Genomic DNA, 72,089 nt, shown 5'->3' with positions numbered 1-72,089 from the left:
ACGCACTACTTTTAGGAGTACTCGGGCTCCACTGCTGCTGGCGGGATCGATGTACATGACGCTCGCTTTGCGGCTGGATGGTGCAGGTGAAGGGCGCCGTCTGTTACTGTCGTGAAGTATGTCCAGATGGGCTCCATCGCACTTGGTGCACCTTTTCTTTAAGCGGCATTCGGCTGCCATGTGTGAGCGCGCACAGCGAAAACAGCGCTTGTTGGACTTTATCCATTGACCTGCTTCCTCCGCGTTCAGCTTGGGGAAGGAGTCACATTGCGCTAGCCAGTGTTCTTTCTCACAGTAGGGGCACACTATCTTCCACTTCTCCGTTCTGGAGGGGGTACTGTGGCTCCTGCTGCTCGGTACTGACTCCGATTGGTGCATCACAGTCACCGATCTTCTTCCATCATTTAGTCATCTGGTTCCTTCTCTGGAGCCAGGGGTGCTCCGTCCGAATGTATCTAGCCGTAGGCTGCTGACTTCTCTCGCCAGGAAGTCTGCTAGATCGAGGAGGTTCGGTTCGGGGCCATTCGGGTCTCTGTGGTCCCTCTGCCGCCTAAAGCGCTCCTGACGAGCGGGCGGCAGCTTCTCCAGAATCCTTTCCACATTTGAGTTGGCGTAAAGTTCATACTTCCCTTTCTCTCTTTGCGCTCCCAACATCCCTACCAGGGACTGCACTCTGATGGACAGGTCGTCCAGTGCTCGATTGTCTATTGCTGGGGGTAAGCGGTCGATGTGTCGGATCTCCTGGATCACGTAATCCCATATGCGCCCATACCTCTGGTCCAATGCTACCAGCGCTGCTGTGTATGGGGTGGTGGAAGTCGCGTAGGCGAGCGCTATATTGTGTGCGCGGGGCACCTTTAAGTGCTGCAGTAGGATGGCGTATTTGTGGCGTTCATCCAATACATCCACCAACATGGTCTCCAGACACATGCAGAGTTCTGTATACTGGGCCCGGTTCTCTTGGGTGAAGTCGGGTACCATAGGCGTGCCAATGTATGACGCTGACTGTGGATACATCGGCGAGCGTTGGGGGAGAGGCCTCCTAGGCGAGTCTCCTCCCGCTCCTTGGTATGGGCTGGTACCGGCAGTGTACCATGGCCCGCTTGTCCAGGTGCTGTTCCTCGGTGCGGGTCGTGCGTCGTGCTCACCCGTGTATAGAGTCGGGGGTCTGTAGCGCAGCTCCGCGGGAGTATAGCCTGGGCTGTACCGGACCTCCTGGTCCGGTAGAGTACTGTGCTGTCTTCGGGCGTGGTTCTCCTCCTCTTCCTCTTCGTCTTCAGTTAGGTCATCCAGTGCTTGTAGTCTCTGGTTTAGCCTCTCCACAGGATATGCTGCTCCTTCCCGGTTGCTAGGTCTCGCTTGGACCGGTGGGGGGAGGTGGTCTGTGGGGGGTATAGACCTCGTCTGTTGGTCAAGTTCAGGGTTGTTTACTCGGCTAGGGGATGCCGCCCTGGAGGTGTGTCTAGACGAGTTCCTGGAGCCTCTGGCGGAGGGAGAGGGTGTTGTCCGTCTGATCAGCTGTTCTATTAGTTGCGCTTGCTGTCTGTCGCGCTCTGCGTCCCGTAGAGCACCAGCAGCTGCTCGCTGGCTGTCTGCTCGGTCTCGGGCCACATTCTCTTCCATCTGAATGCGTCTTATTTCCAGGCGTATGTGCTCTTCTTCGCTCCGTTGCTGTAGCTGCAATCGATCGCGTTCACCCTGGAGTCTATCGCGTTCAGTAGAGGCTTTCAGGCTGACGAGGAATGCCTGCTGTAGGGTCCTCTCTGCCTCGCTGGGAGAAGGCGGTTGTATAGGGGAGCCTTCCCTCGGGGTACTCCTTGCGGAGCCTTGGAGCTCTATCTCCACGGTGCTCTCCCCGTCTTCTTCCGTGCCGAGTTCTCTCTCGGTAGCGTTGTATTCCTCCCGGGACTCATCGGGGACTACTTCTTCAGTACTGGCGGGGTGTGAAGTCATGTCTGGTTCCCACTGGTCCCCACCGTGAACTTGGTCAGTTACATTAGAGCCCGTAGGGGCCTCTATGGTCGGGGTAGTCTGGGCGTTGGGGTTAGACATACTTTTACTTTCTAGTTTTACCGCGTTTACTGTTAGTAGAAGACTAGGTTGTTGACTGACAGCGTAAGCCTCTAAGTACTGAGGGAGCCGTCGTTCGCGCTGCGGGCGTTGGTTAGGAGGATCGTTTCGTGGAGTGTTCATCATAGGCCATTTCAATATTAATAACACTATATTAATATTACACTGATTACCATCCGGCTCGAAGGACCAATTGTAACTGAGGGGTACAATTCCCTGACTGTATTACTAGATATGATACTTACTACCACTACCTTTGTACTTAATATTCGGCCACCCAGTACACGGCATAAATATATTATCATGAACACTCTCACGTAGATGAAACGGATCCAACACAAATGTACGAATTAGAAACAGGTCTTTATTTCCTACACAGCGATGGTGTGTAGAATAAGCACTTAATCACTTAATTACATTTATGAATTGAAATAGTATGCACTTTTATGGCAAGGAGTATTCGTCGGTATATCAATAGAGAATGTCCAATCTCTGAAGGCGCAGGTGGTAAATATACGACCTGGAATAGTTAAGGAATAACAGCAATGATACTTTAATGATTATAGGCTGGATACACTAGAGGGGGTTAATCCGGTCGCTTGTAAGCCGACAGGAGTAGGAGGGGGGGGGGGGGGTAGAATCCAGCTGCCTCGTCCGGCCAAGGGTATCCCAGGCGTCTTGCAGAGCGTCTCCTCACCTTGCGTCCTCTCCAGGGGGGGGGGTTCCAACACACGGCAGTGTCGGGGGTCTTTATCCATGGAATAATCAAAGTATCCAAAGCATAATCCGTGCCTGGGAAGGCGGGCTGTCGTCGGTAGAATAATCCGGTATACAGGTCCACTCGCTCGTCGGCTCTGGGGCTCCTCGGGTGCAGCTTCACATAGGGTCAACCACCCTGGGTAAGCAGCCAGTTCTCTGCCCGAAACGATGGGGTACTGACTACGGTAGTATTCTCACCGCACGAAGCACTATATATTAACAGACTATTATTAGTTTAATAGACTACGTCCAACTCGACGATATAGTGCCAAATATGACTATTCAAATATTAATATACACGATGTCTCAATACCGATGGTAGGCCGAACTTGGCCTTACTCCCACACGTGGCGTCGCGGGGAGGCTTTACGTCTGTGACTCTATTGGAGGGTAAGAAACTGGACTGAAAAGAAAGTCCTACTTTAGTAGCGCAGTATATATACGCACTATGAACAAATAGTCCCATTAGTGGTGCGGTAGCCAAATTCCTACGCGGAACTAGGACTTGTTCGTACATGTCGAGCGGTACGTTTGAACTGGGTCTGAGGGGTATGGCAGCCTGGCACCAAGGTCTCGACCAATAGTAGAATGGAGACTATTATGGGATGTTCAGTAGGCTAGAATGGATATTCAATGCATATTGTACAAGGAATATACAAGGGATATCAGGGAATATTAGAGAATATACAAATACAATTAAATATATATATATAAATAAATATATATATTCGGTTTAATCTGGCCCTTCACAACACTACCCATCAACAGTTAAAATAGCCCTTTACACAAACATTAAATAACAGACCTTTTATTACAATACTATAATAACAGTAGCCACTGCCAGAATAGTGACACATGTATCGCGTGTGGTGAGCACACGCATGCATGCACAACAAAGACAGAAGATTGCGTTGTCTCAATCATTTTAACTATTAAATGAGCTCAAAGTATGAGCTCACTGACTGAAATTTCCAACAAAAAGCATCAATTGTCAAATAATATTGATCACATTAACTAGACTAGATGTTTTTGAGGAAATTAGAAAGGGAACAACAACTTAACCCTTGTGTCTGATCAGATTCTTATTTTTTCAATAACGTTGCAGTGATTATGTTTGTAGCCAATGTGGCAAAGGTGTGTAATTGCAAAGGTGTGGCAAAGGTGTGAATTATCTCTCTCTTTCATAAATTGTTTATTCAACTTCAGCCCCAATCATAACCACCACATATTGTTTTTTGTAATGTCAGATTTAACAACTCCTTCCAGAAAAGTGGGAGTGTGCATCTGCCATTCCATTCGCCGCCTCCGCTGTTAATCAGTTGTATCGTCGGGTCCCGCCTCCACCAATCACAAGCGGCAGCACGGCTCCATTGTGTGTGTGTGTGTCCGCGTGAGGAAGAGAGAGTCAGATAGTTCTCCAACTCTGTCGCAGACAGTGAACTCCTGGTTGTTCCCCACCCATCTAGGTTATCTAAAAACGATCGCGCCGCACCGCCGCCACAACTAGAAACAATGGCCTGGCAAAAAAAAAAAAATAAAAAAAATAATAAAAAAAAAATTTTTAATTCTTTTTTATATATAATTTAATTTTTGTATATGTGCAGGCCAGGCCACCGGGAAAACTCCCGGTGCTCCCGATGGCCAGTCCGGGCCTGCCCACAGTGCTTCACCCAATTCTCCTGACTAGAGAACATAAAGTCCTCTATCGAACTCCTAACCTAAATTGTATTTGATTTACCATGTGTTCCATGTGATACTTTTGTATATCAACCAAGATGATTGCATCACGCTCATAATTACCCTCTCCGGTCCCACCACGTCATCCATCTTACTACAATGGACGTTGCGCTGTTGGGCCGTCTGTAGCCGGGGCTACTAACAGGGACATGTGACGCATTTGACTCGCCAGGGGGAAACGATTAGTGACTATAATTACACACTGCTTATGCTTTTGTCATATGTATTAATGGTTACGGTTGCCATGGTAATGCTGATGCCTTTCAGTAGCCTGCTGGTACGGTAGGCAGTACCCGGTCATGCTTTTCCATAGCTTGTTAGCGGTGGTGGAAAGTAACTAAGTATTTCTTACTCAAGTACTGTACTTAAGTACAATTTCGAGCTGCTTGTACTGTATGTGAGTATTTTTATTTTAGGGAACTTTATACTTTTATTGAACCCATCAGTTACTAGTTACTTTGAAGAAAAAGATTTAGCATAGAAAACATGGTAAAAATGTATGATATACTTTCACAGTGGACATAATCAGAACAGCGTAACTGGACGGGAGCATGTTTATGTTCCCCGGGTCCTATGTTCCCCGGGTCCTATGTTCCCCACTTTGATTGATTGATTGATTGAACATTTTAGACCACCAGCCCTGATTCCAAACTCTAACCTTAACCAGTTCGAAAGAGGGCCTAAGCTTAACCGTTCGAAACAACGCGGACATTAATAATTAATAAAATAATAAAAATTAATAAAAATGTCAATCTATTAATCAATCAAAGCGGGGAACATAGAACCCGGGGAACATAGGAATGATCCCAACTGGACCACATACCTTTAACACTATGATCGCCGCGGATGAGTTTTCACGTCATTCCGAGCCATGCTCATTCTGCCGAAGACGCCGTAACTCGTCTTTGATGTCAATATTTTAAAAATCTGTCATCGAAATCATATTTCCTTTCCGGAGCCCTGAGACACACTGCTGATCTCCTCTCAACTCTCTAGCGGTTCAAGAGCGCCATCTGGTGGCCGATCGGCAGATCGCCAACCGGATATTAACCTTTGAACCGGTAGTACTCATCCATATGTGGTCCGGCCACTCGCTATAGCTCCCGCGACTCCATCTTGAAACACTGGATAATAGATCGCTCGCCCTAACTCAATAAACAACGTTATTTGGACGTATATACTATTATACAACCTGGAAATGGATCGGGCATTTCTACATCCCATAATAGAAAAAAATCTGTTCCACGCTCATCTGCCAGCGGCGCGAGGAAGCCACGGTAAGATTCAGCGTTATTTTCTAACGTATTCTATACTAACTGATCTGATGAACACCCACTCTGGATGAATCATCTAACGCTGCCCACGGAATTATAAACGATCCCCCGCCCATCCGGTCAACATCAGATGATGCGTAGAAACTTCTAGAAGTACGTCCAGTTGAAACTTTTTATCTCGCACAGATTCCTACCAAACTGTATTTGATCATCAATATAATGCATTTAGGGCTATAAATCACGTTCTGAAGAAAGCTGCAGAAAACGATAAAAACATACTTATACTTTAGATCATATTTTAGTATGAATATGTGAATGAAAAAGTTTAACGTTGCTACACCCTAAACAATACATATAGGACATTGAATGGACCATAATAATGGCAATTTAGCAATAGAATTTAAAAAGTTATAGCCCTGCAAAGAAGGGGAACTTCTCCATAGACAAATAGAGCTGGCGAGGGATGGTAAATTATGAATTTAACCCATGGCGATTAAAGTGTTAACATAGCTCAAATGCACAACACGGGAGACAGGAGAATGTTCAACCCTGTAGGGCATTTAATAATACGTTGCAAAAAGTTAATAAACGCCAGTGCGGTGTGTGTGTGTGTGCATCTTGAGCCTGGCGGGTGGATGACCATGACAGGTGGGCAGCACGGGAGTGAAGCTGTGAGGACAACAGAGGAGGAAAACTAAATAAGTCAGAACAAAGGCAGGCACACGGGAACAAACACGCTTACAAAAACAGGAAAACATGAGACGTCAAAAAACCAAGGAACGGGTGGATACACGAACGGGAATAGGGTTAACATAGAAACGATGAAAAAACATATTCACGGGAAGGATTATCAAAGATACTTGCCAGGCCATCTTAAAACGAAGATCTGACACTGATGCATGGAGATCCTGGTATCTTGTAGGGTGGTGTGGTGATTAGCAGGCAGGTGCAGAGTCGCTTTCCCGCGTGCGGAAGTGCAGCGAGTGAATGGGACAGACACGGGGTTAGAGACAGACACGGAGGTGTGTGACGGAGGCAGAGAGGATTGTGTAGGTGGAACAGTTAGACGCTGGGGGGGGGAACCTTCCGATTACCAGATGACCGCTGTACCTCCTGAGCCACTGTCGCCCGCTTATACTGTAAGCAATGGTATTAGGGCGGGGCTTGTTGTATGCGTGTCGATCTGGAGGGCCGGTCTCCGTCAAAAGGTCCAGGGCCATTTTTTTGGTCCCAGTCCGTCCCTGGTCTTCTATAATCTAGATCAGGGGTTCTCAAACTTTTTCATACCACGACCCCATTTTATTTAGGATTTTTTCTTGGGGACCCCACACTTAAAGTATCGCGGAATTTCAACGTGGAATTAAGGAATATCAAAATAAAAGCACACGTTGTTGAACTTGATCATGCATATTTATTAGAAAATGTAATTACAGGGCGGTCAGGTGGCGTAGCGGAGATTGCGTTCGTCACCAACGCCGGAGACGCTGGATTTTGGCTGGCCGTTCACATTAATACAATTGGCAGTATTAGAGGGTGGGAGAAGCTGGCGGGGTGGGTCCGGGTCGTTGTAAACAGTGACTCCTACAGTTCGGTCGGGGCGCCTGCTCAGCGCGGATAGGATCTAAAGGGGGTAGTGTGATCCTTCCACACGTTACACGCTCTCAGTGAGAGTCCGTGCTGCCAGGTGAAAAGAAGCGGTTGATTGGCTGGACGTGTGTCGGAGGAAGCAGGTGATAGCCTCCACTTTCCCAGACCGACTGTGGGGGGTAAGTGCGCAGCGACCAGGAAGGGGATTGGGAATTGGCATAACGACTAACATTGGGATGGGAGAAAATCGGAGGAAAAAGGAGGGGGGAAAAGATCAATAAAAAATAAAATAAAATGTATTACAGCACTGTGTTATGAATACACATTTATAAAACGAGGCATATTTAGCCAAAATATGTTGCCAGAAGATTAAAAAAATATATATATATATTTCTTTTAATATAAACATTTTTTTACTTGCCAATGCACGACCCCACTGAGTGTCACCTACCCGCGACCCCATTTTGGGTCGCGACCCATAGTTTGAGAACCACTGTTCTAGATGCATATAGATGTCCTCTAGTAATTGTGTTGGTCTGAGAGGCGAGTAAGTGGGACTATACTCAAGCACTCAAGGGAGCGGTCGAACCATTTAACAACCCATTTCAGAGGCTTTAAAAAGGTAAGTGTAGAATTATGACCCTGTCGATCGTTGGAGTCCCTTTTCTCAGCCCTTTCCCACAGTTATTGATACTTTCATTAACGTATGCTTCAATAGCTTGTTGGCTTGCCACTAGCTTATTTGTATGCTTTCCGCACCACAGGTTATCTCTCTTCTGCGCCTCTCTCTCTCAGAGACGTACTCATTTTAGTGAAGCCGGTCGGCCGATCAAAGATAGAGTGACTCCCTTCAGCAATTCAAGTTTCACGTTGGCTTTGATTTGTCACGTATAAAGTACACGTAGTTCTGTATGAGCCCCTGAGAATGTGCTTCATACAGTAAAAAAAAAAACACTATAGAAAAATATACAATATACAAATTAAAGTACAACCTGAGTACATGATGTGATGAATAAACTCTTGAATCTTGAATCTTGAATTGAGTACAAATGCAGGCAATTAGGTAAAAAAATGCAAAACAATTATAAATTAGGTATGGATGTAGTGCAAATCTCTTTAATAAATAGATACAATAGTAGTGTTAAAGTATTTAAAGTGTCTAAAGGTGAGTATTTGTTTAAACTTTAGTGAGTGTGTGCATGCGGATGTGTGTCTGTGTGTATGTTGTGAGCCTGGTGTGTGTGTGTGTGTGTGTGTGTGTGTGTGTTGTGAGCTCGGTGTGTGTGTGTTGTGAGCCCGGTGTGTGTGTGTTATGAGACCGGTGTGTGTGTGTGTTGTGAGACCGGTGTGTGTGTGTGTTGTGAGACCGGTGTGTGTGTGTTATGAGACCGGTGTGTGTGTGTGTGTTGTGAGCCCGGTGTGTGTGTGTTGTGAGCCCGGTGTGTGTGTGTTGTGAGCCTGGTTGTGTGTGTGTTGTGAGCCTGGTTGTGTGTGTGTTGTGAGCCTGGTTGTGTGTGTGTTGTGAGCCTGGTTGTGTGTGTGTTGTGAGACCGGTGTGTGTGTGTGTGTTGTGAGCCCGGTGTGTGTGTTGTGAGCCTGGTTGTGTGTGTGTTGTGAGACCGGTGTGTGTGTGTGTGTTGTGAGCCCGGTGTGTGTGTTGTGAGCCTGGTTGTGTGTGTGTTGTGAGACCGGTGTGTGTGTGTGTGTTGTGAGCCCGGTGTGTGTGTTGTGAGCCTGGTTGTGTGTGTGTTGTGAGACCGGTGTGTGTGTGTGTGTTGTGAGCCCGGTGTGTGTGTGTGTGTTGTGAGCCCGGTGTGTGTGTTGTGAGCCTGGTTGTGTGTGTGTTGTGAGACCGGTGTGTGTGTGTGTGTTGTGAGCCCGGTGTGTGTGTTGTGAGCCTGGTTGTGTGTGTGTTGTGAGACCGGTGTGTGTGTGTGTGTTGTGAGCCCGGTGTGTGTGTGTGTGTTGTGAGCCCGGTGTGTGTGTGTGTGTGTGTTGTGAGCTTGGTGTGTGTGTGTGTGTGTGTGTGTGTGTGTGTGTGTGTGTGTGTGTGTGTGTGTGTGTGTGTGTGTGTGTGTGTGTGTGTGTGTGTGTGTGTGTGTGTGTGTGTGTGTGTGTGTGTGTGTGTGTGTGTGTGTGTTGTGAGCCTGGTGTGTGTGTGTGTGTGTGTGTTGTGAGCTCGGTGTGTGTGTGTTGTGAGCCCGGTGTGTGTGTGTGTGTTGTGAGACCGGTGTGTGTGTGTGTTATGAGACCGGTGTGTGTGTGTGTGTGTTGTGAGCCCGGTGTGTGTGTGTTGTGAGCCTGGTTGTGTGTGTGTTGTGAGCCTGGTTGTGTGTGTGTTGTGAGCCTGGTTGTGTGTGTGTTGTGAGCCTGGTTGTGTGTGTGTTGTGAGCCCGGTGTGTGTGTGTGTGTTGTGAAACCGGTGTGTGTGTGTGTTGTGAGACCTGTGTGTGTGTGTGTGTTGTGAGCTTGGTGTGTGTGTGTGTGTGTGTGTGTGTGTGTGTGTGTGTGTGTGTGTGTGTGTGTGTGTGTGTGTGTGTGTGTGTGTGTGTGTGTGTGTGTGTGTGTGTGTGTGTGTGTGTGTGTGTGTGTGTGTGTGTGTGTGTGGGTGTGTGACGGCCAAGGTTGGACGCTATACATGTCGGTGGCGGAGGCAATTTCCACTTCTGTGAAGCACTTTGTGTAAGTAAGTAAGTAAGTGTAAGGAAAAGTAATATATAAATGCAATGATCCACTCATTCATTCATGTATTTATTTATTTATTTAGTCAAGTCTCAGTCTATTGGACATGTACAGCCGGCGAACAATTGGGAAGTCAATGTTCACAGCTATAGCACAATCTTTTCTATATCTCTCAGAATACTGGGCGGTATAGAACGCTGTGTAATACAATTCTAATGGTGTGGTTGGTTTTTTCTTGTTTCTATAAATCCTTTTACAAAACAATGATGCCGCTGTGTTAGTTCTGTAGTGGAGCCGTGTACAGTCACGCATGGTTTAGTTCCGGAAGCAGAGTTCTGATGTTGATGAAGAATTGGACTAATAGAGCGCTGCTTATAGAGCATAGTCGTCTTTAGAAACTACAATAATATGTACAGTAGTATTCTACTGAACATTGTTACTCAGCTGAGAGTTTTACCCTTCCTGCTGACTGACGTCTAAACATGTAAATGCAGTAGTTTACCACCCATTAGCAGCTGGGATCTGGAGCCTATCTATGTTCCCACATCCCTATGTTCCCTATCTTCCTACAGCCCTATGTTCCCACATCCCTATGTTCCCTATCTTCCTACAGCCCTATGTTCCTACAGCCCTATGTTCCTACATCCCTATGTTCCCTATCTTCCTACAGCCCTATGTTCCTACAGCCCTATGTTCCCTATGTTCCTACAGCCCTATGTTCCTACAGCCCTATGTTCCCACAGCCCTATGTTCCCACATCCCTATGTTCCCTATGTTCCTACAGCCCTATGTTCCTACAGCCCTATGTTCCCACAGCCCTACGTTCCCACATCCCTATGTTCCTACAGCCCTATGTTCCCACATCCCTATGTTCCCACATCCCTATGTTCCCACAGCCCTATGTTCCCACTGCCCTATGTTCCTACAGCCCTATGTTCCCTCAGCCCTATGTTCCTACTGCCCTATGTTCCCACAGCCCTATGTTCCCTCAGCCCTATGTTCCTACTGCCCTATGTTCCTACAGCCCTATGTTCCCACAGCCCTACGTTCCCTCAGCCCTATGTTCCTACAGCCCTATGTTCCTACTGCCCTATGTTCCCACATCCCTATGTTCCCACATCCCTCAGCCCTATGTTCCTACAGCCCTATGTTCCTACAGCCCTACGTTCCTACAGCCCTATGTTCCCACATCCCTATGTTCCCTATGTTCCTACAGGCCTATGTTCCTACAGCCATAATGTTCCTACAGCCCTACGTTCCTACAGCCCTACGTTCCTACAGCCCTATGTTCCTACAGCCCTACGTTCCTACAGCCCTAGGTTCTCACAGCCTTATGTTCGTACAGCCCTATGTTCCCTCAGCCCTATGTTCCTACAGCCATAATGTTCCTACAGGCCTATGTTCCTACAGCCATAATGTTCCTACAGCCCTACGTTCCTACAGCCCTAGGTTCTCACAGCCTTATGTTCGTACAGCCCTATGTTCCCTCAGCCCTATGTTCCTACAGCCATAATGTTCCTACAGCCCTATGTTCTCACAGCCCTATGTTCCTACAGTTTAAAATGGCTGCTATTCATGGAAGCTTGATCCCTGGAAACCAGGGAGGAAAGGTTTATGTGTTCAGACATTCCGGAACGTACGCAAGCTAGCTCTCCGTTGGGTCTGAAAGTGGCACATTGAGAAATAAACAAATACTTTGCCGGTGAATATGGTTGTCAGTAAAAAATCAATTCCCATGGTGATGTGGTGTTGTCTCGTCGGTGCCGTGCCATTAGTCCGACAGCCCGTTATGCTGAGAGCGTGTGTATTTTCGGGGAGAACAGAAGATCAAACTAATGGTCCTTTTTAACTAATCAACGGCACTTCGAACCAATGGGTTTTGTTTTCCGGATTAACGGACTGTTAATCAATGGGCCAATGGGAAATACTTCGGACTATTGAGCTGTCAGAATAATGGCCAGTCCCTGTCTCTCATGGAGCAATGAATTCCTGGTGCTGTGATTATATTAAAGTATAGGAAAAAGTCTAAACTTCTCCATTCATCTGTCTGTTACCAAGGCAATGGGTTGTCAGTGTGCGCTCAAGCTTTTATATTAAGGTTTCGAAGTTATGCGTTGCTGCTGCTGTTACTGTACTGTACGTTAATGTAATCACAGCACCAGGAATTCATTGTGGCTTAAGATCAAAGGTCACAGGTCAAGGAAGTCCACCTGGACTAGGTTCTAAGTTTCCCACTCAGTAATACAACAGGACAACAGATGAAGATGTAATTTGGAAATGAATGTTACAAGTTGAAAAGAAAAATGGGATTATTGGGCAGTAAAAGTCCTAATCGACGCTTCCATCATTTGCTGGTGCAGAAATGGCGTCGGGTCACGTCAGGTCGTCAGAAGGAGTGAGATGCTGCCCTGACCTACCAGCACTGAGGGGCCTTAATTGTTAGTTTATCTTCATTTACCAAGTCCTTTTTGTTTGTTTTGTACTTATAGCCAGCTATTGGGGCTGTTGTCAAAATACATAGGCCTACTTAACCTGTTTGTTTTATGAAGTATGTCTGATCTCTATAATCTCTTTCTTCGGACTGCACTTCGGAGGGTGTCTGACTGACTTGGTCCATAGGAGCCGTTACAGAGTCTGAAGTAAAAACATGACACACAAGTGGCAAGTAGGTGGTTTAAGAGGAGGTGAGGGACACTGGGATGACAAGATACACAGCATGTAGGGATGTTTGATATTGGCTTTTTTTTTTTTTTTTACTGATATCCGATATATACCGATATTGTCCAACTCTTAATTTCCGATACCGATATCAACCATTACCGATATATGCAGGGTTTCCCCCCCAAAAAAACGTAATAATTTCAGGTATTTAACATTACATATCTCTTGTTGTGGAATTACTGTAACACATCATTATGCATAATTTTGACAATTAATAAAATAAGAATTGTTCTTACTTGCTTGCCTGGGTAAATAAAGGCTAAATAATAAAAAAAAAAAAAAAAAAAAAAAAAATGAAAACCGATACCGATCATTTTCGATATTACATTTTAATGCCAATATCGGCCGATAATATCGGACATCCCTACAGCATGTGTTGACAAGCCAGTCTGGTCGGAGGAGGAAGTGTTCACAGCTCACCAGGCTGTTCAAGGCTCCGCTCCCAAACACACAACAAATCAGGGGCAGCAAGAATTACCCAACTTTTTTCCAGCTGTTCATTGTGGTCTCTTCATACTTGTTCATACTTCACTGTTCATACTTTTTGCACATTACTGCTGAATCACACAGCCCTGTTGAATATTCCATCCCACTATATTGTTATCGTTATTCTAATTAAGTGTATATATACTGGACCACATTGAGCACAATTGTACAGCCCTGGCCTATTTTACTTTATAATTGTATTCTATTCTATTGTACTTTTATTTTAATTTAGTTTAGATGTCATTTTATTTTATTCTACCATAATTGTATTGTCGCACCAAACGACCAAATCAAATTCCTTGTATGTGTAACCTACTTGGCAATAAAGATCTTTCTGATTCTGGTCAACAAAATCAACAAGGGAGTGTTTCTCACAAAGTGTGTGGGGCAGACATCTCAAAGAAATACAGACACAGAAGTTATTCATTATTACGAAAAAGTTTAAACACATTTCTGTGCCCTCAGTATGATTCTTCTACTTTTACTAGCTATTTAATAATGCAGGACTTTTTAGAAGTCTTTATTCGGCATGTAACGACACACTTGCGATGGGCGGCACACACACACAGGAACACACACAGACATGCATTGTTTTTTTTGAGTCGCAGATGCGCTTGAGACTCTGCGCTTGACCCATCCCGTCGTCCTTCCCCCCAAGAGCAGCCGGGAGCAGATAGGGCCGTCGGCGAGGGGCCGCTCCCCGGGGACCAATCCAAGTGCTCCTGCCCGTCTTCATCAGGGACGCAACAGCGTCAGCGATCTGTTGTGCATGTTTTTCCATTGGGTTTCTCTTATCGGGGGGGGGGGGGGAAACACTTGCGAGCACGGGGAGAACATGCAAACTCCATACAGAAAGGCCCGGGAGATACCCCACCTGGGTACCTGGCAATGCGGAAAACCTGATCCCCAAGCGGGAATCAAACCCTGGAGCTTCTTGCTGTGAGGGGACAGTGTTAACCACTAGACCACCGTGCCGCCACAGAATAAAGCCTCAAGTGTTGTTTCATTACTTTTTAATGGGTTTTATTCTTAACTCAATCAGCGCCAGATGGCGCTGTGTACCGTGTGGTAAGAAGGCCACCGCTTTAAAGTATAGGGATACATGGCAGTGTTTGCAGGGCTCAAACTATATTATATATCATACTGTAGCTATGGATATAATACTATTTCCCATTTGACATTGAGTATCTATCGTTCAATTTGTGAAAAAGAAAAAAGAAATCATCCATATGTAGCAGCCTGAAAATATTGTTTATTATTCAGAACTACTGACTTGCCTTTTTATCTCCTCTTTCTGAACCAAGACATTCTAATTAGTTTCCTTGATATTCGCACGAACAATGACACAAGCGTCTTCTTCTTCTATTACTAGATTCTGTTCTGCAGTCCTTTTCCCTGTGGAGCTAGTGGGCGACCAGCAGGGGGCGGTGGCAGGCAGAGAGTGTCGGGGAGAGATGGAAGGAGTTATATGGGAGCGGAAGGAGAGAGATGTTCTCTTCGGCTTTGGACTGGACCGTGAACGGTCGCAGCCACAACGGGCGTGTGCTTTGGAATAGCCCCGTTGAAGAAGTGAAGCTGGAGAGCCCCGTGGGATAGCGACGGGTGATAGGACGTACTTGCTAGTTGAAGTGATACCCTAGAAGTACCAGCGATAGTGTGTGAGCAAACAGTGCAGAGCCAAGCACTAACAGTATCGGGTTATATTAGTTACTGTGTGCGGTATAAGTAGCGTGCGGCTAATAACATATCTGAGTCCATAGTAGTCGGGTTATAGCAGTTACTGTGCCGGTATAGAGTGCGAGCCCAGATACGTGCGTGGACCTACAAACAGGCTGCTCCGGCCGTCAGCAGCTGTCTTCACCGGCGTTCTGCATCAGCTCTGCACCGGCTGTGAGCAGCCAGCACGGGAGTCGTCCCGTCCAGCAGAGGTCGTCATCGCCCAGCACACACTCTCAGCCAGCACTGCCTCTCTGTCCAGCTCCGCCTGCTAGTGTCCTCGCCGAGAGTGCTCGACGCCATCTTGCCTTCCGGACAACAGTGGCGCGGCGAGGCGGCCATTTTGGATGAGTATAAATGAGCGTATATGCTCCGGAGCCTTACACCGTATACAGTGTGGTGCTGCCCGCGGGCGAAGTTAACGTTGCTAACTATAGTTCATAAGGGGAACCCCAAACAATATATGCTGGCATTAGAATAGGGCTTTTGCAAGGTATTAGTGGGCCCACACTTTTGTTTTCTTTCCTTTCCTTTAAGTGTGATAACATGTGTGTTTAATAATATTTTCCCATCCAATTAACCCTTTCCCGGTGGGGAAGTTACAGACCTGGTGCATTATAATTAAAGCCTTTTGGAGGTATTATTCTGGCCGTATAATTAAAGCCTTTTGAGGTATTATACAGGGTGAAGACCCAGACGTGGGTGATGAGTCAAACACAGTGAAGTATATTATCCCTGATATTAACCCAGAGGTGGGTGTATAATATACGTGTTTATGAGGTATTGAGTTACACACAAGAGCTATAGTAGGACTTCAGTCCATTCGACCACTCCTATTAAATAATTGTAACTGAACAGTACAATTAATATAAAGACTTCAATGGGGTTCTGTGTGCGTGTCCATTCCTGTGCCCAGTAGTAACTCTTCTGGTGTGGGTAACGTTAATATAATTAACCCTTTCCTATTCCACCTTTCCCTCTTCATTGTAAGGTTTCTAGGGTCATTGAGGGAGGGTACTGCTTGCGGGGGGAACTCAGAGTATTTAATTACAATTCAGTCACGAGGTGTGGGAGGGTTTAAGGAGCAACTGGGGGGAGTGGGAGCGTGTTGGGGAGTACTGCTGACCGCCCTGCTGCAGGGAAGGAAGACCAGAGTACCAGACCAGGTTGGTAAATCCCGGGCCCCATCCACTCACACTACCAGCCTCCAGTCGACGCCCCAGTCCCAAAGACGAGGGTGCAGTCAGACAGAGTTCTACTGTGTCCAGCTACCTCGTGACTGCCAGCAACCGTTCCCACGAAGCAGGGATAATCCACCCTGCTACACATACATTCCCGTTTTATACCGTGGTGAATATGAGTATAGTTTTAGAGTAATCCTGTCTAATCCCAGAAAACGACGCTATGCAGCAATACATGCATTTCACTCAAAACCGTGGCGTTTTTTGCCTGTATCAACAATCAATCTGAAATCAACGCTATATTATCGGTATTATGTTTCATCATGAATGCATGAAAGGGTGGGGGGGGTAGTTTTTCTTGCTTTGATCGTCACCAAGAGAATACGTTACACACACACACATTACACACATATGCTCGGATCGCAGTGAATGGATTCTTGGATCAACGCAAGATTGATACCATATAGCCCTTACCTTGACTAGGATGTACTCCAAAAAGAATATTCCAATTATCTGATCGCCATTCCAAGTATTGATGTTGATCGTGTTGCCAACATAATCCACCAAAGAACATGAACTGGGAGTGCTTGATTCTCCTCAATCCATGCGTTATAAACGCTTGTCCTGCCCGACAAGGAAAACCCGGCCCAAGCCAGAGAGTTTCAAAGGATGTGCAATACCGGCCGCAAGGCGGCAGGCGGCGGTATTAGACGTTTGCGATCTCAGACTCATTCCCAATGATAACACAGGCTCCCTCGATGGATTATGAATGGGAATATCGAATAAAAGAAATAACGATAGAAAACCCGACTTTTCTCAGGTTTGGCGCTCAAGCGTCGGCGAGTTAACCCGACTTTATTCGTGAGTGGCGTCCAATGAGTTAATATGTGTAAAATGTCAACATTGTGGAGGTACTTTGATGTTCGTTTGCCCCGTATGATTACATTGTGATTAAATTGTGATTAAATTGTGATTACATTATGATTACAGCATGATTACATAGTGATTGCAGCTGCCGGCTGAAGCGATCTTCCTCAATACTGGACCAACTAACAAAATCGTTATTAATTTAGACCCACATGATGGAGAAATAGGGTCCAGGTGGTAAAAATAGCGAAGTTGTCCTTTAAGAAGGGGAAATGGCTCAGGAAGTCGTTGCACTATCACTGGATGGAGAGTTTATATTTCTTGGCCGCCCCCTGTGTGTGTAAATCACCAGCCTCCGTAAATAAGTATTTAGATGTGACAGTTTAATGTCTGTCTGAGATTGACAAAATGTCCCCTTTTAAAATTAACTGGATGAAACCTGAGCCCCCCACGATTGCTCAATGGATACAGAAAGTTAAACATATGTACATACGATGGAACACAGGACAGCCCAGCTACAGCTGAAGATGCCTCTCTTTGAGAGGAGATGGAGGTCAATTACTAGCTATCTTGGGTAGGCTTGGGACACACTGCTTTGAGACAGGATGGAGGGAAATATACATGTGTGTATTATGGGTATGTATATATAGAGAGGGAAATGTGTAGGTATATTTGTGTAGGCGGGAATGCTTTGGAGGAGGGACCCAATCTCAAGGTTCTTTATTTGTAAGTGTTTACTTTATTTTATTTTGTCTGTACTGTCATATTGTCTTGCTGTTTGCCTGCAGCTGGGGCCAATACGGGCTCCTGACTGAGGTCCTCGCGCCTCGCAATGAAGAGGCTGCCAGTCTATTGGAATGTCAGCAAATTTTCTCAAAGCATTGCCCGTCACATTCTTGCATTTCCAAGTTTTGATTCATCTCTCTTCGGGGCTCCTCTTAAAAACTGAAACGGGGCAACTCAATCAATTCCTGTTTGTATGAACAGAAAACAAATCATTCTCCTCCTCCTCTGCTCCCCGACTCTGGAATCAACTCCCATTACACATCAAAGAAGCCCCATCCGTAGAAACATTTAAGTCCTGCCTCAAAACCCACCTGTTTAATTTTGCATACCCTCACTCCTGACCCCCCAACCCCTGCATCACTTACATTTTCACATCTGTACACACCTATATTTTCGGCCCCATATAAGGCGATATATAAAATAAATGTATTATTATTATTATTATTATTAAGTATTGCATCAAAAAGCTCACAGCAAATCCACCGGAAAACCACAGAAGCTCCCGCCGCCGGTCACGACGACTCCCGTTGCGGTGAAATTGTGCCGCTGTATATTCTCGGACATGGCATTTGAAAGAATGAGCCACGCTGATTATTATTGCTTGTGGAAATTGTATTCTTTCAGCTTTCTTATCAATGTGCAGAATGACCTTCAGAGACGAGCAGGAGGAGGAGGAGGAGGAGGAGGAGGAGGAGGAGGAGGAGGAGGAGGAGGAGGAGGAGGGAGTCGTCGGAATAAATTACAGACTGCAGTCCCTGTCGAGCAAAGTCCCACTGGTGGCGGGACAGGTGTTACCTTTTCCTGTGTTGTTCTGAACCGTAGAAGAGTACAGGGGAGCGTTCTCCTAACAGAACCGTAGTAGAGTACATGGGAGCGTTCTCCTAACAGAACCGTAGAAGAGTACAGGGGAGCGTTCTCCTAACAGAACCGTAGTAGAGTACATGGGAGCGTTCTCCTAACAGAACCGTACTAGAGGACAGGAGAGCGTTCTCCTAACAGAACCGTAGTAGAGTACATGGGAGCGTTCTCCTAACAGAACCGTAGTAGAGTACATGGGAGCGTTCTCCTAACAGAACCGCAGTAGAGTACATGGGAGCGTTCTCCTAACAGAACCGTAGTAGAGTACATGGGAGCGTTCTCCTAACAGAACCGCAGTAGAGTACATGGGAGCGTTCTCCTAACAGAACCGCAGTAGAGTACATGGGAGCGTTCTCCTAACAGAACCGTAGTAGTTTCAAGTTTCTTTATTAGTTGTCATACAAAAACACAGAATACTTTTATATGAAATGCTTTTTTCTGTTTTGCTCCTGAGCGTGTGCTAGATAAAAATAGATAAAGTATAAAATAGAAAGTCAAAAGCATGTAAACAAAAGTGTTCATCAATATACATATATACAATATACAATACAGAGTAGAAAAAATTTGTAACTGAGTTACAATACAATACAGGATACAGTACAATGCCGAAATGGGATGAGGTACAACTTAGGGTAAGGTGCAATGAGGTATGGATTGTAGTGCAAATCTCTTTACCAATAAATATAAAGTGTGTTAAAGTGTCTAAAGTGGGTAAAGTGGGTGCTACAGTGAGTTAAAGTGAGTGTGTGTGCGTGTGGATGTGTGTGCTGTGAGTGTATTTGATGGTTTGTTACATAGTGTTATTGTCGTTGAGCATCCTGATGGCCTGGGGATAGAAGCTCCTTCTGAGTCTCTCTGTACTGTACTGTACTGTACTGTACAGGGGAGCGTTCTCCTAACACTCTGGTCATAGCGAACGTTTGATAACTAGCCAGACATCGGGGTACTTCCCTCTGTAAAGTGGTGACCAGGAAACCGTTCTGGACTGGGCATTTATTTTGAGGTTTGACAACCGCTCTCTTTTCTTGAAATTATTGACTATACAAACTATGTTCTACCTCATCTCTACCATTCCTGCGTACACTCTGACTACAACACTACTAGCCGGCTTGCATATAGATCACCTATACATCCCACAACGCATCACTCTTAAGCAGGCAACACCCTAATCTTACAACACAGGGGTGGGGGGTGACTCTAGTCCTATTTACTCTCACACGCACTTGCCAATCACCACCAACGGCGCCCCCTGGGGCCACAGTTACCGTCGTCAACACAAGTTGAAAGTAAACAGAATGAGAGAATGATCATGGCTGTGGATGAAAAATAAATGAAGACGTTCGTCAATTAATTTCCCCGTGCGTCGCGCTGACTCGGCGTGGTGTGGACGGTTCCGACGGAGGCAGAATAAGCACGGTGGCGACTCCGGTGATTACTCTCCCTTACCGCAGCAGAACCCTGCTGTGACCCCGGGCCGCTCCCCCGACCGCTTGATGGAGTGAGGAGAGGCGCCGAGGCCTCCGTGGGACAAATCTTCCTACTATTAACCTTTCCTCCTGCTCTCCAGCCATCACACCACTGTAGGGCTGGGCGATATGACCTAAATATGATATCACGATATTTTCTGACCTTTCGGCGATACACGATACGCATCACAATGTTTTTCTTTTTTTCCCCAAACAATTCATTATGAGGCTTACCAAGACAGTATTTGAGTTTGCAAGCTAACATTAAAGACAAAATAAAATACCCATGCATTTAGCATTTTTATATTATATATTAGATTTAGATTATTGGATTATTAGATTATATATTGCATATATTTAGCAATGAGATATTATATGATTTAGATATGAAATATGATGAATTGAAGATGGGGGACCCTGATGTAAACAAGACGAAAGTCTTTCTCTGGTCTGCATCCTCCAGTCCACTGTTGTTGTATTGAGCTGTGCTGTATGCGTCTATATTAATGCCAGCCCAAGAGTGCTTCCGCATTCGCCTGATTGGCCCCGGTAACGCAATCCAATGCGCATTTTCTTTTTTGCCACTCACACACGGATATGGAATACATATTATCCAAATGAGGACCAGATCCACCCATAACGCCATAACGTTATTTCGCTGTACATTGTAACGTTAACACAACGCAGCTGTCAACTGTACTTTACATATTATCCAAACGAGGACCAGATTCACTCATAACGCCATAACGTTATTGTTATTTCGTGCGACTGTACATTGTAACGTTAACACAGCGCACCCTAACTGCTTGTGTATTCTAGCAGTGTTTTAGAGGTTATTTTGTACAGTACCTTTATCTGCACTGAAACATACATTTCTACAGTACATGCAGTTGTTGAGGTAGATAACCGTGATTATGTTTATTTATTTATCTATCTCTCTGTGAGCAAAACCTATTAATATTACATATGTGTTGGCGGAATCGCGTCAATGTTTGTTATGAATAAAACGCCCGAAATAACATAATGTTACAAAGTACAGTTGACAGCTGGGCTGTGTTAACGTTACAATGTACAGTCGCGCGAAATAACGTTATGAATGCCCGAAATAACATAGCATTACAAAGTACAGTTGACAGCTGGGCTGTGTTAACGTTACAATGTACAGTCGCGCGAAATAACATTATGAATGCCCGAAATAACATAACGTTACAAAGTACAGTTGACAGCTGGGCTGTGTTAACGTTACAATGGAAGCATGCGTTTGTGGGGCGTCAAAAAGAAAATGCGCATTGGTTACCGGCGAATGCGGAAGCACTCTTGGGCCGGCATTAATATAGACGCGTACTGTATTGTACCCATTCTGCAATCTGTTAATAACGTTTTCATTCATTCAGACGGCAAACAGAATCATTTTGATTGACAGTTGAGTCTGCCAATTACGTCACACCGCTTGCACCCGCCCTGCTGTTCTTAGCACCAATCGGCAAGCGCGTATTCATTTTTTACTTCCGCTATATCCGCCATTGATTTTGACGAGCTCAAACAACAACAACGGTAGCGGTAGCTCCCCGCGGCCGACGTTTAGCTTTTAGCTCCGCAGGATGACTAAACGAGACATAATGATTTTACTGCAACGAATGTTATAATAAAAGCCTTTCCATACATCTGTCTGATTGAAAACTTTATTAACAGACCGCAGAATGGGCACAACTGAGTCAGCACGGGCTGAGATATGAACAACTAATGCTTGCTATCTATCTAGGTCGACCTTGGACGTTGCTATGTAAATATGCTGATGTTATTGAACGTGTAACTATATATTGTTAATGCCACAAAACAAATGCCTTTGTTATCATAAGTAGTAACTTTGATGCAGTAGTGTGTGTGTGGGGCGTGTGTGGGGTTCAAAAGTTTGAACGTGTGGACCAGATTGACGCGACACAATCCTCTTGGGCAAAACATCACGATATCCACGATACGTTTAAAAAGTGTATCGTTAATGAACTGTACCCGATATTTATATAATATCGTCATATTGCCCAGCCCTACACCACTGTCTGTCACACGTGGGGTTTTAGTACTCACTGTTAAGTTAACTCATTCAGCGCCAGCTATTAGACGGGGCCAGTCGTAGCGATGCCACGCTTTGACACGAAAAACGCGTATCAGCCCGATCAAGCAAACATTTTGGTCAGATTTACGTCCTTACCTGTGATCGGGAGTATTCCAAAAATAATATTCCAATTGTTTGATCGCCACCTGGTACATCCGATCAGGGGCGTAGCTGTAGATTGTGGGCCCCATGAAAGAATGTATCTGTAGGCCCCCAGTGAATGCGAGCGCGCCTAAGCGTGCGAGCAAATTTTTTTTTTGCCATTTATTTATTGATGAAAACGCATAATATGGTTTTTACCTATACATTCGGATCAGCAGTTCAGCACCTGCACCTGTAAAGGATGTCGCATTGCGTTCATCTTCAATGAATGGACCAATGCAATAGTCTACCAAAGCCCCCCCTCTCTCTCTATATATCTCACACACACACACACACACACACACACACACACACACACACACACACACACACACACACATGCACACTTCAGAAACAAACATAGTATCAATGAGGGCATCAATAAATACACCTGAGTGATGTCTACTAAAAAAATATATATATATATATATATCTGGGCCCCCCCCCAGTGCTGGGCCCTTGGAATCATCCTAAACTACCCCCCCCCCCCCCCCCCCCAGCTACGCCCCTGCATCCGATGTCCATTTGGTCGACGGCATAACCCAACACAACATATGGATCTGGGATATTTGTCGCGCTTCAATGGAACCGGGAGAACCGCTCGACTGGCCCGACCCAGAAAACGGCGCCCGGTGACATTTGACCGTTGCACAGGCCAAGATATAAGGTTTTCAAAGGGTGCTCGATACCGCTGTCTAGCTGGATGCGGCCGGTATTGCACTTTGGTGATCTCAGACTCATTCCCTATCGTAACACCAAGGTCCCTGGATGAATAATGAATACAAATATCGAATAAAAGAATAAACGACCAAAACCCGAGACATCTTGGGTCTGGCAGCCGACGCATGTCGAGTTAATTCGACTTATCTCTGGGTTTGGCCATTAAAGAGTTAAGCGCTGCACGACTGCAGGATCCCTGGAGCCGGCCCGTACCGTTGGGGCGGCGGTGGTTCAGGAGGTAGAGCGGTCGTCTGGTAATCGGCTCCTCCTCCGGCTCCGCCTCCTCCTCCCGGGCAGCGTGTCGAAGTGTCCTCGAGTCAGACACTTAAGGCGAGACAATACCCTCCGAAATCGCCTTTTTGCTTTTTATATATTGAGATTTTGTTATATTTTATAACATGTCTTATTTCAAACTAGTGGCAATAAAATATCGAAACACACACAGTTAGTTGTTTATTTTACTTGATTTTGTCTGATTGTGTCCATAGATGACAATTACAATACAAAAAACTTTGAGGTTGTTTTTTCAAAGATTTGTTTGTATGCATTTTACTTAGACGCAAAGTCTTGGAACTCCATTTCCCTAGTACCTACACACACACCAAACGTTCCACATTTTGTCCTATCCATATCCTGCTTCTAATTCCAGAAGGGTTTGTTGATATATCATTCATAGCCATTTATACCAAAACTATGCGAAAATCGATGACAGTAGACAGTATTTCCTGATGTATGGGCTGATAAGAGGACATAGCCACAATCCCCTCTGGAAAAAGTTTCGTTGTGAATGTATCAACAAAATGAAACCAAGTTTTTGAATCTGGCATTATCCATGTTGGTGATGCGAGTCTTGGCCATACATGCAAATGTGCGCATATTTAATGAGGAAGTGCCTCATTTGCATATATAAACATAAAAATGAAGATTTCATAGTTTTTATGTACATAACAAACTGGGAACGTTTCATAGTGATACCTATTCAAATATTTGTTTTGCCTATTAGGGGGTACTGCCTCACCTTAAGCCCTAACTGCACTTGGTGTAGTGGTTAACACTGTCACCTCACAGCAAGAAGGTCCAGGGTTCGATTCCTGCTTGGGGACCAGGTTTCCATGATGCCAGTTACCCAGGTGGGGTATCTCCCGGGCCTTTCTGTGTGGAGTTTGCATGTTCTCCCCGTGCTCGCAAGGGTCCCCCCCCCCCCGATAAGAGAAACCCAATGGAAAAACATGCAAAACAACAGATCGCTGTCGCGTCCGTGACGAAGACGGGCAGGAGCACTTGGATTGCACAGCCCTCGTCTGCACTCGGCTTCCCTTGGGGGGAAGGATGACGGGATTTTATATTATGTAACAAAAAAAAGGGAAATTCTGAGGAGGAGGAGCTCTTGAGCTCAGACTCCTAAGGAGAGGAGTATCGCATCGGCGATCCTACGAACAATGCATGCGTGTGTGTGCCGCTAATCACTGAGTGCCGTTGCATGCCAATTAAAGACCTCTGCAACAGGTCCTGCATTATTATTATGCTCCTGATAAGCAGCTTGGAACCTTTCATGGTTCGGTCAGTGTGTGTGAATGTGAGTCATATATAATTCTAAAGCACTTTGGATAAATGCAGTCCATTTTACCTGTCGTGGAAAGTTTACCCTTTTGACTCCAAACTTTCGAATTGGCCAATTTGGTAAAAAAAAAATTATTGTGAAATTATGAAAGAGCTTTCACTCCTCACAAGCCTTGCTGGTGTGGTCGACATCTATCTCCCTATGTTCACAAGTTCAGCCATGGACTTGCAAGACAAAGGTTTGTATGGTACAAATAGTTGAATCTACCACATTTAGACTCAGAATCACTAATGTGATCAATCGTAAAAATTGTAGGCAACATAGTACCCACAGTACGTACATTTCAATGGATACAAATATGTATAGTGCTTCTATCCATGAGGCAAAACCATAGGAAATGTGGCGCCTCGATCGTGTTTGACCCAATTAGGGTTAAGTTGAAAGGAAATAATATTCGTCTTACAAATACAATGACAGGGAAACATTTCTTCTGCTAGATAAAGATAAATAGATCAAATAAAATACTAAATAGTGGATATGTCTGACCACTAAGTGTCTCTGAGTCGTAACCACCAAAACCTGCACAGACTACAACGTATGATGCATGTGTATAATAGGCTACTGTTTACTTTTACTCTTACTCATAGTATATAGCAGATTCAAATTATTTATTGCCTATATTATTTATTGTAAGGTACAATATAACCGATAGGGCACCTTTATTTACACTATTTAAATTAAATAGTTATAGTAAATAGAGTTAAATTATATCGTTTACACTGTTTATTTTTCTCATATCTTTATATTCAGATCGAATTGTATTGCCTATAGGCCTACCTCCGTCTTTCTACTATTACCCTGCCCATACCTGTACCTCCCCTCCCCCATGCTGCTATGATGCCCAAACCTCCCCCAAGAGGATCAATAAAGGACTATCTTATTTTATCTTAAAAAAATGAAACCAAAACGATTTACAATCCGTAAGATGTTCAAAATAAAACAATGATGCATTCAACGAGTATCTCCGAGTAGTATTTCCTGGGCGGCTCGCCGGTAGTAGCTTCTTTTGAGCCCCTCTTAGAGGAACATTTTAACAACGATATACATGTCAACCCTCTGACCTCCCCACCAGCCGCCGTGTGCTTTATTGTTGAGGAGGGGAGCCAAGGCCTCGATGGACCACATCCAACTCATCACCATTTCCTCCATGATTCCCCTATAAATCAAATCACACGTGGCTCTCAGTCACCTGGGGCGTAATCATCTGAGACCTGCCTTTTTATGTGACATATTTTATATTGTGTGCTTTTATCTTTTCATCTTTTTTTAATCCTTTTATTTGATGTAAATATTTGTTGTGGGACTTGTACGGCACTTTGGTCGACTTTTTATTTTATTTAAAAAAAAATGTATTATGTTTTTGGTCGAGAGAGAGAGAGAGAGAGAGAGAGAGAGAGAGAGAGAGAGAGAGGAAGAATGGGAGACAGAGCGGGGGAAAGACATTCGGCAAAGGACGGCGGGTCCGGGAATGGAACCCGGGTCGGCCGCTTCGCGACGCAGCGCGTTACATGGGTCGCCACTTGGGTGCCCAACTTTGTTGTTTTTAAATGTGCTTTTTGAATAAAGTGGATTGGATTTGATTGGATACACACATGTAGACCTCTCTCTCTCTCTCTCTCTCTGGTCTACAGAACACACATGTAGAGCTCTCTCTCTCTCTCTCTCTCTCTCTGGTCTACAGAACACACATGTAGAGCTCTCTCTCTCTCTCCCTGGTCTACAGAACACACATGTAGACCTCTCTCTCTCTCTCTGGTCTACAGAGCCAGGGACGTGCACAGGAGTTTACAGGGGCAGGTGCTCAAAGGTTGAAAAGGGCACTGGGCCTGTGCTATTTTTGGGGGCCCTTTTTGGGCGGGGAGGGGCCTTTTTATGCTTTTTGGGGGGTTTTGGTGATCAAATATTGAATATTGAACTATAATAATCAGTGCAAGAGCTCACTTATCCTTGAAAGACACTTTTATCACTGGCTTAAAAGGCCCATACATCTCCATAAATGTTCAGGGCGGAGGGAATAAGTGCATACCCTACAGACCCCAAGTCTGTTAGGACAGCAGACTCGGTTGGCACTGCTCAAAACTTACCTTTTTAAAATAGCTTTTAAATTAATTATTATCTTTATTTCATTGTCTTATTTTTCTTTATTTCTATACATTTTACTTAAATATTTTATTATAATTTGTATCGTTGTTTTATGTAGTTTTTTATCATTTTATTTGTTCTTTTTTAACACTTTGAGTGCCGGGACCCGTCTTTAGACGTCTTTGCTGGCCATGCTAAAGTTGCCGGAGGACGCGTTACGTCGTCCTTATATCAATATTTCAAAAATCTGCGATCGGATTCATATGTCCCCTCCGCTGGCCTGAGATCCACCAGCAGGACCCACTGAGCTCTCTGGCGGTTCAGGAGCGCCATCTGGTGGCCGATCGGCGCAATCGCCAAACAGGATGTTGAATAGAGGTTGTCATGACGACCGTAGTACTTCCGGGCGCTCGCTATAGTTCATGGGACTCTGGCTCGTCACGCTACATGGTGATCGATTGGCAATAACTCGATAAACAACATGATTTGGACGTATATACCATTATACAAGCTGGAGATGGACCGGGTAAAAATATATCCCATAATGATAAGATTTCTACTCGACGATGATCGCCCAACGGCGCGCGGAGACTGGGGTGAGTTTCAGCATGTAACGTTACCGTCTTCGATACTAACTGCTATTATCAACATTTGACCCACATTAGATGATTGGTATAACGCTGCCCACGGAATTATAAACGCCCCCTCGCCCATCCGGTCAACATCAGATGACGTGTAGTAACTTCTAGAAGTACGTCTAGTTGGAATTTTTTATATCGCGCTGATTGCCATCAAACTGTATTTCATCATCAATATAATGCATTTGGGGCTATATATCACGTTCTGGAGAAAGCTGCAGAAAGAGATGAAAACATACTTATACATTAGACCATACTTTACTATGAATATGTGAATGAAAAAGTTTAACGTTGCTACACAATGAACAATACATATAGGACTTTGAATGGGCCCTAATAATGGCAATGTAGCAATAGAATTTAAAAAGTTATAGCCCTGCAAAGAAGGGGACTTTCTCCATAGACAAATAGCGCTGGCAATCTATGGTATATCATGAATTTAACCTTAGGCAGCCAAAGTGTTAATGTCAACATATTATTTATATTATTCAAATGGAACTCAAACATGTTCCGTTGTGATGTCACAGTATGATGTCATAATCAAACATTCTAGAACATTTGTGATGTCACAGTATGATGTCATAATCAAACATTCTAGAACATTTGTGATGTCACACTATGATGTCATAATCAAACATTCTAGAACATTTGTGATGTCAGAGTATGATGTCATAATAGCACATTCTAGAACATTTGTGATGTCACAGTATGATGTCATAATCAAACATTCTAGAACATTTGTGATGTCACAATATGATGTCATAATCAAACATTCTAGAACATTTGTGATGTCACAGTATGATATCATAATAGAACATTCTAAAACATTTGTGTACAGTATATATTCAACAATTCTCTCAGAAGAACTCAGATCTCAGAAGACCAAGTGAAGATATCACTTGTTGGTTCCGGCTACTTGTCTGTAAGCTTGAGTATATTCTGTAGATACAATTTAAAATCCACACATGGAAAAGGAAACAATGTCCTGTACAATCCTTAATGAGCTGCGTCTGGAGGGAAGGTTCTCTGATGTGGTTATTAAAGTCAACAGCACTGAGTTGAATGCCCACAAGGCCCTCCTGTGTGACTGCAGTGACTATTTCAGGTAAGTTTAGCTTGGTTAAGGTTAGCTTGGTTCAGGTTAGCTTGGTTAGTAAACAGGTACCATACTGTACTTTTACTGTAAACAGATACTATACTGTACTTCTACTGTAAACAGATACTATAAATTATGTCTACTGTAAAAAGATACTATACTGTACTTCTACTGTAAAAAGATAATACACTGTACTTCTACTGTAAACAGATACTATACTGTACTGCTACTGTTAACAGATACTATACTGTGCTTCTACTGTAAACAGATACTATACTGTACTTCTAATGTAAAAATATACTATACTATACTTATACTGTAAACATATACTGTACTTCTACTGTAAACAGATACTATAATGTACTTCTACTGTAAAAATATACTATACTGCACTTCTACTGTAAACAGATACTATACTGTACTGATACTATAAACAGATACTATACTGTACTTCTACTGTAAACAGATACTATACTGGACTTCTACTGTAAAAAGATACTATACTTCTACTGTGCTAAGACCATATACTTCTACAGTAAAATGTATTACTACTAGGGCTGTCCCCGACTAAGGATTTGGATAGTCGACTATGATTGGCCAAAATTTGCCCTTAGTCGACTATTAGTAAAAAAATATATATATATATATTTTTGTATCATTCCATTTGGGCTGTGGGGGGTGCTTAATGTCTGAAGGAGTCGACTGAAGGCTTCTTGTCCTCTGCAAAAGCATGCAATTGGTCCACTGATGGATACATCTTGATATTTGTCTAGTCTAGTGTGTTCATTAGATGGGTGAAATCCTCTTTCAGTGCCTATGTGCCTGTTTTCTTAGGCAGTTGGCCTCTGGTATGCGTGCCATTAGCGTTAGCCATGCTTCTAAGAGGTTGGCAGTCGACTACGGCTCCTTTCGACCGATTAGTCGACTATTCGACTAATAGGGGTCAGCCCTAATTACTACACAGGCGCTACAGGGATAAAATTGAACTCCAGTTTGAACAAGCTGACTCTAGAGCTATGTGGCAGGGGCTCAAAACGATGACAGACTACAAAGGCGCCTCCCTCAAACTGAACAGTGACATCTCCTTAGCAAATGACCTCAATACCTTCTATGCGAGGTTTGATGCTGGTAACAACAACACCAGCTCACAAGCCACGGCAATGGGGGGGGGGGGTCGGCTGCTGATGGAGGCGCAGTGTTCAGGGTAACAGAGCATGAGGTGAGGCGGACCTTTAAAAAAGTGAATATCAGGAAGGCAGCAGGTCCGGACGGCATCCCCGGCCGCGTCCTAAAAGTCTGTGCCGACCAACTGGCCCCAGTATTCACTGACATATTTAACCTGTCCTTAGAACAGGCTGTCATCCCCACCTGCCTGAAGAAGTCCACTATTATCCCTGTACCCAAAAAATCCAAGCCTGCTTGCCTCAACGACTACCGCCCTGTAGCTCTCACCTCCATAGCCATGAAGTGCTTTGAGAAGCTAGTAAAGGGCTACATCTGCTCCTCCCTCCCCATCAACATGGACCCCCTGCAATTTGCATACCGCCCCAACAGGTCCACGGAGGACGCCATAGCCCATGTGCTGCACACAGCAGCATCACACCTGGACAAGAGGCAGGGGAACTATGTGAGAATGCTATTCATCGACTACAGCTCGGCATTCAATACCATAGTCCCCTCCATACTCATAGCCAAGCTCAGGGACCTGGGCTTGAACTATGACCTCTGCCAGTGGGTCTTGGACTTCCTGACTGGCAGACCCCAGGTGGTGAGAGCAGGCAACTGCACCTCCTCATCCATCACCCTCAACATAGGGGCCGCCCAGGGCTGTGTTCTGAGTCCCCTCCTCTACTCCCTGTACACACACGACTGTGTGGCTCAGCGGAGTAGCAATACAATCATCAAATTTGCTGACGACACAGTGGTGGTGGGCCTGATCTCTGCCAACGACGAGAGGGCCTACCTGGAAGAGGTCAAGGTCCTGGCGGGATGGTGCCAGGAAAACAGCCTCTCCCTGAACGTCAGCAAAACAAAGGAGATGATTGTGGACTTCAGGAGGTCGGGGGTCAAGGACTACAGCCCCCTCAGCATCGACGGGGCACCGGTTGAGAGGGTCAACAGCTTTAAGTACCTCGGAGCCTACATATCCGAGGACTTGACATGGACCACACACATTGACAGTGTTGTGAAGAAGGCACGACAACGCCTCTACTTCCTCAGGCGCCTAAGGAAGTTCCAAGTCAGTCAGAAGATCCTTAAGAACTTCTACTCATGTACAATAGAGAGCATCTTGACCGGCAACATCACCTCCTGGTTTGGGAATAGCACTGCACAAGACCGAAGCAGACTACAAAGAGTGACACGTTCAGCCGAACGCACAATTGGAGGGGGGCTCCCCACCCTCCAGAACATTTACAACAAGCGTTGCAAGGGCAAGGCTAAGAGAATCATTAAAGACTCCAGTCACCCAAACAACTGCCTCTTTGAACTGCTGCGGTCAGGCAAGCGATACCGGAGTCTCAAGGCGAGCACAGAAAGACTCCGAAGAAGCTTCTATCCCCAGGCCATCAGGCTGCTAAACGAACAATGAACACTACACAACAACAACCACCAAACGCACATAGCACACACATCCACACGCACACACTCACTTTAAACAAACACACTGTAGCACCCACTCCACACACTTTATAGCACACACCCACTTTAAACAAACACACTGTAGCACCCACTCCCCACACTTTATATTTATTGATGAAGGATTGCACTACAACCCGTACACCTTACTGTAAATTGTACCTAAATTGTACCTCATCCCATTTCTGCTTTGCACTATATAGTACTGTACATTAGTACACTGCATAGTATTGTATATTATATGGTAACTCAGAACATTGTACATATGTCTATACCGAACACTGTGACCTCATTTTCTTCTTCTAAATTACATGCTATACTATGTTATTTGATACTATCTTGTCTAGCACAGTCTCTGGAGCGTAACAGTAAGAAGCATTTTGTATGAAAGTATTCTGTACTTCTGTATGACAACTATTAAAGAAACTTGAACTTGAAACTTGAATGTTGCTTACTGTTTACTCATCAGATATCTCTATACTATGCGTCCCACAGAGCCCTCTTCACTCGCTGGAGCGACTCAGAGAAAGCAGTCTACACTATCCCTGGGGTGTCCCCGGGTATGATGCAGCTCATCATAGAGTACGCCTACACACGCTTTGTGCTGGTGACAGCAGAGAACGTGGAAGAGCTTCTGGTGGCTGCAGACCAGCTTCTCGTCAGTGGCATAGTACGAGCGTGCTGTGACTTCCTAGAAGGCCAGCTGTCTCTGGAAAACTGTGTCGGCATCTGGAGGTTCGTGGACATCTACTGCTGCCCTGACCTGATGCGCAAGGCCCATCTCTTCATCGTGTGCCACTTTGAGGAGATGTTGCATGTCTCACAGGAGTTTGTGGAGCTGTCCCCGCAGCAACTGGTGGACATCATCGAAAGGGATGACCTGAACGTGAAGAGCGAGGAGACGGTGTTCGAGGCCGTCCTCCGTTGGATCGACCACTCCCGTGAGGAGCGTAAAACACACATCCCTTTGCTGCTGCCCAAGGTAACTAATTGTATTACTGTGCATGACATTAAAACAACACTAGGTTCCCTAGTACAGTGGTTCTCAAACATTTGGGTCCAAACTGTTCCCTAGCAACAGAAACCGTCTACAACCGATGTCTAAGTTGTACCCGCTGTCTGCTTGTCTCTTCCCAGGTTCGCATGGGCTTGATGAGGCCTGACTACTTCAGGAGCAACGTCCAGAACAACCCTGTGGTGAGGGACAGCCACGACTGCAGGCCCCTCATCCTCAACGTCCTGAACCCCCCTGTCTCCGACAGTCTCCCAAATCCCCTGACCCGCCCACGCCTGCCCCAGGAGGTCCTATTGGCCATAGGAGGCTGGAGTCGCGACAGTATTGTCATGGAGGCTTACGATATCCGAGCCTGTGGATGGATGGACGTGAACGTTGAGGCGGAGAGTCCCCGGGACGACCATGCCACCGCTTATCTCCACGGTCTGGTCTACTGCGTCGGCGGCCGGGACGGCTGGGAGAGTCTCAGCAGTGTGTGCAGGTTCAACCCCGTCACTCGCAGCTGGCTGCAGGCGGCTCCCATGCACTCACGCCGCAGTCACCTCAGCGTGGTCACGTTGGGCGGCTGTATCTACGCCATGGGAGGGACCACGTGGCACTTCGTGCTCAACGGACACGTGGGACTGAACACCGCCGAGCGCTACGAGCCTGAAACCAACCAGTGGACACTGATCTCACCCATGCTGGAGCACAGGGCCGCCGCCGGGGCAGCAGCCCTCCAGGGCAAGGTGGGTGGAACTGAGGGACACAGGGTGCTAGATGAACACAAGGAACGTTAGATCAGAAATCATAAATGTCTTTATTGCCAAGTAAGCTTGCACATACAAAATATGTGTCTGGGTCCTTTGGTGCAACAACAATTAAAGTAGAATGAAATCAAATGGAATATATAAACTAAATTAGAATATTCTTTCTTATTACAGGTTTACATCTGTGGTGGCTTCAACGGGGCGGAGTATCCGCTCACAGCTGAGTGCTACAGCCCAGACACCGACCAGTGGACTCTGATCGCCCCAATGAGCAGCAGGCGTAGAGGACTGGGAGTCGCTGCATATGGAGGACAAGTCTATGCGGTAGGTGCACACGGAAACAAATGCTTTATACTAGATATTTCTAGAGATATGTATCATTTGACTTGCAATGCTGCTGTGATGCCCTCATTTCCCTAAGTGGATTAATACAGTGTCTGCCTGCCTTAACCACACACTAAAACATTCTTCTCATGTGTCCTGTCCTCAGGTGGGAGGGTGGCACCGTGGACACGCCCTGCGTAGCGCGGAGGCCTACAGCCCCTTGACTGACTCCTGGAGCGCCCTGCCCGCCATGCTCACCCCCCGCAGCGACTTTGGCATTGCGGTGCTGGACGAACTGCTCTTCGTGGTCGGAGGCTACAGTGGCTTCTCCTTAAGCACCATCTCCAACAAGGTGGAGCACTATGACCAGAGCAGCGACAGGTGGACTGCAGCCGAGGACATGAAGATCCAGCACGGTTTCGTAAGCTGCTGCATAATGCATGGCCTGCCTAACATGAGCCAGTATGCTGCTCCCCGTGGAGGAGGAGGAGGAGGAGCAGGAGGAGGAGGAGGATGAGGGGGAGGAGCAGGTTGAGGAGGATGAGGAGGAGCAGGAGGAGGAGGATGAGGAGGAAGAGGAGGAGGAGGAGCAGGAGGAGCAGGAGGAGGAGGAGGAAGATGAGGAGGAGGAGGAGCAGGAGAAGCAGGAGGAGGAGGAGGAAGATCAGGAAGAGTAGGAGCAGGAGGAGGAGGAGGAATAGGAGGAGGAGGAAGATGTGGAAGAGTAGGAGGAGGAGGAGGAGGAGAAGGAGGATGACGAGGAAGAGAAGGAGGAGGAGGAGGATTAGGAGGAGGAGGAGGAAGATGAGGAAGAGTAGGGAGTAGGATGAGGAGGAGGAGGAGGAGGAGGAGGAGGAGGAGGAGGAGGAAGAGGCGGAGGAGGAAGAGGAGGAAGAGGAGGAGGAGGAAGAGGAGGAGGAGGAGGCAGCAGGGGCTCCATCTAAGAACCTTAAACATTTATTAGACCAAAGAAATCCTAAGAAATTTATAAATTACTATCAGCCAAAGGTGGTGCATTTCTTTCTTCTAGTAATTCAGACAATATCTGTTTTTAGTTTGTGTAATGTAATGTAATATCTGTTTTTAGTTTGTGTATTGTAATGTAATATCTGTTTTTAGTTTGTGTAATGTAATGTAATATCTGTTTTTAGTTTGTGTAATGCACATAATATGGGAACTTTTATCCATATGGTTGATCCTGTTAGGAATTGCACCCCCAACCCAAGCAGATTGCAGATCATAAAAAGGGCACTTTTTTATGAGGCACAAAAGGGCAGGTGCTTGTGCACCCGTTGGGTTCTATGTGTGCACGTGCCTGCTGTTTTGGCGATGGTGGCGTTACTGGCGTAAGAGAGTGCTGTCTTAACGTAAGAGAGTGCCGTCTTAACAGGTCGTCGGAAATCTCTCATATAGGCTTTGGATTGGGTGGAGACTATGTTAGCACAGCCCTATGGCCTACATACCCACAGCACAGGAATGGCCGTTCCCAAATGCACATAACGTGTTGTTGGCCCCTCTTAACCTTTGTTAAGTAAATTGTGGACAGGTGACCGAACCACACTATTAAGCCTCCATTGACAATACGTTTGATGGTGCACTGATACAAAGATCTTTGTCGACGTGAAGAAAAGCCTTTGTTGTGCCTTCTATATAGAGCTGTTGTTATCAGGTCCCAGTGAGAGAGTCATAGATCTGGATACCTAAAAATCTGAAACGGTCAACAGTTTCAACAACTGCACCATCGATAGTTACTGGAGTGTGGGTGACTTTGCTCTTCCTAAAATCAATGATGATGTCTTATTTTTGTTGTTATCTGTGAGCCACAGGATACGGCTTCCTCTCCTCTGTGCTCCTCGTTGTCTCTGATAAGACCAATCACCAACCATGGCACCACAATGTAATTAGACAGGTAAACAGGTCCTGTTTGGTGGGCAGGCACAACAGACACTCGAGGATAACAATGACACTATGTAACAACCCATCATCTACACTCACAGCACACACATCCACACGTACACACTCACTTTAAATAAACACTCACCTTAACACCCACTTGACTCATTTTAGACACTTTAACACACTTTATATTTAATAGTAAAGATATTGGCACTACAATTCATACCTCATTGCACCTTACCCTAAGTGTGTACCTCATCCCATTTCTGCATTGTACCTCACTGTTACTCTTTTTACTCTGTATTGTATATTGTACTGTATATTGACTGAACACTTTATTTGACGTACTTTTGAGTTTTTCTATTTTATACTTTTGTATCTATTTTTATCTAGCACACTCCCAGGGGCTCATACAGGAAAAAAGCATTTCATGATAAAGTATTCTGTATTTTACTATGATGACAATTAATAAACAAGCTTGAAACTTGAACTTGAAACTTGGAATCCCTCACATGCAGAGTCAAAAGCCATGTAGATCCATAAGAGCCTCGCACAGGTTAAAAACCTGGGCGTGCTCTTTGACCCCGAGTTTTCCTTCAATAGGCAGGTCAACTCTGTGGTTATGGGGTGTTTTATGCAGCTCCGGTCCATAGCCAGGATCAAGGCCTTTCTCTCCCCCTCAGACCTGGAAAGAGTAATTCACGCCTTCATATCCTCACTCTTAGACTACTGTAACTCCCTGTACCTGGGGCTTAATAAATCCACCATAGCCCGCCTACAACTACCCCAAAACGCTGCCGCTAGACTGCTCACAGGTACCCGGAAGAGAGCTCACATCACCAGTGGCGAATCCTTGTGGAAGCCAACGGAAGCCATGCCTCCCTATAAATTTCATATCAAATTATGAAATATGACATATGAAAAAAATAAAAAAAAATTAAAATATAATTTTTTTTTAATATAGTTTACATTCATTTTCATCTGTGCATCTGTGTTTTTTTTTTTTTTTTTTTTTTATGTCTCCCTCTTCTCCTTCTCACTCCCTCTAACACACTGTCAGACTGTGCTCACTACTGCAGCTAGTATAGGAGAGAAGCAGTGGGTAGGTCTCTTTCTCCAGGCTTCCAGCATTATAGAGTGAGTCCAAACTCCAAATCCGATCCTAGCCAATCAGATTCGAGCTGACTGCCACTGGCCACACCCTAAAAGTTTAAAACGGAGCTGGGAGGAAGACGTTCAGCATAATATTCCACCTGGAGGCGGGGCAGGTGCCATATTTTCCCCTCTGCACTCTGAACATTGTATTAACCCGTAACTGTTCCCACGGGCCGAATATTGCCCCGATCCTCGCGAGATTAAATCCACGGGGACCTCTCGGCGTGCCGAAGCTTTTCCTAAATCACTTCCATCATCGAAAACGAGGGGAAAAGGTCGGCTCGCGACCCTGAAAATGTCGCGTGATTTTAAAAACGCTGTATTAAGTGAGCCTATTATGGGATCCACGCGAGCTTTCTATCGTGGAAACATCTGGGCGTCCCGCAACTTTTACTGATTCACATGTAGCCCCTAAAATGCTTAGAAAAGGAAAACAGAAAGCGTGGAATAAACTCGCCGAAACGGAAAAGTGTCCCACGGGCGCGCCGTGATTCCGATCCGCGTGAAAATATTCACGGCCATAGAGGAGACCGTGGGACACCTTTTTGCAACCGAATATGTGTCTCGAATTTGCTCCCACGCGGCGCGCAAAATCGCGCAAGGAAAGATCGGACCAAAAATTAACCAATGCTCCAGCAGTATTAATGACCCTGATGTAAACAAGACAAACGTCTTTCTCTGGTCTGCATCCCCTTATACAATTGTGTGTGAATGAATGAAAACTTTATTAACAGATTGCAGAATGGGTACAGTACAGTACAGCTCAATACATACAATTGTTAAGGGGATACAGACCAGAGAAAGACTTTCGTCTTGTTTACATCAGGGTCCCCCATTTTCAATTCATCGTAAATGTGTATTGAGCCGTACTGTATTGTACCCATTCTGCAATCTGTTAAATAAATAAAAATAACGTTTGACTGGCCGCCGAGCCATACTGTAGTGTACATGGTGACTGCTTGACTTAAAAAAAAAAAAAAAAAAAAAAAAAAAATTATTAATAAAAATATTGAATAATTTTTTTTTTTATAATCTTTTTTTGGCTTCCCCTGTTATTTTACCCACGCGACGCCACTGCACATCACCCCTGTACTTACCTCCCTCCACTGGCTCCCGGTGCGCTATAGAATAGACTTCAAGGTCCTCCTATTGGTCTACAAAGCCCTTAATGGTAAGACCCCTGCTTACCTAGCAGACCTCCTCACCCCCTATACCAACGTCAGGGCTCTCAGATCAGCTGACAAGGGACTCTTAACCACACGTAGGTCTAATTTCAAGTCTGGGGGGGGGGGGGGGAACGTGCTTTTGCTGTCGCAGCCCCTGACCTCTGGAACAGCATCCCCATGTCCATTAAATCTGCCCCCTCCATCGAGTCTTTTAAATCGAAACTCAAAACCCACCTATATCGCCTGGCCTTCCCTGACTCACTCTGACTCTTGCCTTGCTTGTTGACGTGTTGTTTTGTTTCCTTGTCTATCCGTTGGTTGTTTTTATTTTCTGTTTATTCTATACTTTTCTTTGTTCTTATCTATGTGAAGCACTTTGGTTGATAAGTGTCATGTCTAAATGTGCTATATAAATCAATTTGATTGATGAATTTGATTGATTGATTGACAGGTGACTGTGATCCGAGCGTATGGTGTCGAAGCAACATAGAGCATAGAGCCATGAGATACATGGGGCGACAGTGGCTCAGGAGGTAGAGCAGTCGTCTGGCAATCCGGAGGTTCCCGGTTTGATTCTTGCTCCTCCCGGGCAGCGTGTCCTTGTGTCCTTGAGCAAGACACTTAACCCCTAATTGCGCCCGATGAGCAGGTTGGCACCTTGCATGGTCGCTTCCGCCGTCGGTGTGTGAATGTGTGAGTGAATGGGTAAAATGTGAGTAACAAATTGTAAAAGCGCTTTGGATACAAGCGCTATATAAAAAAGCAGCCATTTACCATACAGCATTTTGATTCAGAGCGCATTATCGATCAGTTGAGGCGCCTCTCATTTGTGATGTGGTGTTGAAGAATTCATCTCAAACCATTATTTCAACGTGTGAGACTGGTATATACAGCGACGACAACTAGGGCTGTCCCTGACTAAGGATTATTAGGATACTATTAGGATACTATTAGTCGACTATAAAAAAGAAAAAGAAAAAAGTATAATTTTTCTTTTTTTTATCATTCCATTTGGGCTGTGGGGGTGCTTAATGTCTGAAGGAGTCGACGGAAAGCTACTTGTCCTCTGCAGAAGCATGCAATTGGTCCACTGATGGATACATCTTGATATTTGTCTAGTCTAGTGTGTTCATTAGATGGGTGAAATCCTCTTTCAGTGCCTCTGTGCCTGTTTTATTAGGCAGTTAGCCTCTGGTATCCGTGCCATTAGCGTTAGCCACGCTTCTAGGCCTATTTTCTTTTGGAAAGAATGATAAAAAAATATATATATATATATATATATTTTTTTTTGCATTCGACTAAGAGGTTGGCAGTGGACTACGGCTCCTTTTGATCGATTAGTCGACTATTTGACTAATCGGGGCCAGCCCCAACGACAAAAACAGGTTTATCAGCAGTTTCATACATATAGACGCAATAAATAAGAATAAACAATGCAAAATCAGCTAAGACAGTTACAAGTTGACACACAGTGGTCGCAGAGCATACTTTTAAATGCAGCAAGAGAAGGAAGAACCTTCAGATTCAGAGTCAGTTGGAGACCTCTCCAAGCTGCAAAAAAGTGCCAGAAGGCGAGAACAGCCACAGCTGATGAATTAATTTAATATGTGCGACCACCGCAGAGCACTAACGTTAGCTACGCAGTGTTATTATATTACTCGTAAAATATTCTATATTCTTATATTTATACAACTCTATATACTGTGAATAACACATTTGCATACACATATCCAATCCTTGGCACATACTGTCTTGTTCCACCCAACCTAACTGTTGTGAAGGATCAGATTAAACCGAATATATATATTTATTTATGGATATATATTTAATAGTATTTGTATATCGTTTGATATCCCTTGTATATTCCTTGTACATATACACTGAATATCCCTTTAGTCTACTAACAGCCCATAATAGTTTCATTCTCTCATTGGACAAGAACCTGGCGCCAGGAGCCAAGCCCCTTGGTTCAAGTTCAATAGTGCCGACGAACATGTCGTTACTAGCCCCGGTTCCGCGTAGGAATACGTCTGCCGAAATACGAATGGTACTATTTGTTCACCGCGCATATAAATATGGCGCAAGTAAAGTAGAACTTCCCTTAGCCCTTAGTTCTTTACCCTCCAACCTAGTAACAAGACGTTAAAGCCTCACCCACGACCAACGTGTGGTGCAGTATGGCCAACTTGGCCTCAGAATGGCATTGAGACATCGTGTGGATTAATAGCTGAATTGTCATAGTTTGGCACTGTACCGTCGAGTGGGACGTATTTCTATTAAGTTAATAATAGTTTATTATGTATGGTGCATCGTGCGGTATAGAGTTATAAAGTGAGTAGCACCCCCCATCGCCTCCTCGTGCTATCTAGAAGCTTAACCAGGCTGGGCAGACCACATGTGGTGCTTGCATCCGAGGAGTTCTGGACGAGGACCGAGAGGGACCTGCACATTGGATTACCTACCCGGACGACTGCTGAGCCCTACACGGCTTGGAATATCTACTTGCTTTGGGTGCTTTGATTTGTGCCATGGATAACAGTCAACACTGGTGAGTGTTGGAATTACCCCCGAGAGGAGCCCAGGTGAGACGGCGCTCAACCCAGTGAGGTCGCCTCGCTTCTCTTCGTTGTGGACCTACAGCTACCGTCTACAAGAGGGCCCAAGTGTATTCATCTGTGGACCAAGATTCTGCGGGCACTGTGTTCTGCATTCTGAATTCTCCCCAGAAATCGTTGGCCAGATGGGATCCAGCTGACGGCTCTCCTAACCCCCCCCCTACTGACTTACAACCAGCAGGACCCCTTTAGTATCCAGCTATAATCATTAAGTACCATCGCTATAGTTCCCTAAAGAACCAGGTTGTATACTTGCTTCCTGCGTAACCAGAGATTGGACATTCAGTGTTGATTTGCCTACGAATACTCATTTGCCTTACAAGTGCATTCAAATCATAAATGTCATTAAGTGAACGTTGTATATACCCTTTGCTATATTATATTCAACTGATACATTTGTGTGGACCTGGTTTCATATGTGGGAAAGTGTTCATCATATCTAGATATCGTGTACTGTATGGCCAGTAGTTAAAGTACATAAAGCGGTAGTGGTTTAATGATACCATACTTATCAATACAGTCAGGGAATTGTACCCCTCAGTTACAATTGGTCCTTCGAGCCGGAGGGTAACTAGTGTAATATTAATATAGTGTTATTAATATTAGAATGGCCTATGATGAACACTCCACAAAACGGTCCTAAAATAGAGCGCCCGCAGCGCAGACGACAGCCACCTCCGTACTTAGAGGATTACGCTGTCAGTCAACTACCTAGCCTTCTACAGACGGTAAACGGGGTAAAAGTAGAAAGTAAAATTATGTCTGACCTTAACGACCAGGATACCCCGACCACAGAGGCCCTAGTGGGTTCTAATGTAACTGACCAAGCTCACGGTGGGGACCAGGAGGGAACTGACATGCCTTTACCCCCCGCCAATACCGAAGAAGTAGTCCCCGACCAGCTCCGGGAGGAAGACAACCCCACAGAGAGAGAACTCTGCACGGAACAAGATGAGGAGAGCGCCGAGGAGATAGAGCTCCAGGACTCCCCAACGAGTACAGCCAGGAGCGGCTCACCTCTACAACCGTCTTCCCCCAGCGAAGCGGAGAGGATGCTGTCACAGGCGTTCCTCGTCAGCCTGACAGCCTCTACCGAACGCGATCGACTCCAGGGTGAACGCGATCGACTTCAGGGTGAACGCGATCGACTCCAAACCCAGCAACGGAGCGAAGAAGAGCACATACGCCTGGAGATGAGACGCCTTCAGACGGAAGAGAATATGGCAAGAGACCGGTCCGACACCCAGCGCGCCGCTGACGGTGCCCAAAGAGAAGCAGAGCGCGACATCGCTCTCATCCAGCGCAAAGCCAAGCGCGACAAACTACAAGCCGAGCGCGACAGACTACAAGCGCGGCTAATGGAGCAGCTGATCACCAAGGCAACACCCCCTCCCTCCGCCAGGGGTTCAAGGACCTCGTCGAGACAACAGTCAAGGGCAGCATCCCCTAACCGAGCAAGCGACCCTGAACTTGACCAACAGACCAAGCCTATACCCCCCGCAGACCCCCTTCCCCGACCAGTCCAAGCGAGACCCAGCTACAAGGAAGGAGCAGCATACACTGCGGAGAGGCTAAATAAACGACTACAGGATCTAGAGGACCTGATAGAAGAAGAAGAGGGAGAGGAGGAGAACCAAGCCCGACGACAGCACAGTACTCCACCGGACCAGGAGGTCCAGTACAGCCCAGGCTATACCCCCGCGGCGCTGCGCTACAGACCCCCGACTCTATTCACGGGTGAGCATGACGCACGACCAGCCCCGAGGAACAGCACCTGGACCAGCGGGCCATGGTACCCTGCCGGTACCAGCCCACAGAGAGGCGCAAGAGGAGACTCGCCTAGGAGGCCTCTCCCCCAACGCTCACCGATGTGCCAGCCATCCCCGGCGTCATACATTGGCACACCGACGTTTCCAGACTTCACCCATGAGAATCGAGCACAGTACACGGAGCTCCGGATGTGCTTAGAGACAATGATGGTGGATGTCGCTGATGAACGCCACAAGTATGCAATATTACTGAAGCACCTGAAAGTACCCCGAGCGCACAATATAGCGCTAGCCTATGCCACCTCTACGACCCCATACACCGCGGCTCTAGCAGCGCTGGACCAGAGATATGGACGTATATGGGATTACGTAATCCAGGAGATAAGGCATATTGACCGCCTACCCCCAGCAACAGACAATCGCTCATTAGACGACCTGTCTATAAAAGTGCAGTCCCTGGTAGGGATGCTGGGAGCGCAACAAGAAAAGGGTATGCACGAGCTATACGCCAACTCTAACGTCGAGAGGATTTTAGAGAAGCTGCCGCCCGCCAGACAAGAGCGCTTTAGGCGGCAAAGAGACCACCGTGATCCTAACGGTCCCGAACCATCCCTCCTCGATCTAGCCGACTTCCTGGCGAGAGAAGTCAGCAGCCTACGATTGGATACGTTCGTGCGGAGCACACCAAGCTCCAGAGAGGGACCTAGGAGAATAAACGATGGAAGAAGATCGGTGACTGTCATGCACCAATCAGAATCAGTACCGAGCAGTAAGAACCACAGTACCCCCTCGAGAAAAGAGAAGTGGAAGATGGTGTGCCCGTACTGCGAGAAGGAACACTGGCTGTCACAATGTGACCTGTTCACAAAGATGAATGCAGAAGAAGTGAGTCACTGGATAAAGTTCAACAGGCGCTGTTACCGATGTGCGCGCAGTCACATGGCAGCCGAGTGCCGCCTAAAGAAGAGGTGCAGTCGGTGTGACGGAGCCCACCTAGATGTCCTACACGACAGTAACAGAAGAAAGCCTGCACCTGCACCATCGAGCAGCACAAAGGCAAGTGTCATGTACATTGACCCCGCCAGCAGCAGCGGCGCCCAAGTGCTCTTAAAGGTAGTCCGTGTAACATTGAGCTACCAAGATAAAGTCATGGACACTTACGCCGTCCTTGATGACGGGTCAGAGAAGACCCTCCTGCTCGCGTCCGCTGCGGCCCAGCTGGGACTGTGGGGGAGCGAGAACCAAATGACGATTCGGACAATAAGAAGAGATCTGAAGACGATAAAGGGCAAGAATGTCTCCTTCACTATCGCAGCAAGCGGGCAGCCAGAGCGACGGTATAGGATTACAAATGCTTTCACCAGCCAAGAAATAGGACTATCACAGTACACCTACCCCATCGCCAAACTGATGGATAAATATGTGCACCTGCGTCAACTACCTATCCCGCTCATAGACGGCGCCACCCCGACCCTGTTGATAGGCTCCGACCATGCAGACCTCATAGTCCCGATAGACCGGGTCCATACAGGACCCAGAGGCTGTCCTGCAGCAGTCGAGACCCGCCTAGGATGGACATTACAAGGCCCCCTCGCTAAATCTCTTAACCGAACAGCAGCCACTAGCTGCCTCCACTCCAGAGTGACAGAAGAAGACACCACTCTCCTGCAGCATGTCGAGAGACTATGGACACTAGAGACAATGCCCTTTAAGAACGAAAAGAAAGACATTCGTTCTAAAGAAGACATTTACGCCATAAACCTCCTCGAGCAAGGGACAAAGAGAGTCACAGTCAGCGGAGTGATGAGATACGCAACTCCACTCCTGAGGCGAGAGGGAATGCCCACCTTTCACGCAAAGAAAGAAGCTACGGAGCGGTATCTATTGAACACAGAGCGGCGCCTAGCCAAAGACCCCGCTCAAGAGAGTGTCTACCGCGCTGAGATTGAGAAGCTAATCACAGCGGGACACGTAACAAAGATTGACATTAAAGAGGCCGATCAGACGACCGAATCATGGTACGTGCCGCACCACAAGGTCCACCACAACGGCAAGGATCGCATTGTGTTTAACTGCAGCTACCAGATCGGATCCCAAAATCTGAATAAAGAGCTCTTGCCCGGCCCCACACTCGGCCCCTCTCTACTAGGCGTGCTACTACGCTTCCGCCAGGACAAGGTGGCTATCAGCGGGGATATCAAAGGGATGTTCCTGCAGGTGAGACTAGTGGAGGAGGATAAGCCCCTGCTGCGGTTCCTATGGAGAGAGAGGATCGGAGATGAGCACCCCGCCATCTATCAATGGGAAGTCCTCCCTTTCGGAACTACATGCAGCCCATGCTGTGCTACATTTGCACTACAGAAACACGTCGCAGAGGACCCAGCAGCAGATGAAGAGGTCCGACACAGTGTGAAGAACAGTTTCTACGTGGACAACGGTTTACAAAGCGTTTCGACTCAAGAAGAAGCCGAGGCTCTCCTACTCAAGCTACGCGCCTCCCTGATCAAAGGCGGCTTTGATCTCAGGCAGTGGGCCAGCAGCGACCCGCACGTATTGCGCAGCCTCTCCCCCGCGGACAAGGCTGCCAGCAGCGAGACCTGGATGGCGACCATCCCAGGAGAAGCCCAAGAAATGACACTAGGACTAGTCTGGCGCTTCAAAACAGACTCGCTCCACTATAGACACAAACCCCTGACCACGGAGCAGGGAAGGTCGACGGCGATACCGACCACCAGACGGAGTGTGTACAGAACACTCGCCAGACAATATGACCCGTTGGGATGTATTCTACCTTACACCACCAGGGCAAAGATGATTGTCCAAGCACTATGGGACAAGGACCAGGGCTGGGACGACCCAATACCCGCACCCCTTGCCTCCACATGGAGAGAGTGGGAGACGGAACTCCGCTCACTCCCAGGCGTCAATATACGCCGCAGCTACTTCCCACCCACAGTGAGGCCAGAGACATGCAAGATGGATCTACACGTCTTCAGCGACGCCTCCGAGGTAGCCTATGGATCAGTGGCCTACTTGCGTGCCCAAGAGAAGGGAGGAGAGATACACACCGCTTTCATCCTGGCTCGCTCAAGAATAGCCCCACGAAAGCAACAATCTATCCCGCGTCTAGAGCTCTGCGCAGCCCTAGCAGGAGCGCATCTAGCCACGTTAATCCAACGTGAACTCACCATTCCGGTGCAAAGAACAATCTTGTGGTCAGATTCCACGACAGTACTCACATGGATCAAGTCTGATTCATGCAGATACAAGGTCTTCGTGGGAGTCAGAGTCACAGAGATTCAAGAGTTAACAGAAGCAGCGAGCTGGCGGTATGTGGACACCAAACACAACCCAGCTGACGTCATCACCTGGGGAATGTCCCTAGATGACCTCACCCGTCACAACATCTACAGTGACGGACCAGAGTTTCTCAAGCTCCCGGAAGAAGAGTGGCCTACGCCCACCCCACGGGAGGCGAGTAAAGAGGAGGCTGAAAACAAGAAACCTATGTTCTGTGGACTGAGCACAGTCGCCTCCACAGACCCCAACATAGATGATTGCCTCACCCTACAGAGTGCGCAGCTAAAGACATTTCTGTGGCACCACCCAGAGATTCAGCCCACTGCTGACATTTCAGCAGCTGACTACGAAGAAGCAGAACTTCTTCTACTAAAACGAGCCCAGAGAGACTCGTTCCCCGACGAGCTAGACTGTCTACAGGGAGGAAAGCCCGTCCCATCAGACAGCAGACTGCTCCACCTGGCACCCGAGAGCGACGCCCATAATCTCATCAGAGTGGGTGGTCGTCTGCGGAGAGCCCCCGACCTACCGGATGACGTCAAGTACCCGATAGTCTTGAACAGCCGACACAAGGTCACAGAGCTGATCATAAAGAAATACGATGAGGATGTGCACCACGCAGGAGCAGAGAGAGTCTTCCCGGAGATCAGACGTCGCTATTGGATACTTCAAGGGAGAGAAGCAGTGCGGCGCTTCCAGCGAACCTGTCTAGACTGCCGAAAGTGGCGCGCGCAGCCCAGCATACCCCGGATGGCAGACCTACCTCCCTGTCGCCTCCGACTCGGCAACAAGCCATTTCACTCCACAGGCATGGACTGTTTTGGCCCGCTGTATATAAAGAAAGGAAGAGGAACCGAGAAGCGGTGGGGTATTGTATTCAAATGCATGACCACCAGAGCGATACATATCGAACTCCTTCCAACCATGAGCACAGACTCATTCCTTATGGCCTTCCGAAGATTCACATCGCGGAAAGGAAAACCGTCTACATTGTTGTCTGATCACGGGACAAACTTCAAAGGCGGAGAAAGAGAGCTGAGAGAGAGCTTCCAAGCTATGGGCCCAGAACTTAAGACCCACCTCGCTCCATCCCAGATTGACTTCCAGTTTAATCCCCCGAACGCACCCCACTTCGGTGGAACCTGGGAACGAGAAGTACGCTCCATAAAGACAGCCCTGTACGCCGTGCTTGGGGCCCAGACTGTAGCGGAAGAAGTCCTAATGACAGTCCTCACGGAGATCGAGGGAGTATTGAACTCCAAGCCCCTCGGTTACGTCTCCAGTGATGTAGCAGATGTCGACCCAGTCATCGTTTGATATCCCTTGTATATTCCTTGTACATATACACTGAATATCCCTTTAGTCTACTAACAGCCCATAATAGTTTCATTCTTTCATTGGACAAGAACCTGGCGCCAGCAGCCAAGCCCCTTGGTTCAAGTTCAATAGTGCCGACGAACATGTCGTTACTAGCCCCGGTTCCGCGTAGGAATACGTCTGCCGAAATACGAATGGTACTATTTGTTCACCGCGCATATAAATATGGCGCAAGTAAAGTAGAACTTCCCTTAGCCCTTAGTTCTTTACCCTCCAACCTAGTAACAAGACGTTAAAGCCTCACCCACGACCAACGTGTGGTGCAGTATGGCCAACTTGGCCTCAGAATGGCATTGAGACATCGTGTGGATTAATAGCTGAATTGTCATAGTTTGGCACTGTACCGTCGAGTGGGACGTATTTCTATTAAGTTAATAATAGTTTATTATGTATGGTGCATCGTGCGGTATAGAGTTATAAAGTGAGTAGCACCCCCCATCGCCTCCTCGTGTTATCTAGAAGCTTAACCAGGCTGGGCAGACCACATGTGGTGCTTGCATCCGAGGAGTTCTGGACGAGGACCGAGAGGGACCTGCACATTGGATTACCTACCCGGACGACTGCTGAGCCCTACACGGCTTGGAATATTTACTTGCTTTGGGTGCTTTGATTTGTGCCATGGATAACAGCCAACACTGGTGAGTGTTGGAATTACCCCCGAGAGGAGCCCAGGTGAGACGGCGCTCAACCCAGTGAGGTCGCCTCGCTTCTCTTCGTTGTGGACCTACAGCTACCGTCTACAAGAGGGCCCAAGTGTATTCATCTGTGGACCAAGATTCTGCGGGCACTGTGTTCTGCATTCTGAATTCTCCCCAGAAATCGTTGGCCAGATGGGATCCAGCTGACGGCTCTCCTAACCCCCCCCCTACTGACTTACAACCAGCAGGACCCCTTTAGTATCCAGCTATAATCATTAAGTACCATCGCTATAGTTCCCTAAAGAACCAGGTTGTATACTTGCTTCCTGCGTAACCAGAGATTGGACATTCAGTGTTGATTTGCCTACGAATACTCATTTGCCTTACAAGTGCATTCAAATCATAAATGTCATTAAGTGAACGTTGTATATACCCTTTGCTATATTAAATATTCGACTGATACATTTGTGTGGACCTGGTTTCATATGTGGGAAAGTGTTCATCATATCTAGATATCGTGTACTGTATGGCCAGTAGTTAAAGTACATAAAGCGGTAGTGGTTTAATGATACCATACTTATCAATACAGTCAGGGAATTGTACCCCTCAGTTACACTAACTGTACAGTACGACCCATCTATGATTATATTTGACAGCCCATCCACTCTTGTATATATATTTTGCCTAGTTTATACTAGCTTTTGTTTTATTTTGTTTACTTTTAAACTTCAACTTTAAACTTTAAACTCTAAACTTTAATTTTCACTGCACACTGTATACTTGTACGACAGAGTATCCAACAAATAAACGTTGATTTGATTCATGGTGTTCACGGGCTCGCACAGAAACTGCATAGCTTTGCCTTTAAGATGTTCTTTAGAAACAAACAAAAGACCCACAAAATACAAACAAGTGACATGAAACGAATTATTTATGCAATATAAATAAGGTGCTGCACAGAAGCCTGCATGTGCTGCATCGCTGGAATGCGCTGAGGTGGAGGATGTGTCTGCAAGTGACCTACTGTAGGATTTGCAGGCGTGGGAATAAAACATTTGAAAAGTGCATCTGAAGAGAGAAGAGGAACAGAGGGTGTTACATTATATTGATGAGAAAGCTGCTGATGGTGAAACCCGGCCAATAATAGCACCTAAGCCGCATTATAGCCTATAACATTCTAAACACAAACAACCACAGTAATTACACCTAATAGCATTCGTGCACAAATGGACTGCATTTCTGTGCACAAAACATCAATGGTGTACTTTTCTTACATGACCCATGCTGTTTTCTAATGTAAGACTAATCAATAATGCAAAGGCTTACTACAACTACAACATATGTTTGATTATACCTGCATTTAATCCTAATATATACAAAGACGTATACACCTGCATATAACCCATATAACTCTGTATCATAGCATGTACAATAATGCTGTATATACCATGTATACCCCATGGCTGCTGCTTGCTCTTTTTATCTTTCTCTTTTTGTCCTTTGTCTATGTTCATTTACTGTCCTATATGGTTGTTCTTGACTTTAAGATTGTTGTTGTTTCATGTTAGGTGTTGCTCGAAAAAGAGCTATTTGAACTCAAGCTTCTTACCTTGTGAAATAAAGGTTAAATCAAATAAATAAATAAATAAATAAATAAATAATATATAATCATATCCGTAGAGCCGGTCCTGACCAATTTGTTGTCCAAGGCAAGATACATAATATCATGAATATACATATCAATAGCATTATATACATATCAATATTATTATGGCCTAAGTTATTATATATGATGATATTATATAGGATGACAAACAACTTCCTACAATTAAATGAGGACAAAACTGAAATCCTACCAGTCGGTCCTATAACAAAAAGATACATATTACAGAGCAATATGGGGCAACTTACTCCTTGGATCAAACCTGAAGTTACAAGTCTTGGTGTTATAATAGACTCAGACCTAAGCTTTAAATCACACAGCAACAATGTGACAAAAACATAATTTTTCCACCTTAGAAACATAGCTAAGGTACGGACGTTTATAAATAAAAAAAATATGCTGAAAAATGGATCCATGCCTTTATCTCAAGCCGACTTGACTATTGTAATGCACTCCTCACCGGCCTCCCAAAAAGAAAAACACAGAACAGGACCAAGCTACATTGCAAATTCTCTAGTCAACTATGTGCCTTCTAGAACATTGCGATCATCTACTACTGGTCTATTGAAAGTTCCAAACCCCAGCCTAAAGAGAATCGGGGATGCAGCCTTTGCAAACTATGCACCAAAGTTATGGAACACACTACCTATGGACATTAGGGAAGCTAGATCTCTTAATATTTTCAAAAATAAGCAAAAAAATTACCTCTTCACCATAGCCTTTTAATTAATACACTCCGCTGTTGATTGTACTGTAGCACTATTTTACTCTGTCCATTCTATTTTATTGCACTTATATTTTACTTAACTTTTTATTGCACTGCTGCATAATTTTAATTCTACTATTTTATTGCACTGCACTATTTTACTCTGTCTATTGCTTTTTATTACAGATTCATAACTGTCATGTATTAAACTGTGTGGGTATCACACAAGAAAGACTGCCAGGCTTTAAAACTGTGTAGGACCCATGCAGGCCTAGAACTGCACCCTGAGAGAGGGAACTGCGCCCTGAGAATCAATCAACCATTCCAATAACACACGCTCACTTCATTCTTAGATGGCATGCACCTCCGAGCTGCTTCAAAGCATGCCGTCTAACAGTGAAGTGAGCGTGTGTTATTGGATTGATTGATTGATTGAACATTTTATTAACAGTGAAATGAGTGTCCTTTTGACAAATGGCATCTAACAACAGACTTCCCGCGATTTATATTTTGTTCCACAATGAGTCATGACCAACCAATTACATAATCCAACATTGTGTAAGCAACTAACACATTCCACGTGACAGAATCGTTTTTTGAATGAGTCGTTATGACGCTATCAACACATCCATTCATAAAGATTATTGTCCGCCATCTTGGTTTCATTTCTAAAAACTCGAACTGGCGGAGTGATTGTAATTCGGTTGTGGGCGGGTTCTGGGATCACGAGCGTGTGTTATGAGAAATAACCACGTCTAACTTGACTGTTTCAGCCAATCAGAATCAAGAAATGTGCATGCCATTGTATAATACTACTTATTGCACTGCACTATTGCACTATTTTACTATGTCTATTCTATCTTACTCTTTTTATTATTGTCTATTTTTAAAAAGGAATCAAACCATAAACAAGGTGGCCTCCTCCCTCAACTCGGGGATGGTCCCCACCTCCCTAAAACAAGCCAGTCACACTGCTCGTAAAAAAAAAAAAAACCATCAACCCCACCGTCATAGGCAACTATCGTCCTGTCTCTCTTCTCTCCTTCCTTTCTAAAACACTTGAATGTGCTGTATCCAACCGACTTACTGATTGTCTCTTACAGAATGACCTCCTAGATCCTTATCAGTCAGGCTTCAGGACTGGTCACTCCACAGAGACGGCCCTCATTGCGGTCACAGAGGCACTTCACTTAGCAAAAGCGAAAGGCCTCTCTGTCCTTATTCTCCTAGACCTATCTGCAGCCTTCGACACAGTCAACCATCAGATCCTCCTCGCGTCCCTCGCAGGAATGGGAGTGGCTGGCTCTGCGCTGACATGGCTGACATCATACCTCAATGACCGCTCCTACCAAGTGTCATCTGTAGTGTGGTAGTGAAAGGGTTAACCGTCTGTAGTGTGGTAGTGAAAGGGTTAACCGTCTGTAGTGTGGTAGTGAAAGGGTTAACCTTCTGTAGTGTGTTAGTGAATGGTAAATGGCTGCTTTTTTATATAGCGCTTTTATCCAAATCGCTTTACAATTTGTTACTCACATTTTACCCATTCACGCACACATTCACACACCGACGGCGGAGGCGACCATGCAAGGTGCCAACCTGCTCATCGGGAGCAATTAGGGTTTAAGTGTCTTGCTCAAGGACACATCGACACGCTGCCCGGGAGGAGCGGGAATCGAACCGGGAACCTCCGGATTGCCAGACGACCGCTCCACCTCCCGAGCCACTGTCGCCCCTAAGTGAAAGGTGTAGTGTGGTACTGGAAGGGTTAAACAAAATATCGATCCCACTGTCTTAGACCACATGAATAATATGTATGACTTCTTATTCCCCTCATAGATGGGTCATGTTCTGTAAAATACCGTACATGCATTTAGCAAGATCTTGCAAAAAAGTGCATGTTCATCAAATAATGTAGCTTTTTTCCGACGCAAGACTCCAGCTGCCCTGCGAGGCGGACGGCTCGGCAATGAGCCATTGTTAATGACGGCGGAGCGGAATTGTGGTGATGATTGATGTCATTAATGGGAAGAAGACAAGCCTGTACTAATAGGTGTCCCGCTGTTTTATTGCAGCACATCGATATCCCTGCAGTGTCTGGAGCACGATCTGCACTCTACTGCATGTTCTGTGTGGAGCTCTATCTTTCCCTCGGTCATATATCGCTGCTTTCAGGTCAATGGGTCTCATTCTCCAATAGACTTAAGACAAAAAATGTGCTCTTACTTGGGGCCATTTAAGACATCTTAGATTTTGGGATTCCCCAACCGTCCCTAAGCTTGGATTCGGCTTAATTTGGGAGGCATCATAGTGATTCCTCCATGTCAACTCTACAGGCCTCCTTGGAATTAATTTATCATAATTTAAATAAATATGACAATATTTGTACGATAAAGAATTACGCATTTGATGTCGGAAACATTTCTAAAATAAATAAAATCCAAGCTTAGGGGAATCCCAAAATCTAAGATGTCTTAAATGTTTTGTCTTAAGTCCATTGGAGAATGAGACCCAATGCCTTGTATCTCCAATTATGATGATTTCCATGTTTTTTTTTTACTTGAGTTGAAAGTTGAAATGTTTATTTTTTATTGTTATCATAATAACTGAGCAGCGTTAATAACTGTTTGTGTTTTATCATAATAACTGAAGTGAGCAGCGTCAACAACCGTTTGTGTTTTATCATAATGACTGAACTGAGCAGCGTCAACAACCGTTTGTGTTTTATCATAATGACTGAACTGAGCAGCGTCAATAACCGTTTGTGTTTTATCATAATGACTGAACTGAGCAGCGTCAACAACCGTTTGTGTTTTATCATAATGACTGAAGTGAGCAGCGTTAATAACCGTTTGTGTTTTATCATAATAACTGAAGTGAGCAGCGTTAATAACTGTTTGTGTTTTATCATAATGACTGAACTGAGCCGCTCTGGAAGCAGTGAAAGCTGCAAGTTGGAGTTGGAAATTATTGTTCATGCTTCAATTGTTTCATCCCACCTGGACCACTGTAACTCCCGGTTCACTCGCCTCGATGCGTCCACCCTGGGCCGGCTACAAATGGTCCAGAATTCAGCCGCAAGGCTGCTGACTAGGTCCCAGAAAGTCATGTCACATCACTCCCATCTTAGTTTCCCTTCACTGGCTCCCCATCGAAATTTAGAATTCATTTTAAGGTCCTGGTCATCACCCACAGAGCACTCCATGGGTCAGGCACCTGCGTACACCTGCGACCTACTGCGTCCATACACCACAAGTCTCTCAGGTCATCTGATCAGATGATTCAAAACCGTGGCCCCCAGGCTATGGAATGCTCTGCCCATGGACCTAAGAACTGCGGTCTCGGTAAACACCTTTAAAAAGCAGTTAATTAAAGAATGTGCTGTTCAAACAGGCTTTTGGCTAAATATGTCTGTGTAAATCTTTTATGTCTTTTTATCTGTTTTGTTTCCCTGTTCTTTCACGTTTTTAATTACTTTTCTTTTAACATGCTGCTATCCTTGCACTTTACTGATGTGTTTATATGTGAAGCACTTTGTGACCCTAGTCTGTGAAAGGTGCTATAGAAATAAACTTGACTTACTTACTTACAAGCTCCTGTTGTCTTTGTAGCCTGGCTGCCTTGCATTTTAAATTAAATGGCTGGAGAACCAAAACAAAGGCATGATTCAAATCAAATCAAATCAAATCAAATCAAATTTATTTGTAAGGCCCGACAACACACGTTAATGTCCCCATGCGTCCATACACCATGAGTAGATCTCTCAGGTCGTCTGACCACGGCTTGTTGGCTGTCCCCCGGTCTAGATTCAAAACAAAAGGGGACAACAAGCCTTCAAAGCCGTGGCCCCCAGGCTATGGAATGCTCTGCCCATGGACCTAAGAACTGCGGTCTCTGTAAACACCTTTAAAAAGCAGTTAATTAAAGACGGTGCTGTTCAAACAGGCTTTTGGCTAAATATGTCTGTGTAAATCTTTTATGTATTTTTATCTGTTTTGTTTCCCTGTTCTTTCACGTTTTTAATTACTTTTCTTTTAACATGCTGCTATCCTTGCACTTTACTCTTTCACTACCACACTACAGAAGGTTAACTCTTTCACTAACACTACAGACGGTTAACGCTTTCACTACCGACTACAGAAGGTTAACTCTTTCACTACCACACTACAGAAGGTTAACTCTTTCACTACCACACTACAGAAGGTTCTATTTCGTAATGGATCTCGCTCAGCACCTGTCTGCATTATACTTCACTTCGTGCACGTGCACTGAATAAAAACATTCCACATGTACCTTTATATCCCAACATTCGTCTGGCCACACCCCCATCCGCTTACCTTCATAAGCAGGGGTGTGGTCACCTACTCGCCTCCTTCTTCGCTTTCACCACAAGGAAGTGCCTTCGGTAGATCCCCACTTGACGAGGTTGTTAGTAGAAGAAAGTTGGAAAACAAGAGATACGTTGACATCATAACTTTATTTTCTCTCTCACTATTTCGAGAAAATACGGCGATATTGTCTTTGTTACTGGAGTGTCTGGAAGATGATGATCATTCTACACCTCCACCGGTTTTTTCGTATTAGGAGCTCACGCCGCTGACATGCTTCCCAACTACAATCCTGCTTGCTGCGGCTGGATGGGGTAAGACCCTCCAGCAACACAGCTGGACTGTAGGACGCACCGACTGTTGTGAGAAGCGGTGGGTTCCAGGTTGGGTATGTACTGTTTTGATTGCGAGCTCTGGTTGTTGTTGATGCTATGGGGGTTAGCTAACAATTTACGAAACGCCGACCCCAGGCTAAGGTCCTCTGCTCGGTTTAAAACGGTGGTCGGAGGATCTTGGCCTGATGCCCATGATGACTAATCTAGTGGCCCGCGCTAGGTTCTGGTGATCCCAGGATTCTAGAGCGGATGCTTCTCTGTTCCGTGTAGGCCCCATCTTTCATATACAAATGAAAGTTTACCCTAACGAGGAAATGTGGGCATAAGATCTTCTTTATCGGAAGTTCCATGCTCAAAGGGCCCCGTGTGTGTCTGGATCACCGTTGAAACTGTGTTCTGACATCTCTTTTTCTTTTCCCTGTTAGGGAAGGGATTGGGACAGTGGCCTGTCTGAAGTGTAGCTTGTTATGTCATTGTATACAGTTCAGGTGTTGGCTGGTTAGCTTGCGTGCTAGTTATGGCCTACTGCCAGTCAGCTGTTAGCCGCGCAGCTGTTAGCTGCGGCGTTAGCTCGCTGTGTTTACCAGGCTGGTATACGTTAGCTTGTTGCTATCAGCCGATCGGCTGTTGGCTTAATGCTACACTGTTGAACGTTGTGAGACTATAACATGCTTTTAACACTCTGACTACGACATCATCTTTGACAGAGGATGTTAGTCGAACCTACCGGGAGCCCGGCCGGCGAGGACTGCGTCAACAAGGAGAACTGTAGCGGCGGGGTGGAGCAGCGACGCTGCCCGTGTCGTCAACACAGGAATGCTATGTTTACTATCGGTGCCCTGTTAGCCACTGCAGTTCGCTTGGTCTGCGCTCACGGTAGGAAAGGTCCCGACCAGACCTTAAAACGCGTCTTCTTCCTTCCCTTCTAATGTTTTGTAATAACGATGTTTTCCAAAACGGGTGTTGCTGCAATACATTTAGGATACGACGCAAGTTGTGTGTGAATTGTCTTGTCACTGGTATTAGCTTCTCCATGCAAATCGGGTTTTTTGTTACATATGTAAAAATGATCTGGTTTGTTGTGTTGAGAAACATCATGTGTGTTCATGTACCGTGTACTCACAACTAAGGGTTGATTAACCTATAAAGCTATGCTTAGTGACATATGAGTGAAGAATGAATTCTTTTCTCGGCCTGTAATGACAATGAACAGTGTGTTCACATATTAACAGGTTTACCTGTTCAACTGGCCGTATCAAGGGTAAGGTAGGAGGGTTGTTCCCCCCGGTTCCCTGGGGACTTCCCCACCCTCTTCTCAGACATGTTGTTTACAATATATTGTGTCACTGTGTTGTGGGATACGATGTAACCCTTAGCTTAGTTGCTGGGGTTGTGCTAAAACCGCTTGAGAAACTATATTTTCCTAAAGAAAAGATTGTTTGGTCACTTTTCGTGTGTGCTTAGCAAGGCCTGTGGCCGATACTAATCGAGAATTGTGTATTCTCTCATTATGAAAAACGGCGTTCCTCTGTAGAGTGTATTTGCCATTTTTTGTGGTGATAAAGGGTTGTGTGTGTCTTGTGATCTACAACTGGGTTAGGTTGGCCACAGAAGCACATGTGTAAGTCTGGTACCGGGGCTCTTAAGGGGGCCCTCTCTATTCTGTGTTTTTTCCTTAGTAAAAATCAGATAGCAGGTTAGCACATGAGCTGTGTGAAGCTGTTAGACACTTCATGTAGCTGACTGTGACTGTGTCATGCTCTTTTTTGTCATTACATCGTATCATGGGTGTGGGGTCATAAAGGGGTGAACTGGTAATCCTTTCCTCCCCTTTTGATGGGCAGGGGTTACAACCTCCTGTCCTTCAAGGTTCCTGTCACGTTGCTGTTCGGCACTTTACAGGGTAAGAGGGGGGGGGGAGTTTCCTGATCCCACGCCCTGGAAGGTTGGGCGTGTGCACCGCAGAAATTCCCCCGCCATAGAGTACGTCACTGTGCGCGTCTCTGTTGGTAAGACTTCCGTAAGCTGTTCAGGTCCATATGATGGATCTGTTTCAGGGAGTGGTCAGGGCTCCTCCTCACGAAGCTCCTACTCGGGCCTTCTGTGAGTTAGGACTCTCCTTCCCTGTGAGGGAGCCTCCTCGGAGTTCAGAGCCTCCTCCTCAGATTGTCAAGGTGAGTAGAACTTCAAAAAGGAGTCCTGCTCTATTGTGTGTGTATTCGATTCAATTCGATTATTGAGTGTGTATTGGTTCAGTGCCTCCTCCTCGGAGAGCCCTAACCCAAAATATTACATGGCTCAATGATGCAATATATTCTTTTCAATCTATACAGCTCGCGTGGGAAGTCTCTCTGGGGATTTCCGTCTCCTCCCTATGGGATGGTGGTGGGATGTAAAAATGTAAAAAAAATTTACCCTCAGCGGCGTCACGAGGGATTCATGTCAGTCTGTGTTCTTTTTCTTTTTTGAATAAAAAGAGGAAGGTACATGAAGCACGACGGCTCCGTGTCTTTCTCCCAGGCGACTTGGAGGAACAATGTTTGGTGTCTTGCTAGACTATCCATTGATGTGTTTGGGTCTCGACGCATACATAGTGCTGGCTCAGATGTGTTTCTGTGACAGAATCACACAGGGGCTAAGTGCGCATTGGTTGCTTGTTAAAACAGCGTTTTTATAGGGCAACTGGGATGGAGTTTTGTCTCTTCCGAGCGCCAGTTTACTAGGTTGTCTCGATGAATTCTCATTCATATCTGGGGGATGTTAACGGAATAGATCTGAACATAGGTAGAGGGGTCTCACGCCCTTGGGGTGGGCCACTGAGCATGGTCTAAATGGTGACCGTCTGGGTGGCGCCCTCTTTTCATGTTTTAGATCGACACGCATACCTACCCCCTCTCCTGGAGTGGGCATGTCGGCGTGGTTAGGACACGGGACAGGTCTGGTCACGCTGGTCCAGGTCAGTTAACCCGTTGTCCGCCGGGGATGCAGATCTGCTGTTCTGGTACCCTGAGGGACTTGTGCTTTTTTCGAGGGAAGAAATGCCAGGTCGGTCCGGGTGTCACAGGGTTAGGCGCTATGGAGACCCTTTGTTGGGTACATGTTGTACTCTGCACTATCGTAATGGCTTACGGCCATGCCAACCTGTACACGCTACGCAGGTTCGGTCCTGGTTAGTACTTGGTTGGGAGACCGCCTGGGAATACCAAGTGCGGTGTGCTTAGGGCTGGTTCTCTTTTCTTTGCTCCTCTCTCACGCATGGCGAAGAGGGGGCTGTTGGGGTGGTCTTGGACCTCCTCTGGTAACCCTGTGCTTCCCGTGCCGCCGGGCCCGGTCCGAAGTAAAGTTTTGTTGATACCGTAGGCCTGGGATAACCCTTTTTTTTAAAAACTGAAACACTTGTACTGCGGTATAGCCAGTGTATGCCCGCAGGTGTGTTTTGGAGTTTTTTCTTGAGGGGTTATAGGAACAACCACCGCATCTGGTAACGACAGGGTGGTTGGTTCCCTGGTGTGTTGGAGCAGAGTCAACTCCCAGGTTACCCGGTTGAGTGTGCCCCTGCACGTTCATGACGTCTGCCAATCATGTCAGCCTTCTCTGCCTCGACCCCTCTGGGTGTTTTTTTTTTAATGGAGGCTTTGTCATGCAACAACGCCAGCATACGCCCCTTCCGCCGGGGGGGCTGTTTTCAGCTGACTCCTTTGGCGCCTGTCTCGTCCGCAGTGCTCCAGGCTCAGGTTACAGCCTGTTGCCTGGTTTCCCCGGTGCGCTGCCTGCTTCCGTTGGTTAACCTTTTTTGTGTGCTTACGGCCATGCTGACTGCCTGTTCTGCAGGGTCAGTGTGCCAGGCGGTGTGCTATTGGGGGGAAAGGGCCCGCTCTTGGAGGGGCCTTATCCGAATACGCTGGCGATGTGGGGGGCGGTGTCACTAAGTGACCACCTGGTGGGGTCTTGATGCCTGGCGTCATTGACCTCTCCGGGCCCCCGTTTTCCAGGGGATCCAGTCCCTTTAGTGGGTCTGGGTTTTCCTTCGCGCTCCGCTGCTACGGCCTTGCTACGGGGTTGGGTTTGCTCTTGACCCCGTGATTTCTGGGGGCAGTAACGAGGTTGTTCCTTCCGTTCGTTCCCGGGTGGCATGCGGGTTGTGCGTGTGTGTAGTCGTGGGGTCAAGCCACGGTCTGCTCACCCTGTGCGTTGAGTTGCTTGAGTGCCTCTTCGCATGGTCGGATCCGTCGCCCTCCCGTGAACCTCCAATAGGGGGGGTATCCTCCATTAGGGAGGGTCGGGGGGGCTCGGTCCTCCCCGGTCTGATGGTTGTGGGGGGCCTCAGCGGGGTGTATTTGTCGGGCTATGGCTCTCGCTCAGCCTCCCTTGTGCAGTTGTGACGCTGAGCGAGATCCATTATGAAACAGAACGATTCAACAGTTCTGTGAGTAATGGTGACGCTCAACGTCAGGCGCCGCTGCGGCCCTTGATCTCAACTTGTGGTGAAAGCTTGGGTAGGAGGCGAGTAGGTGACCACACACCTGCTTATGAAGGTAAGCTGATAGGGGTGTGGCCAGACGAATGTTGGGATGTAAAGGTACATTGTGGAATTTTTTATTCAGTGCGCGTGCACGAGTGAAGTATAGTGCAGTTGTGACGCTGAGCGTCACCATTACTCACAGAACTTGGTTATAGTTATAACCTATCGTTAACTCTTTCACTACCACACTACAGAAGGTTAACTCTTTCACTACCACACTACAGAAGGTTAACCTTTCACTACTACACTAAATTAAATAAACTATCATGACTTTTCCTTCATGGGTGTTGTGTTTACAGTGCCACAAGACAGAGTCATTGACATAACAAAAGAGCCTGACTAGAACTAGTGTTAATGCCCCCAGAGAGAGAGGGGGCCATGGAATACAATGCATTCTGGGTAGGGTTGTAGTTGTTTAACACTCTAAGTGTGAAACTCTCCAGACACTTTCAAGGCCATTTTCTCTGAATACGTTTTGTGATATCACCATGATTCATATGAAGTAGCTTGAAAAGTATCCCACCAAAATTTTCAAGTGATGGCTTATTTTGAAGGTATGAATCTGTACTTTCATAATATATACAAAAATGTAATTTGACGTTGCCTCAACAAGTCCCTACTATCCACAGCTGGCCACAGTTAATTAAAGACTGTGCTGTTCAAACAGGCTTTTGGCTAAATATGTCTGTGTAAATCTTTTATATATTTTTATCTGTTTTGTTTCCCTGTTCTTTCACGTTTTTAATTACTTTTCTTTTAACATGCTGCTATCCTTGCACTTTACTGATGTTTTTATATGTGAAGCACTTTGTGACCCTGGTCTGTGAAAGGTGCTATAGCAATAAACATGACTTACTTACTTACTTACTTACTTACTTACTTACTTACTTACTTACTTACTTACTTACTTACTTACTTACTTACTTACTTACTTACTTACTTACTTACTTACTTACTTACTTACTTACTTACTTACTTACTTACTTACTTACTTACTTACTTACTTACTTACTTACTTACTTACTTACTTACTTACTTACTTACTTACTTACTTACTTACTTACTCCTGTTGTCTTTATAGCCTGGCTGCCTTGCATTTTTTATTAAATGGCTGGAGAACCAAAACAAAGGCACGATTCAAATCAAATCAAATCAAATTTATTTGTAAGGCCCGACAACACGCTTTAATGTCCCGATGGGCCGGACACGTCTTCTTTAAACAAGTCAAGAAGAAACATCACAATAAATCAAGAACAAAACAAAAACACCATGAAATCCAACATTATTTAAATAAAATAAATGAATCCAACACTCCCAGACAGGGGTGTAAAAAATACCCAGAAATTATACTTAAGTGAAAGTATGGGTACCGTCTCAAAATCGTACTCAAGTAAAAGTCAGAGTATCTGGCTAAAAACACACTTGAGTAAAAGTTAAAAACTGTCTACTTTGAAATGTACTAAAAAGTTAAAGTAAAAACTTGTTTTCTGACTGTCTATTCTGTCTTCTGATAGCAGGTGTTTAATCAAAGATCCCCGCTTTCTAGTCTTGCACAAGGACCAATCAGCATGGGTATGGGTGGGTTAATTTTCCATTGATGGGGATTTGATTGGCTGTTTTTAACTAAAGCGCGGCCGCAGGATTAATAACGTTAACGTTAGTTCGGCCAGAGAAACAAATATACTAATTAAAATGGTTGGACCGGCAAGATTTGTACTTTGTACTTTGTAGGTCTGCATTTAAAATGTAAGGAGTAAAAAGTATGTTTTTTGTCTCTGAAATCTAATTGAGTAAAAGTACTGTACAAGTATACAAACCTAATAATACTCGAGTAAAGTACAAATCCCCCCAAACAGTACTTAAGTATTGTAACAAAGTACAATTACTCAAGTACTTTACACCCCTGCCCACGCGAAGGTAAGGAAAAACTCACTAAAACCTAGCGATAGGAAAAAATGCAAAAAATGGAACCACTTTGCTAAAGTTTGCAGGGCCGGTAGCTTCCAGAAAAAGTCAGTGCACGAGGTTAGCATGCGCCCTGAGTCAGGCGAAGAGTCAGACGAACTGTATGTAGACACTGTGACAGATGGTTTGATGAAACAGAACAAGCTTTCGCAGACATACAAATAGGAAAACAGGGCACAGAGCTTAAATTTAAGCTAGACACAGGTGCACAAGTAAATGTAATTCCCTTGAGAGAGTATCACAGTTTGCAAGATAAACGCAAAATCCAGCCTACTTACGCAGACTGACAGGATATGGTGGAGAGAAGCTTGTAGTAAAGGGCACATGCACGTTAAAGTGTAAATACAAAGAGCGTGACATGCTGTTAGACTTTTACATAGTAGACACTCAGGCACCCCCAGTTCTAGGTTTACAGACATGCCTGAATATGGACCTCATTAAACTAGTGTTGTCAGTCACTGCGTGCACAGACAAACAAACCATCATGGAAGAATACCACAATGTGTTTAAAGGAATCGGACTGTTCCCGGGAGAGTGTCACATCCATATAGACCCAGATGCCACGCCAGTGGTCTGCCCACTGAGAAGGACACCGCTCGCCCTGCGTAGCCGACTGAAAAAGGAGCTACAACATATGGAAGACACACAGATCATCACCAAAGTCATTGAACCAACGGAGTGGGTCAGTGCACTGGTCATTGTTGAGAAACCACGCACAAGCAAGCTCAGAGTATGCTTGGACCCTAAGGAGCTAAACAAGGCTATCAAGCGCCCGCACTACCATCTGCCGACACTAGAGGACATCACACCCAGACTAACAGGCGCACGATATTTCAGCGTACTGGATGCAAGGTCAGGATACTGGTCCATCAAGCTCTCTACAGAATCATCAAAGCTGACGACGTTCAACATACCATTTGGACAGTACAGGTTCCTACGCTTACCGTTTGGACTCGCCTCTGCTCAGGACGAATTCCAACGGAAAATCGACGAGACATACGAGGGTTTAAATGGAGTAGCAGCTATAGTAGATGACATCCTCGTCTATGGTGCGACCAGAGAGGAGCACGACAAAAATCTCCATGCAATGTTAGAGAGATCACGGGAGAGAGGCGTCCGGCTCAACGCAGACAAGTGCACCATCGGAGCCACCGAAGTGAGCTACTTCGGGCACGTCCTTTCAGCTGACGGCATGAAGCCTGACCCAGGCAAGATAGCTGCCATCAAGGAGATGGAGGCGCCAAAGAGCTGTGCAGAGCTGGAGACCGTGCTAGGTATGGTCAACTACCTGGCAAAATTAGCCCGAGCCTCTCCGAGATCAACGCACCCATGAGACAGCTACTAAAGCAATCAAATGAGTTCCTGTGGGACGCGCAGCACGATGCTGCATTCCAGAAGATGAAAGACATACTCACCAGTGAACCGGGGCCGGTCCTCATTTACTTTGACCCGGAAAAGGAGCTCAGCTTGCAAGTGGACGCATCAAAGTATGGTCTGGGTGCTGTGCTGATGCAGGAAGGAAGGCCTATTAACTACGCATCCAGATCACTCACAGACAGCGAGGTCAACTACCCACAAATCGAAAAGGAGATGTACGCAGTCCTATATGGATTCAAACGCTTCCACCAATATGCCTACGGTCGCCATGTTATGGTGCAATCAAATCAAATCAAATCAAATTTATTTATAGGGCCCGACAACACACGTTAATGTCCCCATGGGCCGTACAGGTCTTCTTTAAACAAGTCAAGAAGAAAACATAACAATAAGTCAAGAACAGAACAAGAACACCATAAGGTCCAAACATTTTTAGATGAATGCAAATAAATGAAAGAATGCAAGCACTCCCAGACATACCCCACGCGAAGGTAAGGAAAAACTCATTAAAACCTAACAATAGGGAAAAAAGCTCCACAGGCAGTGTGGAGGAGAGAAACCTTAGAAGGGCCATTCAAGGGGGGATCTCCCTTCTTAGATGTTGGTGATAGTAGTTTTGCAGACGGACAGTTGGTAAGCATGCACTCATGTGTGTGGTGAAACACAGATGAGTGCATGCAATAGCAACTGTACATTTTGAAAGATTAAAGATAGAGCTAATAGCGATAGCAACTGAACATTTTGAAAGATTAAAGATAGAGTTGATAGCGGATCTATTTGAGGCACAGGGGCGGCGCAAAGAGGGTCACGTCCTCCCCGTCTTAGTCACGGGACATTCAACACTCCGGTCGTTGCTCAGGGACAGCCGGAGACAGGGAGATAGGGGGTGGCGCAGAGAGGGTCGCGAACTCCCCGACATCATCGCGGGACATCCGGCACTCCGGTCACCACTACGAGACCTCCGGAGACAGGGGGGCACGCAGAGGGGGTCGCAATCTCCCGGCCTTCGTCACGGGACGTCCAACACTCCGGTCAACACTCCAGGACAGCAAGTCATAGGGAGACAGGGAGACGGGACAGGCGTTAGACAGCTCATGAGATTGTAGTAGGCGGACATAGCAATAGATACAAGTGGTAGGCATATATGTGAATGGAGTAGATATATGAAGTAAGCGTATTATGTGAATAGAATAGAAGTACTTAACCCAGCAATGAAACCGCGTTGACTCTTAATCTGTTAACAGTCTGTTAATACTGTTAATCAGTTGACAGGACCACGGACAGACGGTGGTGAATAACTGATCCAAGGCCTCGGAGGTGCATGTAGTGCAGTCACTACAATCTTGGCCAAGACCCCGAGGCATCCATCACCTTAGTCAGCGCCAGGAGACGGGCACTCAGAGAGAAGGGGGAGGGAGGGGGGGGAGGGAGGGGGGGAGGGGGGGGGGAAGAGGGGGGGGGGGGGGAAGAGTTAGAGAGTTCCCATGTTTGTGGTGCTGCAAAGGAGCAGACATGTAGTACCCTGTAGTGCCATGTAGTACCATGTAGTACCCTGTAGTGCCATGTAGTACCCTATAGTACCCCGTAGTGCCATGTAGTACCCCGTAGTACCCTGTAGTACCCTGTAGTGCCATGTAGTACCCTGTAGTGCCCTGTGGTACCATGTAGTACCCTGTAGTGCCATGTAGTGCCATGTAGTGCCATGTAGAGCCATGTAGAGCCATGTAGTACCCTGTAGTACCATGTAGTACTCTGTGGTACCATGTAGTACCCTGTACCCTAACTAAACTACCCTATAGTAAACTACCCAGTGGTACCATGTAGTACCCTGTACCATAACTAAACTACACAGATGAATCTAAAGGTCAGTCCCCGACCAGGTGAGATCAAGGTAGGTTGAAGGAGAGAGAGAAAAGATGAGTCTTAAGCAGGGATTTAAAAGCTTCGACAGAGCAGGCGCCCCTGATGACGGCAGGTAATTTGTTCCACAGGTAGGGAGCGCGGTAGACAAAGGCTCTGTGGCCGGCGGATTTCTTTTTAACCCTAGGGGTCGATAGAAGCCCCGCATTTTGTGAGCGCAGTGCACGAGCGGGCGAGTATCGGGAGATGAGATCGGATAGATAGAGCGGTGCAAGCCCATTTAAAATTTTGTAGGTGAGGAGTAGCACTTTAAAGTCAGAACGGGCTTGGATAGGAAGCCAATGTAGGGCGGACAAAACTGGTGTGATGTGATCAAATGTTCTAGTTCTAGTTAGTATCCGTGCAGCCGCATTTTGCACGAGTTGAAGATTTTTGATGCTTGAATTAGGTAGGCCTGAAAAAAGTGCATTACAGTAGTCCAGACGTGATGAGACAAACGCATGAATCAGGGTTTCAGCATCAGCCAGAGTTAAAATGGGGCGTATTTTTGCGATATTACGAAGATGGAAGAATGCAATTTTGGTGACATTTTTTATATGTGCATTAAAGGGGAACTATTTTACTATTTCTTTCACTATTTGGGCACTTTTACACAATTCCTGTAATATATATATATTTTTTTATACATTGTTTTGTATTTCTAATCAAGTCCTCAAAAACAGCATTTTCCTACCACAAGATCTCGAGCTGTTTTGAGCCTGGGCTCCTAAACCACTGCGCAGCGTCGTCTTCGCCTGAACAGACGTTCAGTGAGGATGAATATTGTGAGAGGAGAATTGGAAGAATGCGCCAATATGAGAATTTTGAGACATAGATCATATTAATATAAGTTCACATAGCTAGGAAACAATGCTAAACACTCAAAAAGGCCATTTATAAGATAGTTCCCCTTTAAATGAGAGGGAGGAATCAAAAATGACTCAGAGGTTTTTTATGGTGGAGCTCTGGGATACATGACAGGTATCAAAGTTGAGGGAGATGTCCTGAAACAGGCCTCTGTGGTTTGGGGGGCCAACAATTAACATCTCAGTTTTATCTGCATTAAGGAGTAGAAAGTTTTGCGACATCCATTTTTTGACAGCAAGCAAGCAGGCCTCAAGGTTTTGTAGTTGGGAGGAATCGTTTGGCTTAATAGGTATATATAATTGGGTGTCATCAGCGTAAAAATGAAAGTTTATGCCAAATTTGCATATGATATCGCCGAGGGGTAGCATGTAAATCGAAAATAGCAAAGGGCCCAGGACAGAGCCTTGTGGGACACCACATTGCACTGGGAGGGTCTCAGATGTTAAATCATTATAGACCACGCAGTGTGTTCTATCAGTTAAATAGGATTTAAACCAAGCTAGTGCGAGACCCCGAATGCCAACATGATTCTCAAGCTGACCTAGAAGAATCGAGTGATCGATAGTGTCAAAGGCTGCACTGAGATCAAGCAATAAGAGCACAGAAGTGAGGTTTGAGTCAAGAGAGAGCAGTAAGTCATTTGTGTCTTTGGTAACCGCCGTTTCGGTGGAGTGTAAGGCTCTAAAGCCAGATTGAAATGATTCATTAAGATTATTGTTTGATAAATGGTCAGTAAGTTGCGTTGCGACGATCCGTTCTAACACTTTGGATTTGACCATAAGCCCCTGGAGTTGATCATGAAGAAGCCTATCGCCGCAGCTCCACCAAGGCTACAGAGGATGATACTACAACTACACAAGTACAACTTCACAATCGCGCCTCGCCCTGGGAAAGACATCCCAGTTGCCGACACGCTGTCCAGGAAATCACTCACCTCTCACGATGACGGACTCAGTGAAGGGATGGACCTTCAGGTACACATGGTGTACAACAGCCTACCTGTACACGACGACAGGCTACAGGAGATCAGAGAAACAACAGACAATGACACACAGCTCAAGCTGCTTAGCCAGGCTATCATGGAGGGATGGCCTGAGGAAAGAAAACAATGCCCCCAGAACATCACTGAATACTGGAACCACCGAGATGAACTATCCAAAACGAATGGAATCATCTTCAAAGGGGAGAAAATAGTCATCCCTACCAGCCTCAGAGGAGAGATGCTGATCAAGATCCATGCAGGCCACATGGGCATGGAAAAATGCAAACTGAGAGCACGACGAGACATCATGTTCTGGCCTGGAATGGGTAAGCATATAGAGCAAGTCGTGGAAAAGTGCTCAATATGTCAAGAGCGCCGCCCATCAAACATCAAGGAGCCCATGATGTCTCATCGTATCCCAGACCGTCCCTGGCAGGTTGTAGGGACAGATCTCTTCAACTGGAACAACCAGGACTACGTTGTGACCGTCGACTATTACAGCAGGTTCTTCGAACTAGACAGACTCCACAGCACCACATCGGCGGCTGTAGTCCACAAGCTAAAGGCAACCTGTGCCAGGCATGGTGTCCCAGAGACTATTGTCTCAGACAATGAACCACAATATAAGTCTAAAGAGTTCGAGGCATTCGCCAAGTCGTGGGAGTTTACACACGTCACGTCAAGCCCACATTATCCGCAGAGCAACGGACTAGCGGAGAGAACCGTAAAGACAGCAAAATCACTCATGGACAAGGCTAAAGTAGACGGAAGAGACCCCTACCTAAGCCTCCTTGAGTATCGTAACACCCCAGTCGACAACTTCAAATCGCCGGCACAGCTGTTGATGAGCCGCAGGCTGCGCTCAACCCTCCCAAGCACCAACCAACAGCTGCGGCCAGGGGTAGTCAGCCCCAAAGATGGACATGACAAGCGAGTGCAGATACAACAGCACCAGAAGAAATACTATGACAGGTCAGCTAGACCACTGCCCCCACTACACTGTGGAGAATCTGTCAGACTCCAAGAGTATGGACGCTGGAGGCCAGCAGTAGTCATACAACCAGCCGACACTGCGCGGTCATACCACGTTCGCACCCAAGATGGACGCGAATACCGCCGCAACCACAGGCACCTGAGGGACACAAAAGAAGAACACTTCCAGGACAGCGACGGTCTGCCAAGTACAGAAAGCGTCGATCAACCACCGGACACCAACGCACCTGAACTGTCAGAGGACTCAGAAGCGAACTCAGCTTCATACTACACCAGGTCCGGCCAAGCAGTGAAGCCTCGGGACATACTAGACCTGTGAATGTACAGGGTGTAGGCGGATCGCTGCCCTATTATATAAAAAAAGAAAAAAAAATTGTGAAATGTAACCTTAATACTGTTCTTTACCCCATTGAAAAAAAAAAAAAAAAAAAAAGGGGGTGTAAAATGTAACTGAATATTAATGTCTACTGAAATGAATGACTTACTATGTTTACTGAAATTTATGACTTACTTACCCTGTTTACCTGTCGAATATGCTCCCATTTTTAGCAGGTTATTCTGTGAATAAGAGTTGCATACGGTAAGAGCTGTGAGACCGACTATACTATAAGCTTTGAGTACATACCTTATTCACCGCTGAATTGTTCAAATATTCAAGCAGACTGTTCCAGAATAAGAGTGCACACGATACGAACAGTAATACCTTTGATACAAGAATCTATTTTTTATGGTTAACATATTAATGCTTACCTGTTTACATTGCCTGGTCCTGACACAGTGTAACGCACATGGTTAATGTTTACAAAGAACGTCTCACAGAGTAATGCATAATATTTCTTTATTTCAGTCTCTGTTCATAGCTTCTAAAGCTTTCTTTAAAAGAAGGAGGATGTAATATTCATGCCTTGAATATGTCATTTACGACAGGCGCGCCAGGCGCACCTTCCTGTTATGTATACCTGCACACGGGGTCCTGATGACCAGTTGGCTGCTAGCCGTGGATAGAGTCACACTCATGTTGCTCACTGTGCAATAAACAAGTTAACGTAATCTCCTCGTCCTGAATGATTAGTCTCTAAAATTCGAATACGACACTAGTGTCATGGTGAGCTTATTCAAAGTGGGTTAAATTGCTTAATCGATATCACTGAAGGCCTATAGGTGTGTAAAATACACGGCTGTCACTTGATTCTATGCTACGCCGTTGCTGCGTCTGCCAGCTGTATGTGTGTAAGTAAGTAAATAAGTAAAGTTTATTTATATAGCACTTTTCACAGAGACAGCTCACAAAGTGCTTTACATACAGCAGAAATAAAATAAATTTTAAATAAAAAGCAAGAAACCATTCAAGAGATAAGATAGAACAAAACACAATGCATCACAGAGAAACAAAACAAAACAAAATACATATTCTATACCTGGAGGAGAAGCTCAAACATTACCCAAAGGCCTGTTTAAACAGTAATGTTTTTAGCTGATTTTTAAAAATGTCAACAGACGCTGCAGCTCTTAGGCCACGAGGAAGGGCATTCCAGAGTCTAGGCGCTACAGACTGAAAGGCTCTGTCACCTTTGGTGATCAGCCTGGTGCGCGGAATGACCAACAGATCCTGGTCAGCTGTCCTCAGGGTCCTGCTGGGCACATATGGTTCCAGCAGGTCCAGTTAAATATTCTGGTGCCTGGCCGTGGGCCCTCATGCATCAACGTGGACGTAGAACTTGACCTACTTCCACACGTAAGCACGGAATGTAGAACTAGCGTACGCACAGGGAAGTCGGCATTCATCACACGTGCGTAAGCAGGCTCTATGCCCTGCCGTGTTGATGAATACCACTTTGTTCTACCGTCAATGCTCGTGCATGATTATCCATATATGGTCATGAAAATGAGGAAACACCCCCCATGGGATGTGAAATAATGGACCGACCGACCCGAGCGGGACTCCGAGAAACTCCACGGATAATTCACTGCTGTCGAACCAAGAAGACACTATCGCGTATTATGATTTATGGGATAAATAAAAGGCGGACTTGTAAACGGTGATGTCAGATATCAACGGCTCCCTAAGACCATTGCTGCAATTCTGCCTGGACAGCTCAAAATACTAATAAAGACCGTTCGTTGACCACTGTTTGGCGTTGGTTGTGTGTCATTATAACCGTGCTGTTATATGAATGCCTTTATTAGTTGTGTTCGATTGGCTATATGATTTTTAGAGGCATCTATTTTGTTGTCGGCTAATAAAGACCGCGCTGGAATATGACTGCCTTTTCCCGTGTTGTTTGATTAATACCCACGGATTAAAGTTCTCCTCAATTCTATTCCAAATCGCGATGGATCTCCCGTCAATTTTCTACCTGCTGCATATGATTTCTAGAGGCATACTACAATCTATTTTGATGTCAGTATTGGGTAGCCTATATAAACAATATAATACGAGAGCATATACAAGAACAATGAATCTCACTGCATGTATGATGTATCCTGCCTTTCAATACATGAACTTGAATTCCATCATGTTTGTGTGCGGGACTCAAGGCTGCTGTCACAATGGGTGGTACCGCCGTACAGTAATAATAACAGTCCACACAATATCACGATCCATGCCATAGCCTATGTTCCATTAGGACATGATCTGTGACGACAAATGTTCTAGAATGTTTGATTAAGATATCATACTCTGACAGCATGCCTATGACTATGAGCAACAAAAACGCGAACTTGAATCCCATCATATAGTCTGTCCACTATCTGCATGGTGTCATTGCAATGCGTTTTCTATTCTTTCTTGTACAGTAAAAAGGGGGAAGAACACTATATTCATATGACTTATTCTGCTTACAGCTTCGAAATTCCACTTGTTTCGTTTAACGTAAAGCCTTTTAAATATAATCAAAACGTTCCCGTGTTTCGGCGGTCTGTGCGAAAATAATAACGAGTTGAGCTTTATGATTTATGATGAATTGAAAATGGGGGACCCTGATGTAAACAGGACGAAAGTTGGTCTGCATCCCCAATTAACAATTGTATGTAATGAGCTGTACTGTACTGTACCCATTCTGCAATCTGTTAATAAACTTTTCAATCAATCAATCAATCAAGCTACGCGGAGCGCAGTCAGTCAGTAGCCTACACCCCGTATATTCCCATAACGCTATATAAACCATGCTGCATTCATTCTGAGAGAAAGATCTATTATTCCAAATGCTATTTATAGGGTTTTGACCATAATTACACTACTGTTGCTATCTTACAATGAACTATAATGAACTACGGTTCATACAGAACATCCAGTGTTATTATGCACAGAAGCTCATTTCCTTGTTGTAATAATATATTCTACCACTGGGCGCGAGGTACGCCAGGTCTGACCTGTGCGTAGATGTACGCACGAAGTCAAGTTCAAGTTCAAATTGATGAATCCCACTCTTTGCTTAGAAATGATCGTACGCACGGGTTACGCACAGATCTGTGTGTAGAACACGTTGATGCATGAGGGCCCTGGGACTTTGAAATTAATTCTAAAATGTATAGGAAGCCAGTGCAAGGAGGCCAGAACTGGAGTAATGTGACACCTTCTGCTTGATCTGGTCAGCAGTCTTGCAGCAGTATTTTGGATGAACTGGAGGGCGGTCTATGGATGATTACCTTCATGCGCCCCCGCTGTGCCAGGCCATGTTCAGCTGTCACGGCTCTGTTACTGAGCATGTTGGTACCCTGTGTGTTCCCTCCTCCGTACGCTTGTATGACAAATGCTGCTGTCGGTGCTCCTGCCAGATAACGAGTACAGGGCTTATGTGGCCACCCTGCCAGGCTGTGCGACGCTATTGTGCCCAGCACTGGGGGGGGGGTACCAGCTATGTGTATAATGGAGAGAACATATTATGTTCTCTCCATAGTCATTATCCTGCTGGCATGGCGTGAGCCCCTTGGTGCCCTGGCAACTAGGGCTGTCCCCGACTAAGGATTTGGATGGTCGACTAGGATTGGCCAAAATTTGCCGTTAGTCGACTATTGGTCGACTTAAAAAAAAAAAAAAAAAAAAAAAAAAAAAAAATCATTCCATTTGGGCTGTGGGGGGTGCTTAATGTCTGAAGGAGTCGACTGAAGGCTTCTTGTCCTCTGCAAAAGCATGCAATTGGTCCACTGATGGATACATCTTGATATTTGTCTAGTCTAGTGTGTTCATCAGATGGGTGAAATCCTCTTTCAGTGCCTCTGTGCCTGTTTTCGTAGGCAGTTAGCCTCTGGTATGCGCGCCATTAGCGTTAGCCACGCTTCTAGGCCTCTTTTCTTTTGGAAAGAATGATAATAAAAAAAAAAAAAAAAAAAAAAAAAAATGTATTATATTAGACTAAGAGGTTGGCCCCTTTCTAATCGACTAATCGATTAATAGGGGTCAGCCCTACTGGCAACACAGAGGGGCGAATTCACAAAGGGATTGCGTGGCTTTTGCAGACGCTATATGCCGGCCGCAAATATAGCTCTGAAACAAAGTTTGTATTCACAAAGGAAGCGCAACGGGTGAAATGAGGTGGTGACTGCGAATAAAATTAAATGGGATACAAACTCAATTAAATATAGCACAATAGAATATAGTACAATTATAAGTAAAAAAAAATCAATAGAAGAATGGGACATGACAGACAGATGCACGGTGATTCATTGATTGAAAATTGTATTAACAGATTGCAGAATGGGTACAATACACAGTACGGCTCAATACACACAATTGTTAAGGGGATGCAGACCAGAGAAAGACTTTCGTCTTGTTTACATCAGGGTCCCCCATTTTCAATTCATAATGAATTGTAAGTAAGGGTGCAATTAGCACCGTGCAATCCATTCTTTGTGGATCCCGCCCCCAGTATCTCATCCGCGCAATGTCCTTAGTTAATGGCTCGCAAAGACGGAGCAGATACCGCACGCTAAACACACGCAGTTAACACGTTGGATTCCAGACCCGAGATAAGTCGGGTTAACTCACCATCGCTTGGGCGTCAAACGAGAGAAAAGTCTGGCTTTCTATCGTTATTTCTTTTATTCGATATTCCCATTCATAATCCATCGAGGGAGCCTGTGTTATCATTGGGGATGAGTCTGAGATCGCAAACGTCCAATACTGCCTTGCAGCCGGTATTGCACATCCTTGGAAACTCTCTAGCTTGGCTGTACGTCGATCTAAAAAGTCCGGACCGGGTTTTCCTAGTGGGGCA

This window comes from Notolepis coatsorum (assembly GCF_963971535.1).
Source record: "Notolepis coatsorum genome assembly, chromosome: 9".
NCBI classification, from domain to species: Eukaryota; Metazoa; Chordata; class Actinopteri; order Aulopiformes; family Paralepididae; genus Notolepis; species Notolepis coatsorum.
This window is presented reverse-complemented; position numbering follows the sequence as displayed.